Source organism: Erigeron canadensis, chromosome 4 (assembly GCF_010389155.1).
Source record: "Erigeron canadensis isolate Cc75 chromosome 4, C_canadensis_v1, whole genome shotgun sequence".
Classification (NCBI taxonomy): Eukaryota; Viridiplantae; Streptophyta; class Magnoliopsida; order Asterales; family Asteraceae; genus Erigeron; species Erigeron canadensis.
Window position 1 is genome coordinate 41,455,981 of NC_057764.1, and position 72,089 is coordinate 41,528,069.

The 72,089-nt window shown below is 31.7% G+C and overlaps 8 protein-coding genes, 1 non-coding gene and 1 pseudogene across 10 annotated transcripts in view; 2 read left to right on the forward strand and 8 right to left on the reverse strand.

Moving 5' to 3' along the window:
• Positions 1 to 3,142: 3,142 nt before the first annotated feature.
• On the reverse strand, positions 3,143 to 9,543 carry LOC122595477 (guanine nucleotide-binding protein alpha-1 subunit). Of its 2 annotated transcripts, none has more exons than XM_043767843.1 (14): positions 9,491 to 9,543; positions 8,134 to 8,303; positions 7,961 to 8,033; positions 7,841 to 7,878; positions 7,665 to 7,754; positions 7,416 to 7,493; positions 7,188 to 7,295; positions 6,993 to 7,094; positions 6,451 to 6,506; positions 4,558 to 4,692; positions 4,375 to 4,468; positions 4,118 to 4,177; positions 3,961 to 4,040; positions 3,143 to 3,615 (listed from the first exon to the last, which is right to left on the reverse strand). In XM_043767843.1, the coding sequence occupies exons 2-14, from the start codon at positions 8,218 to 8,220 to the stop codon at positions 3,438 to 3,440; spliced, it is 1,179 nt and encodes a 392-aa protein (XP_043623778.1). In that variant the 5' UTR covers positions 8,221 to 8,303; positions 9,491 to 9,543; the 3' UTR covers positions 3,143 to 3,437. The 2 variants fall into 2 exon arrangements, with proteins under 2 accessions (XP_043623778.1, XP_043623779.1); XM_043767844.1 differs by lacking the exon at positions 9,491 to 9,543 and adding an exon at positions 9,456 to 9,470.
• Positions 9,544 to 16,316: 6,773 nt separating this feature from the next.
• TRNAS-GCU lies at positions 16,317 to 16,398 on the reverse strand. Its single transcript has one exon. It is a non-coding gene; the product is annotated as a tRNA-Ser (tRNA).
• A 470-nt stretch (positions 16,399 to 16,868) lies between these two features.
• On the reverse strand, positions 16,869 to 17,375 carry LOC122597637 (S-protein homolog 2-like). Its single transcript, XM_043770212.1, has one exon. The coding sequence runs from the start codon at positions 17,373 to 17,375 to the stop codon at positions 16,869 to 16,871; it is 507 nt and encodes a 168-aa protein (XP_043626147.1).
• An 8,543-nt stretch (positions 17,376 to 25,918) lies between these two features.
• Positions 25,919 to 26,067, forward strand: LOC122598736 (annotated as a pseudogene).
• A 1,901-nt stretch (positions 26,068 to 27,968) lies between these two features.
• On the reverse strand, positions 27,969 to 28,448 carry LOC122597638 (S-protein homolog 2-like). Its single transcript, XM_043770213.1, has one exon. The coding sequence runs from the start codon at positions 28,446 to 28,448 to the stop codon at positions 27,969 to 27,971; it is 480 nt and encodes a 159-aa protein (XP_043626148.1).
• Positions 28,449 to 29,984: 1,536 nt separating this feature from the next.
• On the reverse strand, positions 29,985 to 33,134 carry LOC122596226. Its single transcript, XM_043768768.1, has 7 exons — positions 32,847 to 33,134; positions 32,716 to 32,755; positions 32,205 to 32,275; positions 31,899 to 31,993; positions 30,713 to 30,780; positions 30,492 to 30,602; positions 29,985 to 30,292 (listed from the first exon to the last, which is right to left on the reverse strand). Exons 1-7 carry the CDS (start codon positions 33,046 to 33,048, stop codon positions 30,160 to 30,162), a joined length of 720 nt encoding a protein of 239 aa, XP_043624703.1. The 5' UTR covers positions 33,049 to 33,134; the 3' UTR covers positions 29,985 to 30,159.
• Positions 33,135 to 33,953: 819 nt separating this feature from the next.
• Positions 33,954 to 37,759, reverse strand: LOC122598202 (ylmG homolog protein 2, chloroplastic). The gene is made up of 3 exons (XM_043770804.1): positions 37,331 to 37,759; positions 35,436 to 35,635; positions 33,954 to 34,400 (listed from the first exon to the last, which is right to left on the reverse strand). Exons 1-3 carry the CDS (start codon positions 37,646 to 37,648, stop codon positions 34,115 to 34,117), a joined length of 804 nt encoding a protein of 267 aa, XP_043626739.1. The 5' UTR covers positions 37,649 to 37,759; the 3' UTR covers positions 33,954 to 34,114.
• Positions 37,760 to 38,762: 1,003 nt separating this feature from the next.
• LOC122596079 (peroxisome biogenesis factor 10) lies at positions 38,763 to 44,805 on the forward strand. Its single transcript, XM_043768592.1, has 11 exons — positions 38,763 to 39,001; positions 39,111 to 39,142; positions 39,988 to 40,077; positions 41,012 to 41,106; positions 41,222 to 41,420; positions 42,052 to 42,121; positions 42,197 to 42,275; positions 42,370 to 42,503; positions 43,545 to 43,639; positions 43,822 to 43,910; positions 43,996 to 44,805. The coding sequence occupies exons 1-11, from the start codon at positions 38,809 to 38,811 to the stop codon at positions 44,096 to 44,098; spliced, it is 1,179 nt and encodes a 392-aa protein (XP_043624527.1). The 5' UTR covers positions 38,763 to 38,808; the 3' UTR covers positions 44,099 to 44,805.
• Positions 44,806 to 48,592: 3,787 nt separating this feature from the next.
• Positions 48,593 to 53,491, reverse strand: LOC122596182 (mechanosensitive ion channel protein 10-like). The gene is made up of 7 exons (XM_043768713.1): positions 53,289 to 53,491; positions 51,500 to 52,940; positions 51,294 to 51,414; positions 50,239 to 50,532; positions 49,946 to 50,148; positions 49,518 to 49,801; positions 48,593 to 48,809 (listed from the first exon to the last, which is right to left on the reverse strand). Exons 2-6 carry the CDS (start codon positions 52,924 to 52,926, stop codon positions 49,540 to 49,542), a joined length of 2,307 nt encoding a protein of 768 aa, XP_043624648.1. The 5' UTR covers positions 52,927 to 52,940; positions 53,289 to 53,491; the 3' UTR covers positions 48,593 to 48,809; positions 49,518 to 49,539.
• Positions 53,492 to 71,852: 18,361 nt separating this feature from the next.
• LOC122596616 (mechanosensitive ion channel protein 10-like) overlaps positions 71,853 to 72,089 on the reverse strand; it is a 6,774-nt gene continuing 6,537 nt past the window's right edge. Inside the window, exon 6 of the mRNA XM_043769227.1 lies at positions 71,853 to 72,089. This exon is cut by the window's right edge and continues 637 nt beyond it. The gene's annotated coding sequence lies outside the window, so the exon portion shown is untranslated.

Below are 72,089 nucleotides of genomic sequence, written 5' to 3' on the forward strand. Positions count from 1 at the left end.
ACATATTTCGTATTTTTCGGGTCATGGGTCCGGCCGGGTTGAGGCTGGGTTGAGCCGAGTTGAGCCCATGATCACCCCTAATTGAGTATGTGATTTACAGGTATAGATATAAGCAATTTGATTTTGATGGAGCTTTGTCCCATGACTTTTTCTGAAAACCTTTCTCATCACAATATGCTTAGATAAGGAAGGTTCAAACTTGTAATCTTTTATAGCAATATTGCATGTTACTCAAAATGTGGGGCATCCGTTTTAGACTGTTTCTTATATTATCTAATCTGTGATTGTAGAGGCATCCGTGGTTTGGACTGTTTCTTATACTATCTAATATGTGATTGTAGAGTTCATTTTATGGTTTAATGAAGTTTAGAAATCAACATAGGCTTTCCATTTTTACTTTTTTAGAACTACTAAAGTAAATTACTAGTTACACTACTTTCTTATACATAATTACTTTTACAATAATAACTGCCGCTACTGCCATCAATACACCGTCGTCGCTACTAACATCGTCGTCGCATTATGCGAGTATATGTATAGTTTAAATAAACAGTGTTGATAGGTTAAATATTATACACAAAAACAATGGTTCAACTTGCTACTTATTAAAGAGATAAAGTCATCAGTAAGATTGCGGTACTCTTTCTAACAATAAATGAGACGAGTATTTTGTAAAGTTAGATTTTAGTTTTACTAGTAACATCTTGATTTTTAAATTAAAATTATCAAATTCAAAAATCATAATTACATTTTACTAATAATTTTAATTAAATGGTTAAAATTATCGACGATATAATGAAACTGATATTAACTTTAAGAGACCTCAATGACCAAATAGAATCGTCCAAACTTTGTACCAATTATTATATTTAACGTCAATTACACACATTAATAATAAATTGGCTTAACAACCAAGTTGATTGGCATTTCGCAAAGGTCAATTCATCATGATTTATCATAATAGTTTTATTTAATTATATTAAATGAAAAATATTAATTTTATGTTTTTTTTTCAGATAAGTTACCTTCATAATGTTTTTCTTAGACAACCTGGTTTAAAAAAAAAAAAAAATTAAGTAAACTTTAAGCCAAAGTGTTCATCAATCATCATAGAGACTTAAACTCAGTTCACTGTTTTTCGTAATTATTTTTTCTTCTTGATATGTTTTTTCAATGATTTTTCATAATCTTGAATCATATAATTGAAAACGAAAGTTATACTTTTTGGAAATATTATTTTGTTGATGTTTTGTACCGACTTGGTAACTCATTCATATTATCAGGACTCTAAAATGAAATTCCACAAAGGTGACTACTACTGCCGAAGGAAGCGTGTTACCGACTCACTTTTGTGGGCCCTCGCATTTTGCTGGACTTCTTTCTACTTGCCGGACAAACATTCAATAATTTACTTCGATGTCTCGATACAAATATATTAATTTTTTCTGAATGTATACATAATTTTCTCTATAAGATACTTAATAGTTTTTAGAAACATTCAAAATTTGATATGGTGTATTGCAAAAAAACAATTATTCGACTTTAGACTTCTTGATATGAGATATAAGATACTCAATAACGCTTAACCAAAAATACAATTAGTTAAATGAGCTAAAAGCCATTCTTTCATTTTGTTTAATTCATTATTAAGAAATTGTTGATAGAGTAACTATATATATTTTAATAGAGTAACAATACTCTTATGCATATGTAGAAAAGCTTTAAGAAATTGACAATACCCAAAAAGCCTATTAGTTAATTATATTTTATTAATTCTATTAATTGTTATATCATTTATATCAAACATAGATATAGCTTAAAATAGGTGAGCTCAAAATATTAGCTAAGAAAAGGTAAATACTATAAACTTGTATTTTATAGGGCTTCAAACAGAGATCTTGTTTTTAGGCCTCGTAAGACCTTAAGACGGTACAAACAAAATAAGACAAACATGTGTTACTTCTATACACATATGAACCATTTCTAAATATTCACTTCTATATAGCCTTAACATAGATTTTAATGTTCTCGTTTTAACGGCAAACAATACAGCTACAATATATATCCAAAATAATCTTAAACTATCTCGATTGCCAAAGATTGATTGAACCTTGATCTTTTACACTAAGAGATAGACCTCTACCACCCCACCAAAGTGGTGATGGCAAAAAAAAAAAGATATATGATATACATTAGATAGGAGGAACTCGAAAGAGCAACACAAAGTCCAGCTATGGGTATTTTGGTCATTACAAATTACAAAAAATGCCAAGAGGTCATGAATGTATGTGAAATTATTGTCCAAATGCATAGCACGAATGAACCTACATACGAAAACAATGCTCGAAAACAATGCTTAAAAACAAAACATAATGTCCCGAACAATACAAATTACTCGCGTTCTAAAACAACATCCATTTTGAGAGAATTCTTTAACCAATTTTTACTACTCCGTATAACATATAATAACCATTTTAAATCAACCAAACTTGAATCACCAAAATAATCATTTGACCGATAAAAGAAAAGAAAATAAATGGATGAGAAATGACAAAGGCCTAATTCATGAGCCCTGAAAACATGTCGATGACAAGTAGCATAATTAAAATATGATGAATCGATCCATCTATCATTTCTTTGAAGAGTAAGTAATTATAAGACTCGTTATCAATACATCAATAAAAAAATGACAAAACTTTCTTCTTTTGTGGTGTGGTTATAATAATAGGTTTTAGACCCACAGGATATCTAGAGTTAATGCAAAAAAATAAAAAGGAAATGATACATGAATATTTATTTTATTTTAATATGCTTAGAATCATTAAGATCCCTGCTATATTTGCAAACAAATTGTACGGTTGTCCCGTTGGCTGATGCAACGTAACATCAAGTAGATGTTGACCTGAGTTGTCATCATGCCAAGTTGCCAACTTATCTGGTCGATTAATCATATGATTTTAGTTTTATTAGCATTATATAGATACTTGCAATGTACTTTAACTTCTATCTCAAACATCAGTAGATATCTGGTATTTTTGATTATAGGAATAATCCTACATATATAATACTATAATAAACAACAAATAATTAACTTTGTTGAGCATGGAAAAAGAACATAAGCAATTACTGGGACCGATGTTCATTTAGAAAGTTAAAAGAGACGTATGATCATAAATTCAACATTCTTTTTTCCACCAAGAAAGCTACATACATGGAGAAAATATATGTTGAAAGATCCCAGGTAGTAGATGAAAATAAGGGAGGGTACTTGAGGCGAGTGCCTAAAATGAACCAATGAACCGCAAATATAAAATCATATTTTCTTTAACCTGTGAAATACCATACTGAATTGATTGTGTAGATCTCATTGTCAAAAAAAATTGATGAAGCTTTTACTGAACTATTGACATTTGTAGCATATGAAATGGTTGTCGGTGTCACAATAAGCCTGCTTCAAAGAGATTTCTCCTTCTTAGGGTTTCATCTACCAGTTTGAAAGTCTTCTTCACAAGTTTCTGGTCAAGAGCAGTGGTTCTGTAGATCTTAAAAACACGGTCCTGGTGATCACATGTCACGTTTTGATAGTACAACTCTTCAAATTTTTTCTTCACAAACCTGAAACATATAAATCTACTATAAATGCAAATAACATCTTAGAGTAGGTGGCAATAATATAAAACATAGCCTAAAACGTAAGCAAATCGAAGGGTCGAAATTGGCTCATTGTCCATTCTTTTAACGCAAAACAACCTGTTAAATTGTTTCATACTAATATTTACTTTATCATTATATGATTGCAACAATAATATTCTCAAATCACAACAAATGCATTAAATATTTATAAAAACAAGTGAACAAAACTGTTCACTACAAAAATAAAACCCATTACTTGAACACGTTTGACCTTTGGCCCGACCCGCCCTTTGAGCCACCTCTGCGACAAAAAAGATATATACTTACTCGTATGCGTGCTCAACTTCTTGCTTTCCTGTTGAAACCGGTTGATAATCTTTGAACCACTCACATACATTCAGGGGCACCTATACGATCAACTCTATACATTTAGACTAAAAAAACAGATAGTTTATTGATTATAAAACTCCAAACCATTACTTACTTTTGAAACCTTTTTCTCGAAAATGTCAAACTTGTTTAGAAACAGCATGAAGGATGTTTTCTGCAGAGGCCACAACATATAACTATATAAGCAGTCATAATCAGATAACTATACAAGTCTTCTTACATATTCCCATTGATTCAGATGTTTAGGCTTTGACGAGATGAATATCTTGACATACAAATTTATGAGATATAATATGTACGCATAAGTATTAATGGACCCAAGTTAATGAATGCTGCATGATGATTTATAACCTCAAAACATTTTTGCTTTAGGACCCATTCAAAGAGTTCTTTCGTCTCCATAATTCGATTCTTGTTTTCATCTTCATATAAGGTTTGATCGTACCTGTAAATGAGTAAAAAAGGTAAGTTAATCGGTTTATGTTTAGAGATGTGAATATCCACCATATAAGATATCTGGTCAAACAATCTTACTCGCTAATAGCAGCACAAAATATGATGGCTGTAACACCTTCGAATAGATGAATCCACTTCCTTCTCTCATTTCTCTGGCCTCCAACATCAAAAAGTCTATACACTTCACCACTTTTCTTGTTCTCCCCAACAGGGCTGCAACCATCCATATTCGTAATACATAAATAGTGGATTTACCAAATGCAATCAATAAGATGAACTGAGATACTACACATAGATAGAACTGCCAAGTTATGCCACCATTGATGGAATGATGGCTTAGTCATCCACTAGTTCCATGTACTGTGTTAAGTTGTGATGCAAGTCATTGAAATTCTATGTACTTGGAAAGATTGTTTCCATGATATCTCATAGCTGAAACTCTAAAGCGATTAGCAATAAGATATAGAACAAAAGAAAAAGCTATCTGACATATGTAAAAAGAGAAGGGCATTAAATGACTCAACAGGGAAGAAACATTAGCTGTTTCAGAAGTGAAAGTGTGAAACGAATACAAACTTTGGCGTAGCTTCACGGATTTGATAGTTTAAAGATCATAAAAACTATCCAAAAGAACACAACAAAAACCAAAATTCAATAATAGGGATCCCCGTGTGACGGATGATTATGATGAAAGGGTGGTACTGGGTAAGCATGACTAATGATTTCAATACATACGAATCATGACCGAGCTAAATGGATCATAATCTGACCATGGCCCAAATAGATGGTCGCTGATCCTTTTCAATCCATTCATTTTTAGATAGATAACCGCTCCACCCATCCCTTCACAAGTCAAAACTACTCGCCACGTCAAAACCAATACCCACTCCACATCCCTTGCATCACAAAACACCACTGACCCTCCCCTCACCTCTGTTTTTAACAGATACCTTTAAATTGTGATAGAATTGTTACTAGATTCGATTTCAGAAACCGTAATAAGTTCCTACAAATTGTCATGCTTGAATTTTTATCCAAAGACAAGTCATCCGATTTGCATTATCAAACTCTACATGTAAAACATGAGTCAGTTGACAATTTGTCGTCATAAGATCCACTCAACTACTCAAGTAGCCATGTTGTAAAATCTAGTTGTGATATAATGAAAAACATACTGCATAAAAATTGGCACTATGCAATCAAACTAGCAAGACAACAAAAAGGTTTTCATATTTTATAAAAAAGTTTACAAGATTTAATGTTACAAAACAAGGTACCCTTTTAAAGTGAACTATTTTTATAATTCAAATGGATCAACACAAGTATTGATCTGCCTAAATATCCATTGGATCCCTTCTTAAATCAAAGATTTAATATAAATCAAGACCAAACACATTGACAAGCCTAGCTTATATTGGAACAAAACATAGAGTCTCCCTCATTTTGGCTTAATTCATATTTTCACAAATTACAACTTCACTCTTACTAGTACATTTGAATAAAATAGGACTATCTTAAAACTAAGAATAATGATGATGTGACCACCAGGAAATAAGAATAATGATGATGTGACGCACAGAATTTAAAGGAGAGAAACTATGACACATTATATTAGTAAAAATACGAAATGAGCTCGACATGATAGACTAAACGAAACTCTAGATAACCATTGGTCCGTATCTAGATATATAACACCAAGCTTTGTCTCGACAAAAATTTAATACCTATCAGTTTTGGCCCATATATTTTGCATTTTGTGGGTCTTACTTTCTTGATATGAGAAATGCTTAAGAGTTAAGATATGATTGTGGGGTCCATGTACTTAAAGTGAATAGACCATAAAGATGAGGCCCATATAATGTTTGAACGTGGAACAGTGGGAAGGGTATACGCATTAAGCTAATGAATCTACTAATTCAAAATTAATTACAATTAGATAGTAAGAAACATAGCACTTCCCCCAGATTATACCTGAACTGGATTTCTACAACCCCAGTTGTACGAACACGGGCATGGAGAACATCCTCCTGCTCATGGAAAACGTATTCACAGTTAAAAGAATATCAAATGATAAGATCTCCTATATTAAGAAAATTTCAACATTTGCACCCTACATAATACAAATAGAGAAGTTATATATCAGTTTAAGGGTGAAAAGGACAACTGGATGACGAATGGGTGATAACGATATGTCCTCACCGTTTCCCTAATCTAGGCTCACCCTATATACAGACTATGCAACTATCACAGAAAATTGCAAGAGTATTTATTTATTTCCTTTTACAAATTTATCAGATTTTGAGTCCGCTACTCAAGTCAAATACCAATAATGATATAAAACCAATTTCAACTATCTACAGTTAATAAAACTTCTTTCATATAACTAGTTTGCTTAATAACTAAGAGGATGACTCCATGATAGAGTGGGCATACACAACATGTGTTTATGTTACTTATGTTCTTATTTAACAATGATAAAGAGAGAATGCAAAACGGATTTTGAAATTAGATACCTTTGTGGGAATATAATTCGAATCAGACAATCTCTGCAAGTTTTCCATGAAATAATCAGCACAATCGGGAACTTGGAGCTCATTCCCACGAATATATGTTTCCTGCATTAAATAGACACAGTATATTACGTGACATGAGCCATTATGAGTATTTGATTATTCATAAACCGTTAAAATTCCCAAATGTAGAAATACCTGTATGGCTGGATCTCTCCAAATGTTTAAGATGTCCTGAACAAGCTCTTCAGTAAGGCGGGGATAATCCAACCTGCCACCGATTTCTGATAATTTCTCTCCAATTTCCTAGTACATGCAATATTTAGATCTAAAATCATTCAACTTCCAAATGAAAGATCGATTGAAACTAATGAAACGAACAAGTTTTTGTCTGCTTTTTTTAATCAAGTGATGAGCTCATGCTACCTTATTATCAGTCGATAAAGAGTACTTTGATGAACCTCCTTCACTTAGAGCTAACTCCTTTGCCCCGTCATGTAATATCTATTGAAACATGATAAAATCTACAGTCAAGCCAACAATCCTAAGATCTCTACCATTAAAAAAAATTCTGGTATTTAGGCGTGTTTTGGGTTTCTTTAAAAGTTTAAAATTTTCCAATTGGGGCGAAACAAAGGAAAATAACCTAAACACACCCTTTCAAGTATTGCATACTTTTATTGTCTGATAGACATTTGCATGAATGACCGAGGTGTAGCTCTGGAGCTCTCTCTCATCAAAGCCAGTTTGAAATAGTAGTTTTATCTGCACAAGTAATCACATTGCCCATTTTCAGAAATACAGATCAATAATTGGTAACATCTAGTCACAGATTCGCACAATGATGCTACCTGTTTGAAGATAGTGGACTTCCCAGACTCTCCAGCACCTAAGCAATATTAATTACAATGTGCTCATGAGATGATTAAAAGAAAGAAGTCTAATATATTACTGTTAAATGCGTTATATACCAAGTAACAAAAGTTTCTGAATATGTTTCTCTGCCTTTGTTTCTTGCTCGATCCGGCGTTCTATTTCTGCAGCCTGAAAGTATAGCATGAGAGTCAAATCGAAGGATATGTTAGGAACCCATGATTACAGAATGAAAGTGCAAACTGAGATATTACATGTGTAGACACATTACCTGAACATCTTCTTCTGTATTAGCTTGACCACCACGTTTGTGTCTACTGCAGAGTAAGCCCATGTTCTGAGCGACAGTATATAACATGGAATTTTATACCGACCAACGTTCAAGATACATTTTAATCAGGAGTCTTATGGTATAGTAGGCTTTTCGAATACTTATCTCACCTGAAATCCATGTCCCAAGATCAACGGATTAAGTAAAGTTCAATTTCAGCAATATCTCATGCTATGCTTAACGGTTATTTATTTTACTATGCAAGTAAATAAAAGGGAATTTTGATACTCATAAAGGAATGATATAGCATATATAGACACCAATTGCACGCATTATCCTAAACGGAGCCACTGAACATTGAGAAACCCACAAATTTCAACAAACTCCATAATGCGTTTGTTGCTTAATCTCTTTGGCACGATTTTATATTGTTAACGACCAAGTTAAATTCAAGATTTAAGGAGAGCAAAGATCAACCTATGAGCCACATTCATCGATTTAATATAAATTATGCAACTTTACATCATTTTGCTTCTTTATTGTGATTGTTGTACCTGGAACGCTAGGCTAAATGACTTTGGTAAATAAGGTATTAACAAGAAGAAAGTTCCTAAAATGTATCCATACATCACATATGACCATATGTGCATGACCATTATTATGTCGGACACAAGCAACACATGGTGATAAGATGTGACCAAATTATGTCTCGAGTCCTTACCTTTTAGATTAATTAAGTTACACACTTTTTTATTAGAAATTCATCGTTTACAATTAACATAAACATTCAAACTTTCCAACCATAAGCAATCCACCATATGAAGACATGTAACAATAACTTTATAAAGTTTTCCTAAAACATAAATATTGCAATAATTTCCAACCTTATGGACTACTTTTCCTTGATATAATCAAATTAAATAATAAAAATTAATTACTTTAGTCTCAATAAATGAAAATAAACCTACAGTATAGACACAAAAAGGAAAAAGTAAATACCTTCCTTTTATCAAATCAGTTATATTACCAGTTAAGTAAAAAACTAAACCTTAAAAATAGAAAAAACTAACTAAAAACAGGCATAAACACAATTACATATAGCCACACTCATACAGTAACTATTTACACACAAATATATGCATATATATATTGGAATTTAACAATGCAGCAAAAAAATAATCATATAACTTATATACATTCAAATGCAATAATTATTACAGTGACAATTTACTTTTAATTAATAATAATGAATTGAGAGCTGTGTAGTTCAATTAATAAATAAAGATACAGAAATGTAAGCAGAGTATATATAGATATAATACATAGATATAGAGAGATTGTATGTATAGATGCTAACCGAGATGTGTGTGTTTGTGTGTTCACGGTGGTGATCTGTTTTTGAGAGAAAAGAAAAGAAAGAAAGTTGAATTGAAAGTCTCAAAGTGAAGTGGAGTTTGTTTTTTAGTTTTATTTATGCAACCATGGTTAGGTTTAAATTTTTTACTGTTAAAATAAAAAATTAAAAAAAAAAAAAGTGAAATCACACAAAAGTCCAAATGCTTCGATGAGATGATAAAGTTGGACTCCTCCATTTTGACTAATTAGATTTTTTAGGCCGGGGAGGGAATTAGTACCGGGCTGGTACCGGTTGGCACACCGCACCGACCCCCGGTATCAGTTGGGTGGGGAACGAATTGGGCACAGTGGTGTCGGTATTGGTGCCTCTTATTCGACCGTTAGCATGTTAAAAAAAAAAGGGATCCACATCAACGGTCACACGTCTCTCTCTCTTTCTCTTCTCTTTCTTCTTTTCTGTTTCATTTTCTTCTTCTTTTTCTTCGTTCCAGAGAACCTCCATTTTTTTTTATTTCCTTTCAAACAACACAAAACACACACATACATATATCATATCTACATATATAATTTATCAAACAACAATCATGAACCCTTTTTTCAACAATCTTATATTTTCAGAACACGGCCCAACACCCCCCAAATTTGGTGTTTTAATTTGTTGTTTTATTTAATATTGTATTAGTTTTAAATTATTAAATAAAATGTTTTACTTTTAAAAAGAAATAAAAATTAAATTAAATAGAAAAGGGTGGGGAGGGAAGGGGTGACGAGGTGCTCCTAGCATTAGGGGAGGGAAGAGGAGGAGAAGAAAAATTGGGGAAGGGAGGGGAGGAGTGGGGAAGCCCTCCCCCCAGCCTTAGAGGTGTTATTTTCTTCCTTAATTATAGTTATATTTGTAAAAATAAAATATAAATTTTTTACAAGCTAAACAAAAGTTTAAGATTTGTTAAATATAGATCATGGGATTATAAGGCCGGTCCTTATAGTCTATTCCATCCCGTGTCCGACGCCGTCCGACGCTTAAGGGTAGAAGACGTTATTAGCACCACTGCGTCAGAGGTGGCATTCGGGTGGTTACTTCCAAATTCAGACGCACGTTTTTGCCTGTTTGTGAGTCCCAAATTTGATTAATCGGCATTTAAACAAAAAAAAAAACCTTTGAAAAAAAAAGGGTTATATATGCAGCGGTGTGTACTGTGTGTAGTGGTGTATCAGACAAGAAAGATATACAGTATATATCATATACATTAATAATGAAAATTTTCATTTTAACCCCCCACCTTTATTTAGTTTACAAAATAATGCTTATAAACTTTTATACTCTTAGTTTTAGGATGTAATGTTTTTTTTTTTAAAAAAAGTATTGTAATGTCTGTGTTTAAATAAAATGTGTTTTAATTATAATAAAATGTGTTTGTTTAGTTTTGTGAAAAAAAAATAATATAATAATGGATGAATAGTGTTAAAAGTGGGGGTTATAAGGATGGACGTGTCTTGTTGTGTCTGAAATAGAGAAACTGATGAATAGTATTAGACGTGTATTAAAAGCAGTTCCTTATAAGGAGAGACCTAATGGATTTATATAGATCTATGTTTACTTTTTTTTTTTTCTTATAAACTTTACAGGTTAACAATTATATAATCCTAAATTAATAAATTGAAAAAAAAAACTATAGAACGGAATGATAATATAAATGGATTAATTAGATGATGTGACACTTGTTTAATATACATCTTGTAAATGCGTAAGCAAAATTCTATGTTGTTTTGACTCATAGACCTCCTAAAAATCATGCTTATCGTAAAAAGAATAACCTTTTAAACAATCAGTATTGGATAAGAACATAGAAGTAATGTGAGTTGCATGTCATATTCATGTACTTCCAAACAATTTTTAAAAGTTTATAATAAAATAAATTATTTATTTCTAATTTTATTATGTATTAAACAAACAAAATAAAAATGTTACATGTTTTCCAAATACCCTAGATTGTTCTCTCCGTAATACGGCGCAATGGTGGTAAAAGTAGTGAGATGAGTGACTAGGAATGGTGGTAATGTGGCGGTGGGTCGAAGATATTGTAATTATTTTAAGGAATGAGAGTATTTAAGTATTAAGTATCATAGATAATAAAAAGAATAATATAGGTATTTTAGAAGGTTGAGCAAAATTAGTAAATAGATGTGAGGGATGAAATAGGTACAGTATATCAAAATCTTTTTTTAAAAAAAAGAAATAGACAAATGCTTTATAATAATAATAGTGTATTATATTATTAGAAAAATCCAAATGTTAACATGTAAAAATTGAACACTTCACAATTTTGCACATAACCTTTTTTATGTGATTTAGATCATTTCGAAATGCACTTAATACTTATCAAAGATAGTCATGTATTGTCAATGGGGTTGGTGACCCATTGGTAAGGTTTTTGACCTTGAGAAAATCTACTTGGGTTCGAGTCTCACTTCTTACATTTGTGAGGTGGATTAATTGAGAGTTTTTCGAGAGTTCTGGTTTCTAAACATACGTGTAATTTATTAGTAGGAGTATAATAGAATGTCTTTAAAAAAAATTATATTCAATGTATTTAGTAATTCACAAAATTCTTAAAAAGATATTATAAGAGGGGACCTCATGAAAATGTTTTAACAAGATATTGTAAAAGGACTTAACCATTTTTCTAGACAAGATTTTTGTTGCGGTGTGTACGGATAATTTGGTCAAATGTTTTGAAAAAGTGTGTGTGCAACCATATCATTCATATAATGATATAAATTCAGAAAGACAAAATACAAGTCAAAGGAAACAAATACAATTTAAAAACAATATCCTGTTGGTCACCTTCCACATAAATTCCATTTTGTATAGAATATTCAATAAACGTCTTATTCATTGTAATTTTTAATTTCTGGTTTTGTACCTTCATGCAAATAGGATAATACTAGTACTTTTATAGTTTTGTTTATTTTTAACCCTAGATTTCTTGTCTTAAAGATATAAAACATGATACGAGATGTACAAGATTCCGAATGTGACAATGCTTCATTGTTTCTTTCGGCTCTTCATGTGTGGACGAGACCAAACAAAAATGCACAGAGATTATTGATAAAATGATTTTAATTGTTTTAACTTTTTTGATGTAACAAAAATGTGTTTATATAGAACAGTCGGTCAAATCACCTACAATGTACCGGTCAATCCGATAACTTAAAAACCGGCCTTTCACTAAAAACTTCGTTTCATTTTATCAAGTCTCCTTTTAATTGTTTGGGTGTCTTAAACATTATACATTGGAAGGTAACACTAAATTATTGTAATTAGACTACAGTGACGGCCTTAAAAGGAGTGGGGAGTGCAGCGGGAGCAACCCGGTATCTTACGGTATCGGTGGTGAACACTACTCCTCAAGAGGGATATCGTGGATGAAGGGAGGAGTGAGGGGATAGTGGTCATCAAAGGTGTCTCGTTTGTAGCACTTTGGCAAGTGGTCCCCCACCTAGTGAATTAAATTAAAAAGTGGCGAGAGGAGAAGAGGTGCAATCCTTGCATGAGGGAAGGGAGGGGATAAGAAGAGAGAGAATGTAAAAAAGTGGTGAGAGAAATGGATACACTCCTCACTCCCTAAGGGGGCGTTTGGTTCACGAAATGTTTTTGAATAGAATGGAATCTATTGAAGGAATTGGAATCTGATGGAATGAAATTTGATATGTTTTTCATTTTTTGAAGATTTAAGGGAGAGACGAAATGAGATTGCTTCCCCCATTTGATGGAATGGAGATTCCATCAAATGAGGGAATGTTGACATTCCAACGGAATGATATTCCTTCATCATTGAGCAACCAAACACACTAAGAAATAGAATTCAATTCCAATTCCATCAAAATCTACGAACCAAACGCTACCTAAGAATTCAAACCTTCCAGCCGAACCAAAAACAAAAATGCCCCTAATTCTAACCAAATTTAAATATATAAACAATTTATTTTTATAAATGATAACTAGTATCATAACAAGAAATTATATATGCATAATAAAATCATAATTTAATATAGTAACAATTTTTTTTAAAATTTTATATGTATAATATATATAAACAATTTTTGAAAAATTATGCCCTTTCAAAATAATGTCCCTATCAGGAATCGGGTTTGCCCATCCTCCAACTCCTTCCCTGATAGACTGTCTTTACATATTCACTTACATTAGACTGGACGGTGTTATTAGAATGAATTATCATGTTACTTCTTCAATCACAATGAATTTGATTAGTTTATCATTATAGCAAGGATGATATAAACATGGCCGGATAACTTTATTAAAAGATTAAAATACAATAAAAAAGAAATCATATGTCAAAACGACTTTATAATCTATTCAAATTTCAACGGGTAATTATAACATTCAAGACAAGGAATCATTGTATTCTTATTATAGTACGTGAAAATTGATGTAATTGTGAAATCATTGTATTTTCCATATCTAGCATCTTGCTAAATGGTATAGTTTTTTAATAATATACTTTGCTGTTACATGACCCTGTTTAAAATTAATTATGCAAAATGTTTATTACTACCGTTTGTACGTCTATGATGCACCGAAACTTCAAACAGGTAGCTGTACCCGTTTCGGAAACTCCATGGGAACGGAAACTCGTACGAAACGCATACGAAACGTTTCCTTGAAGTTTCCGTATATACCGAAACGTTTATATGAAGTTTTCATACCGTATCTAATTAATATTAGGGTTTCAATGAGTTTATTATATTATAAAAACGACTGTCACCTTGCGACTATGCATACCCCAAACACAAACCAACTAAATATACAATTGAGATCACCATCAGGCTTTTGCTATTCCAAAATTGATTTGTAAAAATTTAATCCGTGATCATCAGTCACCATCAAACATATATTATAAAATTATGCATATATGATTATACTTAATCTCTCAAGTCTCAAGTCTCTCTCTATATAAATCAAACATATTTTTATTTTTTATATTATAACCGTTGTATTTTTGCCGTACCCGTATCCTAAATTTTTTGGTTTTACCATTTCCCATTCCCATATCGTTCCAGTGCCCCTTTGCCGTATCCGTTTCGGTGCTACATAGTTTTACGTAATAAACTACTCCCCCGTTATTCAAAGCATCTGCGTATACGTGTGTAATATAATATGTCAAATACTGTTCAAAAAAATAATATATAATATGTCAAATATTTCGCAATTATCTACTTATATTCAATTACTGAATGTTTAGTTTATTGTTGGGTTTCAGTCTCCATTCAAAGTTCAAGTCCGGAACATGCTACTCTCCAGTCTCCACTCACTTTTTGTACACACATCTGTTTAGCACGAAGCTTGAACTTAATTAAACTTTTTGGTAATTAAATAGGATAACACAAATCGTTATGCTACGAGCCTTTTAATATAAGAGATGATAAATGTGGTATGAATTTTGATAATACTATTTAACAATGATTTAACGTGTAATATCTTTTCGTTTTAAAATAAGTTTTCACGGTAATAAAAATACAATCTATCTATTATATAACTAAAAGTGCAGATTGAGGTACACTTGACACCCTTAATTTTTCTCTTTGAGCTTAATCTTTCCTTCTTATTAATCTTCTATTTTTTAATATTTTATTTAATTTAAAAAAAGGCCAACCTTATTATTAATTAAAAACTTTTTTATTCTTAAAATTCTCCCAAAAATTATTTATCAATATAAAAAACCCTCACCTATTCTAATAAATAAGAAAACCTACGATCGACTACCAACAAAGTTTTTTTAATTATATACTTTATTCATATTTAATTATTATTATTATTATTATTATTATTATTATTATTATTATTATTATTATTTAACATTCAATTTTTATGTTATTGTTATTATTATCTCTTTTAATTTAGTTTGTTTTTAATTATAGGTTCATTATGACTTATTTTTCAACAACAAAAAATAAGACCACATTAGTTCATTTTGAAGATCTTAAACCAACACATGTTAACCATTATCTATGACTTTGTGTTATGCATGTATGTACTGTTTCGGAGTAGAACAACCCGAAGAAAATAAAACGTTCGAGGTGGTCTTTGTTGATGAATTGATATGTATTTTTCAAATTATATACTTTGTTGCAATTTTTTTATTTAACTAAATTTGAAAAAAAAAATGGATAAATTGCAATCAATATTTATATGGAGTTAATTTTAATATGTTTCTTTTTTAGCTTAGCAATATTTGTAATAAAACTAAAATTATTTTATCTTATCTATACTCTATATTAAAGAAAATACCCCCCATGTTGAAAGTTACATGAGGGAGAAATGTCTAAAATGTCCTCATATGTAATATTTTCACCTACAAGGCTACAACCTTTTAAAATATTTTCACATACACTATTCTCTTAACATTAATAATTAAATTACACTATCAATCCTTTATTTTTCCAAAATATCTTCATTAACTTTTTAAATCAATTACTTTTATATGAATTATCTACGGCACTCGACGTCGCATCCACCACCAACACTCGCCTCCACCACCACACCGTCGCCGTCACGACCACCGCCGCATCGCGCGGGTACAATGCTAGTTAAGTAGAAAACGATATTGATGCACCCGTACTATTTGCGAAGACCTCATAAATGAACTTTGTAAAGAAACGAGCAAGAATAAAAAGATAATGATCTAAAGGTAACTTTGTTTCGGGCTTAGTAGTTTTAAGTGGGCTACTTATGTTCTTGCGTTTTTAGTTGGGCTTAAATGCAAACAAAGCCAGAGAAATCCTTTAAAAATGGAAATAAAAACAATCGACGCCTGAGAGATTCGAACTCTCGCGGGGAAACCCCATGTACTTAGCAGGCACACGCCTTAACCACTCGGCCAAAGCGTCTTTGTTGGTAATTGTTTACATCTTATCTTAAATAACCTACGTTTATTAATCTGTTTACTTAAGAAACACGTCATCAGTTAACTCAAGAATATATTTCTAGACGCATTGAATCTTTTTTGGTGCAATATATGATAAGATATGATATATTGATGGCAGTATAAATTTACGATGAATTGGAAGTGATTTAAGATACGTTGATTAAACGGAAAAAATGCATTTAATTATGCGTTAATCCGTTATAGCTAGGCGCTACATTCATTGTAATGCGAACTCATCTCTAATTCGTATTAATCAACTAATCAGGTGTATACTTTGTTTAAAAGAAGGCAATGCATATATTTAACAAATGAAAAAGGAAAGCAAACACTACAACATCCAGTTACATTATTCTTCGTTTATAATAGGTATGACAATGAAGTACTCATATCAAAAAACTATTATGTTTCTTGCTATATATAGATCTAAACATTTTAATTCCAACTATACTTCAACTTCCAATTAGATGGATCATCTTTTGCGAAATAAAAACCAGCATCTGTTACATTCCAAAAACACCTATTCGTTTTGAAAATATTTTGACCACACTCGACCGCAACATTTTTATCGAAAACAATAAAATCAACCTCTTTAAGAGGAGTACCATCCGGATTCATCCAAAAAAACTCTCCTTTGTATGAAGTTGTTTCGGGAGAATTCATACGAAAATTCCAATGGAATGCGTCATTTATTCCTAATGTTTTGTTTCCAAGATCATCGTCTGCTGAGAAAACATGAACAACTAGTTGATCAACTCTCGAGTCAATGACTTGCACTGTATATGGTTCAAAAGAGGTGATTGGCCTAAAAGAGTTTACTACATCTGGAATTAAGTTAGACGGCTTCAACAAATTATTGACATCTGGTCCAATAGATGTAACAAAATAAACATGAAATGTGCTCAAAACAATAAGGAATATGTAGTATATTATAAGAGCCATGTTGTTTTTCCCCTTTGTGTTATGTACAAAATGAATTTTGTGTCCTTTAAATAGATAATTTTTTTTTATTTAATATCAGTCTTTAGTCTTTATACTTGTGTATATATAAATACAAGGACATAATACGATAACGATATAATGTTATATGAACATATATATAGCATAATGTAATATAATTATAAAAATTATAATATAATAAAAAATTATAATATAATGTCTACCATTAATATAACTAAAACTTGATGGAAACATTTTTTCAACGACACAATGCTTTTTTTTTCTTTGAACGACACATATTTTTCATCAAGATAACTTAAAAAGAAATTAGGTTAGGGACATGTGTTAAGGCTTAATAACATAATCTATACTATATTATAAAGTAGATTTCTTCTAAATTTTCAACATTGAACTTAAATTTTCAATATTAATTTTAAGTATTTTCCCAAAATACACCTCCCATCTATTTTATATTTACCTAAAGTAACTATAATACCATTTCTCTCTCCTCAAATATAAACCAATCATTTTTTTTCTTTCCCCTCCATAAATTATTTTATCATTCCAATTCATTCAAAATCTTTTATCTCAAAAACCGTACATCGATAAATTATAAAAATTATATGGGTGTTCTTAAAATTTCATACTCTTTCAATAGAGTGGTCATTCGATATACTTTCGACGGATTTTTAAATCTGAGGGCGGAGCCCGTCTGGCAGATCACCCTATCACCGCCGCTGCCGCCATTACATCACCACATCGTCATCGATCATCTCTATCACCGCTGCAACGCGTGGGTACCATTTTCATTATTATTATTGTATGAAATTGATAAAATTTTGATTTAAATCAATATGAAACATAGATGGGATTATAATGTAACAAACTTTAAACGAATGTCTATAGTAAGAAATAACTAAAGTTGTGTGTATTGTATGTAAACAATTCGAAAATAATGTTTCTTGTATCTAAGAAAATGTATTCAACCAATGAAAATCAGACAAGTGGTACCTCTATATGGTTGCCACGCATGTTTTCTTACATACAATAAACATTTTTTAAAGTTGTTTACATACAATACACAAAACTTTAGTTATTTCCTACTATAAATATTCGTCAAAAATTTGTTACATTCCAAGATACTTATCCCGACATAGATTAAACCTTTTACATATTAATATGATTTCATATTCATTTATTGTATTCCATAGTTTATGTCTTTTTGTTATATGTCTCAAAAGCTAGTTAATCATAATTTTATTATTTACAACACTATATGATTGTAACATATCTATATTCACATATAAAATAGAATCCATTTTCTAAAACACAAATAACGTAAAAAACTAAAAATATTACTGACTTATTATTACTCTACCTACCTCATGAATTGATGTCCCAAAATACTTTTAATGAAATATTACAAATAAATTACTAAAATAGTTAGACTACCTCACTTTTTACATCAATAACCTAAATTATTCGCTACCGTCACTAGGATTGTCGCCGCTATCACCCACCGTTGGTTCCACCTTTAGTCGTCCTTGCTACCATCACCATAAGTCGTCAACATCATCGTCGTCGCCTTATACGGATTTTTTTTTCCAATATCATTATACATATATACTAAGAATGTATATATGTGTATGCCTATTACAACTAGTAACATAATATACTAAACTAGATTTAAATTCCGTGTAAAACACGAACTTGTCAATAAGAAAACTATTTTTACTATATTTTTTATGCTTTTAGTTTGTTAAACTAAACATCGACTTATATATTATTGTTAAGAAATTCATGGTTGATTTTTCATACATGAAGTAGATTATTTAACATAGTTTATCACTATCATTTATATGATATGTTTGGATGGGGCTTGAAGCTTTTAAAAAGAAGCTTTGCTTAAAAGGAAAAGTCTTGTTTGGATATAGGAGTTTGGGGATTTTATTTTGAAAAAAAAAAAGAAAGAAAAGCCCCAATGGTCTTTTAGACTGTATTCTCGAATTTTTATTAAAGGAAAAACAAGGAGAAGATTGGATTGGAGAAGAAAGAATAAAAAATTATATTTATAAAATGCATTCTTGATTTTTATCATTTAAAAGAAAAGAAAGTGAATAAAAGGATGTAAAAACATTCTTGAGTTAAAAGAGAAGGATAAGAAAGGATAAAAATATGTAATTTTACATTTATAACCTCATAATTATTATAGTTCATATAATGGTTGAAGGGTATATTGATAAATTTATAACTTATCCTTCCAAATCATGTCAAATATGGAAGGAAAGTTTTTAGCTCCAAAACCCCCTACTTTTCCTTTCCATCACTTTCCTTTCTTTTAATAAAAAAACTCAAAAATACAAAAATATAAGTTTTTTTCTTCTTCTTTTTCTTATTCCATCAAATTAAAATTGGAGAATGCACCCTTAAACAAAAGCTTGATGGATGAACGTTAAATTAAAAGACCCATATCTTACTTAACAAAATTACACATCTATCCCAACTAAATTTGATTCCCTCTCTTGCTCGATGTGAAGGCTGGATACGTTCCCTCTTTCTGTACACATATTTTCAATTAGCTAGGACTTATGTAGAAATCATATATCATTATCATTATATATATATATAGAGTGTGTGTTAAGTTATTACGAGAACTAAATAATTGTCGAGAACCATGAGAACCATTTTATATGAGGATAATTTTGTAATTTTGTTATAATACAATTTAAATTATAACTAATAGCAAAATCCCATAAATATCTCCTTAATCACCACTGTAAGCGTTAGATTGCAGCCATAATCATCATCATCATCATGTCAAGTAAAACACACACAAAAAAAAAAACATTCAAAATATTAACTCTCGACCACATCAAATTAAAGTGTTCCGACGTAATCATCGTCAACCATTACTTTGTTTTCTCTATTTCTACATCATCAGCCACAACTCTCGACTTAATTTTCATTTTACCTATTGAATTCTTTAAGTGCTAAATAATTAACTAATAGTCATATAAAATGTTAGACAATTAACTTACGTATATTTTCTTCAAAAATAAGCAAGACTTTGATAAATTTTTATGTAGATTCATATAGAAAAAAATATTAATTCACATGTGCATACTTTATATATATTAAAGATAAATTTATGAAAAAAAAAATTAAGAAGAGAAGATATGTTTACATGTACAAATTAGATGTGCACATGTGTACGCTTTTACGCATGTGTACATTTCACATGTGTACGCATGCATTAATATAAAACTATAGTAAGATATGCACATGTTTACTCATGTGTACGCATGTGTATATTTCGCATGTATACGATATCGAAAATAATTTTTAAAAAAATTGATAAGTTTACGTGGGCACATTAGATATGTACCTATAAACAACCTGAAAATGTTGTAAAGTTATTATGTGTGAACATGATGAAGTCACACTAGTTTATTGTTTATATGTGCACGGAAGGGATAAATAGCTAATGTTCACATAAGACCATGGTTGTTCATTTGTAGACACCATATAGACATTTGTTTAAAAAACTTAATCTTTATATTAGTAGTTAAATATAATTGTTTCAATCATTTTATAAACACACTACTTATCCTAAAAAAATAGATTTAAAAATTCTAGAAATTTTAATTTCTTTCACAATAAGGAATTTTTCCAATATGTGAATATGATATAAGTGGCATGTTGTAAAAGGTTATAAAGAATCGTTCTTTTGTATTACTACAGCTTTATAAATAGCATGAAATTTCTATTAAGTATTAACAAAGTTAATTACTAGTAATAAATAAACTAAAAAAGAATCTAAAATAACAAATATGGTCAAAACCACTATGGACGAGCCTATTATTGGGGAAACATAATCTTCAAATTCGTGACTCGTGAGTCGTGACTTCCGCTTTCTAAAAGTATAATCCAATTATACCCTTATACCCTCCTTTGCATTTTCAATTTAAAAGTATTCAAAATAATTACCTAAATGTCATCAAAATATTTTAGCCCTTTGATTTAATTAATCTAATGGATAAGATTGGTTCTTGTAGTTTTTGATCTTTTTTTAGTTCTCATTTTATCTTTTTACTACATATATATATATATGAGTGTTTTTTTTACCCGCACCATGTGCGGCTATTTCAAATAGATGTTTAAGAAAGTGAGTTTTTGATTGTATATTATTATATTTGACAAATTATAAATTATAAGAATTAATATTGTGTTCGACTAATTAATAACTCAATAATTACAACATCATTATATAGATTTAATTTTATTTGAAAGATGTACTATTTGTTATACATATTTTACCATAAAGTTTATAGAGAGAAAAAAATATCCAATATGCAATGAAATCTATAAAATTATTATTGTACTATGACCTAAAAATAACTAAATAATTAATCAAATCATATTATATTGTTATGAGATACACGTCCAAATCAAAATATTAATATATTTAATTAGCCATCTGTTTTTTTGATAAGATTTGATTCGATAAATATGAAAGAAATTTGACTTTTATTTTATTTTGGGTATATATATATTGAAAAAATACATGGAGATGCCACATAGGATTCGACGTTTAAAAATAGCTATAAATTAAAGAGGATGGTTTAGAATGCTTGGATTCCTACTGTTTTATATAGATTATAGATATATAATTACATATTACACATAAGTAAACAATCAAATAAGAACAGTTTTAAAATAAGAACACGGTGAAAACACTTAAAAATTACATTTTGATGTATTAAAATGATACATTTTGTTTTTAAGTGTATATAAGAACCAATAGGTGACTTCCAAATCATTAAACATTAAAAAGGTCAATTGCAAAATACAAATAATTTATATATTTTTTCAAGCAGTTTTTGATTCTATAAGATTAACTACCTTTTTAAATTTAAATTAAAATTATAACGGCTTTCAATACATGTTCCATATTTTATCAAATCCAATTTCAATTTAATGATTAGTTTTTGCGTTTAAACTTTTTTTTCTTATGCGTAAGTTGTTTTTAGTAGAGAATCATTAAATTTCATTCGTATTAATCAATCTATTAACTAACTATTATTTTTTTAACTTTAGATTATGACTATAATTTAATCTGAGTTATTTGATCATTGTATTGTATTTTTGTGTTGATGTTTCTTATTTTTCATCCATTTGGATTTTTATTTTCTAAAAAGTTCGTGTAATTATAAGTGTTTACCCATCATTTGTTTTTATTATTTTTCACATACTGTTATTTTTTTTTCATCATTAATATATCCAGTTTTAGTGTTTCAATTCGAATAATTTTAATTCGTACTCTACTGGATGCATTGTTCATTTGCTGCACAAATCATCTTATACAAATGGATGCACAACTATTATATAAACAGGATGCATCGACATAACTTTTATAAATGGATGCACAAATCTTATATAAAGAGGTTCGATAACTCCTAAATATGGATGCATAACTCTTATAAATGGATGCACAAAACTTATATAAAGAGGCTGGATAATTCCTAAAAATGGATGCATAACTTTTATAAATGGATGTACAAATTCTATATAAAAAGGCTGGATAACTCCTAAACATGGATGCATAACTCGAATTGGATGCACAAATTATTATCTTAAAACAATGGATGCAAAACTCCCATCTAGATAGCAAGGATGCATTATGAACTATAGAATGAGGCTGCATTTTGAATTTGGAAAACGGATGCACATGTCATGAAACCAAAGTTAAATTTCAATACATGAGTTAATTTATTAGGTATATTCAATAGGTTTACTACAGTGTAATATAAATAATAGAGACATTCGGCTTTTAGTTTTCAAGAAATATTGAAATATTGAACATGATTTGTGTAACTTCTTTTGCTTCTTTCTAAACCGCCATGTACGTGTCCATATTACATGTTTTTTTCTTTTTTATTTCCTTTTGTTTTTGTTTTTATTTATTATCATGCCCTTAAAATTCTTGGTAAAAAGACATATTTACCATTAATTCTATTTAATATTTCAAAACTACCCTCATTCATTTTGGCCCTTCAATTTTTTCATCCAACGGTTATAAGTTGTTCTCATTGTTTTTATTTTTAACTTGTTCTCACCGGAAAACTACTATATATATATATATATACGGTAACACTTCGGTAAGAACACTCTTAAAATTAGAACGGTGAGAACACTTAAAAACACCATTTTGATGCATTAAAAGTCCATAAAACTAACATATTGCATAACTAATTATCATTATTTAAATGTTTAACAACACATTGATCCATCAAAATAAAAAAAATCACGTTTTTTGTTGGATGCATCATTTTGATGAATATGCATCCAAGATGGATGCACAAAACAAAAAACATGATTTTCTCGATTTTGACAGACCAATGTGTTGTTAAACACTTAAATAATGATTATTAGTTATACACTATGTTAGTTTTATGGACTTTTAATGCATTCAAATGTAGTTTTTAAATGTTTTTACCATGTTTTTATTTTAAGACTGTTCTTATTTGATTGTCTCCTTATAAATATATATATTATATGGTGTAGTATTTTCTTTCTTTTTTTCACAGAAACGTTTGTTTTCTCTATCGATATATGTAACTAATTTTTATTTATTATGCTTTTGATTTTTGTTTTCTCTATATGATTATCAAACTCAAATATTCTTGAACTTATATTTATTTGCCTTGGAAACAAACATGCATCAAATGTTCTGATGTTGCGCATTCTCGAGCTCAATATGGGCTTTATACTCCAAATGAAGAGAGAACTGAAATGGGCATGAATATATATACATGGAAATGGCTGAAACAATGGAGATTTAGTTACAACGTACAATTGTATTGCAATACCCATTTTGGTATCTATATCATATAATTCTGCCAATAAGGCTTTTGATTTTTTTCTAATGGAAAATGACAGATGTCGTAAACGTCTGGAACCACTTTTAGGCCATGGAAGACAAATCAACATACACACCTTTCACACATTTGACACAAAAATAATGTACATTAAAAGATATAAAAAGAAATGTAGGATTTGTAGACCAAACTCAAAAGCAGATACTGGAAATGAATTATAAAGTTCAAAGTGGGCATATGAAGCCCAAAATCATACCAACGATTCAAGTGAAACAACTGGAACAAATCAAGAAAAAAAAAAAGGACACGATAAATGGATTATCTGTTTTTTATAAAAAAGCAAAAACACAAATGCATTATGTCACTTAGCCACATCATTATCTGTTTTCATTTCATATAAAAATAAGAATGTAATAATACATTCTAAGACAAAATTGTTATTTTCTGTTCTTTACACAAATATTCTTGTCATATACAAAAACATATGCATCATATGGTTCTATTGTAGTACATCTATATGTTACATAAATTTTTGTGTATGATAAAAATATCGTGTATAGTCTTTTACCCAAAATAAAATCCAAATTAACACTCTAATTAACGCCAACTATACTTTAACTTCCAATTAGATGGGTTTCCTTTGGCGAAATAAAAACCAACATCATTAACTCCCCAAAAGCACCTGTTTTGCTTCAAAAGGTTTTGGCCACATTCAACCGCAACATTTTTGTCAAAAACAATAAAATCAACCTCTCTAAGAGGAGTACCATCCGGATTCATCCAAAAAAACTGTCCTTTGTACGAAGTTGTTTCAGGAGAATTCATACGGAAGTCCCAATGAAATGCTTCGTTAATTCCCAATGTTTTGTTTCCAAAATCATCATCTTTTGAGAAAACATGCATAACCAATTTCTCAATTTTCACGTCAATGATTGTCACTGTATATGGCTCGAAAGAGTCGATATCTACATCAGTAGATGTAACAAAGTAAATATGATATGATGTTAAAACAATAAGGAATAAATAGTGCATTCTAAGAGCCATGTATGTTTTCTTCTTTATATATTTACTAAAAGAATTTGTGTTAATTAGTCTTATATAGATGATTTCTTATTCTTATTTAATGTGTATATTATATAACGCCTCATTTTGCTCGATCAAAAAATAAATGAAGATTGCAACCCTCAATTAAGAGTCTTAAATTGTATTCAAGTTTATAATGAAGTCATCGTTATTGGAATTATATTGCGTTTAATTATGCCATGAAAAAAGAAAATAGCCAAAAATATGTGGATGTATATGACAAAATAAACAAAATAGATATACAGACGTATATTTGATTTGAACATAAAGATTTAAGTTAAGGAATAACAAATTAAAAACATGATTTAGGGGTTGTTTGTTTGTTTTTGTTTTAGTACTGAATTGATAAAGTGATAAATAATATTTTTATGAACTAAGTCATTATAATTGTTTTTTTTTTATTAAGTCAAAAAACAAACAACTTTAATTGAATTAAGGACCTTATAAAATATAAACAATCAAGTACAAGTGCAATAAACAAAATTACGTATATAAGGGTTTTAATGAGGACAGGGTAGTTGGGGTTTGTCGATTTATAAATCAGTAAATTTATATCTACGTCGATTTATGAATTAGGTATGTGTGACACTGGGGTCGATGGATGATCATAAAGGTCCATGGCCTAGGTTAGTGACCTCCATTGCACTTTACGGAAGGGTGCTACCCTAAGGTTGGCCCAAGTGGTCGAGCCTACATCATAATTTGTGCCAGTGAGGTATGTGTGACACTCCTATTTCATAACACATATATATTACTCAAACAAGAGTACATCCAAGCAGTATATATGCATCTATGCGCATAGGGTAACACTCAGGTGATAACACTTTTAGAATAAGAACAGTGAGAACACTTAAAAACATCATTTTGATGCATTAAAAGTCCATAAAACTAACATAGTACATAACTAATTATCATTATTTAAGTGTTTAACAACACATTGATCCGTCAAAATCAAAAAAATCACTTTTTTGTTTTGTGCATCCATCTTGGATGCATATTCATCAAAATGATGCATCCAACAAAAAACGTGTTATTTTTTAATTTTGACGGATCAATGTGTTGTTAAACACTTAAATAATGATAATTAGTTATGAAATATGTCAGCTTTATGGACTTTTAATGCATCGAAATGTAGTTTTTAAGTGTTCTAGTTTTAATTTGGTTCTCATTTGATAGCCACCCAATGCGCATATACAATATATTAATACTACGTAACTAAATAAAACTTCAACGTTGAGAATTTTTTTTGTAAAGTTAGCTTCGATTTAGACGTGTTGAAAGTGATTTTAACTAGCGATTTGCTGGACCTCCAACTTCTTCCTCATGGAAAATACCTTGAGATGAGAAAACCAAAACTCGAACTCGAAACCTTGGAAAAAAAAACCTCACATCCGGGGTCCACATAGTGGATTTAGAAAATATACTCATCGCTAACCCACGTAAATGGAGTCGGTTCAACGTTGAGAAGTTCATTTGTTCCTAACTAACTAACTAACCAAGTTTAACTTAGGATATTTAAAATTTTCATTGTTGAAATCTCTAATCAATCGTGTCACTGAAAACTTCATTTGTTCATCTTTTATGATAATAAAGCATTATTTATTGTTTGGAAATTTTAGGATATTTGATTTCTGTCATGTCATATATTCGGTGTAGTTATTCAAAATATTTGGTCAATCAAACATATGATATTCTTTTATGGATTGGTATAAACTTTGCTTTTCAATTCAACTGTTTAAAATATTGAACACCGAGAATGTTAGTTAATTATAGTTTCTGTCCAACAAGGTATCCAAGCTACGTTGGATCCATAATGTAACATAATGTTGAAAACAATATTGAGCAGAAAAAGATAGTTTTTGTTATTTTTAATTTTGAGGTGTTGCTAATTCGTTAAAACCATTTTAGAGGATTGTTTTACCTTTTTAATGTGCTTTCGCGGGATATACTTGGTTTTCATGAATTAACTATGTGATTTCTTATCTTAAGCTAATTACATGAGAATGTACCCAGTTCGCAATCATCCATGGAAATTAAGTTTTTTGGATATCTTAGTCACGTTTGCTTCTCCGTTAAAATCGAACTATGAAGTGCTAATTAAAACCATGAAACTTCAGTAAACATGGTTCAATCATTTTGGGTTTTTCTTATAGGCGTCCACTGGACACATGCGTAAAAAACAATGAACTATAAAAATCTAAATACATAGATAAAAACATTGAATATGCATTATTGAGACCAATTTTTGCCGATGACTACACATGGAATGGTAAGGCATCCATGTTTTAGTCATGAAGCCGTAGGTTCAAACATTGACTTGTATTACATGAGGATTTTCCTAGAATATATGAAGTTACACGGTGGATCTGGGTTATCTGCGTTCACGAGTGTATGGGTAGCCTTTCGTCATTAGTTTATGTTTACCCCAAGTAACCAAGCTATCCTAGGCCGTTTTTAAAAAAAAAAAAGGAAAATCCGACTTTATTGAATGCGCTTAAAGTTGTGTCTTACTTTTTTTTTTTAGAATGACTAATAATTTCATGAAAACAAATAATCACCGCTACAATCACCAAAATAAATTTGATAAGTTAGAAGACATTATAGTTTTTATTTTTTCTATATAAACTCAAAAACTCTAAGACCAAGTATGCTTTAACTTCCAACCATTTGGCTCTCCTTTTGCGAAATAAAAACCAACATCCGCTACACCCCAAAAACACTTATTTTGCTTGAACAGGTTTTCGCCACATTCTTCGGCAACATATCTATCAAAAACACTAAAATCAGCCACTCTGAGAGGAGTGCCATCCGGATTCATCCAGAAAAACCGCCCGTTGAACGCAGTTGTTTCAGGAGAATTCATACGGAAGCTCCAACTGAACGATTCATTTATTTGCAATGTTTTGTTTCCAAAATCATTATCTTTTGAGGAAACATGAACAACTAGGTTATCGATTTTTGCATTAATGACTTGCACTGTATATGGCTCGAAAGCATCGATATTTACATCAGAATTTGGCTTGAAAAAGTCTTTAACATCAGCACATGTAACAATGTAAACATGATATGATGTTAGAACAATGAGGAATAAGAAGTGCATTGTAGTAAATCCCATGTTATGTTTTCTTGTTTATGTTTATGCACCAATAAGTTACAGTTAGTGTCATTTATATAGAAGAGTCCTTATTTAATGTATATATATTGTGTAACGCCTTGATTTCATAGAAGAAAATGGTTACTTAAAGAATAAATAGACATTATGAAGCCCATATATTGAGTATTAAAAATCTTTACTAAATTGTAATATTCTGCCATTACCAGAAAGTAAGTGAATCATTCTGTAATATACTCATATTCATGATCATGCTACATAAAAAACATGTTAAAAAATCTTTTGAAGTAATTAAAACATTAATATTATTATATACTAATGTATAACTCAAACCGTTTTTCTCTCCAAGAAAAGATTGATGTTGTTTGCACCTCCCAAGCAGACTCTTTATGTCTAACAGTTGCAGTTTTTTGGCACCAGTTTCATTTCGTATGCAGTCAACCATAATCGCCCTTACTAGATTAAGAACACGGATGATCTAATTATCATTTATCCACGATATTGTGACATTTGTGGGTGTTCCGAGCTCAATGTATCCGTGAATCGTCTATATGAACTGGAGTCGAGTTTGTACATCTAACCCGATATATGCTGCTACATTTTGCTAGAGAACCCTTGATGATGAAAAGAGCAGCCTCACAGGCTCAAACCCAAGTGTCTTTAAAGGGTAGACCAAAAAGCACACCGTGCACACGTATTTGATATGACTATACGAGGGTATAACATCCTTACAATCTTGTAGTAATGGGTTATTCGGTTAACCAAAATGTAATGACCATATGGCTTCTAAAAGTGTCTATCCAATAAGGCAATAAGTATGGTAGGAAACGATAGTTTAAATCTAATTAGAGGATTACATACTCTACTACCACTCTCTACTCAAAAAGACATAGAATTCCATAACATTGACTAACAATATGGAAGTTTATGCAAGCTCTGAAACTGTACTTTTATCCCAATGTAAAGGCTTATGGGACCCAATGACGACCTGTCTTCTGGATGTATTGGGTAGAATTTTAAGGCTTATAATCCATTTGAATACTAACTGAAAAAAATAACAATATATATCTACTATTGGGATCGATCACCACAAACAAATAAATGAGACACAGATATAGCCATTGAGAAAAAAAATGACATGAATGATATACTTGGTTTGGGTGAATGAGCCCAATCCATTACCACAAATATTACCACAAATGTCGGATTTCAAGAATGAAGACATTCATTCTCAACATTCTTGAATATCCTCAAAGTTCACTCGACAAAATTAGATACCATTATAGAGGCTCCCTCGAATATTGCATCTCCTAAGACATACATATGGACGGAGGGAGTCTAACTATCATAAGTCCACACCTTTTTCTTGACCTCCTTATCACAAACCCAACAAAAAACTCCTATATCTATAGGCCAACTCTGAACTTCTCTATAAGTTAACTTAATCCCAAAGTTACCTTGATTATCAAATCTCTCTAATTGACCATTCAAGTTAGTTAAATTCATTATATCTGTATTAAAATGATGTCATCTATACAATTGAAGGGTTAAACATGTAATCGGCATATCCATTTAGTGTCAAGTGAAAATATAGTTACATCCGTATATAACCTGCCTCATCATAGTATTGATACATACCATAATTACAAAAAACCGCATCCATATCTGTAATCACAAACTTGAGTCTGTACATCCCAAACATAGCTTTGCCTGGTCACAGTATTGATTCCAATTGCTTCAAATTTGGATCCAAGTTTTGAGGTGCATAATCTTCTTCAGGAGTGTTGTAGGCATCGGCTATGGCCTTGCCCTTTTCCAGTACATCAGTGGGCACCGTCTGTAGTAGGCTGCATTTTAAGGTAAAAAAGTTGCATATCTGGGTTAATTGCATGTTTTATATATTGGTCCAATTTTTATCCGGATAATCAACTTTGTTTTAACTCATACAGCCCTCAAAGTTTATAACATTTTAAAGGTAATTATTGATAGAAACGTACTGATTCAATTGCATAATCGTGAGGTGCTTAGTCTTGAAATAAACCTGACCTGTTTATTGCATTGACAGCTATGCCGATATTTGACTGCATTGTCTTAACGGATGCATTAGGCTCATTTCTTGATGCATGTAACAACAGTGAATCAAGTTCTTCCAAGGCTCTTCAAAAAAGAACTCCATTAGAGAAGGGATATTTGTCACACGAATAGGTCTTACAGTTTTCACATGATATGTGAAGAATAAATTACTAAATTTATGGAGAACATGGTACCTAAGACATTGATCCACATTATTGGAAGCAGTTTTATTGTTGCCAACTTCATCTGCATACTGTGCTACCTGTACATTCATTTCAGAACTTCTTATGAACCCATATGTATTCTCAAACATACAATTGTTCACATATTGTCCATTTTGGAAGTACTATTACAAGCTCAGTTTTGTATTTAAAACCCCAAGCTATGCTAAGACACGAGAACATATTACTAACTGCAGACCACACTTGGGAGCAATATAAGTTTATTAGATTTCTGGGTTCATCTCAAAACCCATTGACATTTTGTATATATAAATATATAGTCGAGTATACAAAAGTGTTTATAATGAACTTCAAATACTTCATTAGCTATGTAAAATGAGATGCAATTAGACAACTGAAGGCCTCGTATCTTATAACCCGCTCATGACAACAACAACGATACTCAATCCCAAAGAAAGCGCGGTTTGAGGGAGGTATGATGCATACAGCCTTACCCCTACCCAAAAGTAGAGAGGCTGCTGCCTGAAGGACCTCTGGCCTAGAGCTTTCATGAGCAACTACTGAATTCAGACGTGGTAATGCGGACGAGTTGGGCAACTGTCAAAAACGGAACTGAGTTGAAAATTTCAAAAGTGTAATTGGCGAGGACATCTTAACCACGTGTGCTTTTTGGCACCAACTGCATGCCCCTACCAAGGCTTGGTTCCGGGCATCTTCACCCTGTGTTACCGCCATTGACCAATATAGATTCAAACCCGTGACCGTATTTTCAAAAAGGCGCCATTGACCAGGTCAAGCAACCATTTGCGGGGGGAGTGGCCACTCGATCTGAGACCAACTGGTTGGAAATGTGTTAAAATGTGAATACAGGTCAAAATTGGTTGGTTGACCCCCTAATATTTCTTTGTCAATTTTAAGAACAATATGCATGATAAGGCGAAAGAGAATAAACTACTTCTGATCCGAGTGGGAAGAAGACCATCGGATGTCCATTGCATTTTTATGATTTTAGAGATTATATAGTAACAACACTAACAAGCATGTTTGAACAAAATATGCATTAGAAAATAAACAACTCAACTTTTAACTTGTACTTTATAACCATTTTTTATATTGGTCTATTTAATATAAAAGAGAATCCAAATCAACCCATTCATAAGTAATGAATAGAAAGTACTGCTGATTTCATAGAACTTACTGCTCGAATGTTCATACGCAGAGATGCTGCTGGACCAGCACGTAATAGACTTCGGCATGCAGCATATTGAGGTTGGTCAGCTTCCAGAGTTTTACCTATCCAGTATCCAATAAGAAAACTTGTATGAATACTCAGCACTATTATGCGAAAACATACCAACAATCAGGTTGGCATTAGCAGCCCAAGCAAAGGAAGCAACAGAGCTTTGACTTATGTAGTTCTTATTGCATTACAAGTATCACATTTGCAAAGTCGTCGTTCAAAAAAGAAGTTACATTTGCAAAGTTATGGAGGAACTACGGTTACCTAATTCTTTAATCTGCAACTCTGTCAAGATAATAGCTGGTACATAAGCCTCCAAGGGTTCAAGCTTTTTTCTACTCAGCACGGTTAAGAGAAAAATATTAATAGCAGATATATTAACTCATCTTCATGTGGTAAAATTTAAACCTTTTGAAGTTTCAAAATCCCAAATGTTATACATAGTGTTAGCACCATATAATAATCACAAACGCGGTTATTCATGTCTCAGTTTGGGAAGAGCACGATGAGTCGATGACTAAACGATATCAAACCAAAAATACTCTATTTTCACCAGGAATTCAGTTGTGGAAATTAAGTCTACTTCATTGGCAAAGAAATATCAGGTTTAGTTTTTTTGTTGTTTTTTTTTCCCTAAAAAAGCAATCATATTAGTAAATAAACACTAGAAATATGTTAGGAATTAAAATGAACGTTCATACCAAACCAAATAGTTTAAAAGTATTCATAATAATATATTTAAACAAAACTGAAAATCATGATCAATAATTCTTACCTTTTCACATATTTATCGAACGGACTTCCAGCCATTGCATCTGCATCCATTAATTCAAATTCCAAAATAACAATTACATATATAATCAAATATATCTATCTATATCCCTAACTTTATATATATTAAAATACCTTTAGGGGTAAAAGATAGACAATGAAGGACAACGGCTGAGATGGAAACAAACCGCCGGCTTTGCCGCGGTCCATCGGGAAACACCGTGCACCTTACTGTTAAGGTTCTTAACTTCCTCTCGGCCGTTAACGGCTGCCGGGAGAACTTTGAGTTGTTGAAGTGGTTGGTGCTAAAATGCGCTGTTGTAGTTGTTGTCGTCATTTCGTTCTTACACTTTTCTTTTTCGCGGGAGACCAGTGTCTCTTATCCTGTTTGTTTGTAATTACGGATTTACCCTTCAGTGGGTTGCTAATTCTTATGGTTCACTCCCTTGCACTTCTATCTATATCGAATCTTACCCATTTATTTGCTGTGTTTAAATCCCGGCCATAATCTATATGACTATATCTATATTATTATTCCTACTGCATTATTTTTTACATATTTGTTTTTTTTTCCAACTAAGTAGTTGATACTCTAAAAATATCCCTACCATTCTATTCATTATTTTAAACATATCTACTTAAAATACTTATAATATCCATTTAAAATACACTCTATAATAAAGTTAATTTACAACATTTATCTGAACAATTAAAACAATTACACTACTTTTTTACATTATAACCTACACTACTCGAGTACTCATCATCCCCGCTATCGCCGCACCCACCACCACCTGTCCACCACCACCACCATCCGTTGCCGCATCGCGTTGATATCCATTCTAATATAATACGAGTATAAATAGACATACACATCATACTCTTTATTGTGGGTGCCTACACCTATCTGCTGTTATTGAATTTTATAAGTCTGATTCTTCTGCTGGTATGCATTGAGATTGCTTGATAATCCAAAGTTTGTAATGCTCCCTCAGTCTTATGTTACTCGTATGTGTAATTTTTTAAGTTTTAACTTTGTATGTGATAAACAAGAGTCAACATTTAGGCAAAGAAAGCATCATTCACAAGGTTTTGCCCTTTCTTCTTGGTTTTCAAAAACCAAAGGAGAGATATGATAATGAGTTGTTTCTAATGTCGATTGCTACTGATAATGTTCAATACAACCACTCAAACTTGCAGGATGGGAGTTCTTTTGCGCCTTTTCCCTTCAGATTACAGGGGTAAAAAATAGTACCACGTTGCATATATGACTTCCAACTTTACAAATTACAAAACATTGTATACCAAAAAGGCTATCATGACATTAGTAATAGAAATTTTAAAGCTACTACACGATATGGTTCTCGCATGCATCCGAGGTGTTGTATAGTTTATCTCATGGTTCAGTCATCAATGCTTGATCCCTTTGACCGTTTTGTTTCGAATCTTTTTATCCATTTCTTCTGGGATGAGGTAAACTGAGATATTGCTGTATGAAACGATGAGCCAGCGTGAGATGACGAGTCTTTCTGAGATGCTTCTGTGGATGGAAGCTCAGCAGGAAGTGCAGAAGCAGTGCTTGTTAAGGCATTTAGCACAAGGAATGCCAATATAGGAGAAAGATCCAAAGTCCCACCTAGTGGAGGGATAACTCCACGAAAGATGTTTAAGTATGGATCACATAAAGTGCTGCAGAGAAAAACCCAACAATGTTACAAATCCAACATATTCAGGGATGACAAATAGGTGGTGGTCCTGGCAGGTTGGATAACAGGTCTGGATTTAAAAAGGTGATTTTTTGAACGGGTCAATATATGCCCGGATTGGTATGAACAGAAAGTACTTGTGTCAAAATTTGAAAACATCTTTAGAAACATTTAGTGTGTAAAATTTGATTACAAAGTGTTACAATTTAAATAGTTTTCCAACGTTTTGAATAAAATGATTTAGGCAAACTGCTAAGCCATTCAACCCATTTGAGCCATTTCCTTCTAACCCGAATCAACCCCTGTTTAAGTTTAAAAGCGAACCCGACGCCTTAAAACTTAAAGATTGAATCAATCAAGGTTTAAGGGTGCGACACAGGGACTTCTGCATGAGTTACCCATCCTAGTACTAAGCGTTCTCGACTATGCAGTGTTGATGAAATACGATTATTGATTACAACTTTTTAATATGACCACTTGCATACTCTAGGAAATTGTCGACAATTTGTTAGGCCAATGCTTCGAAAACCTATGGGCCAAAATCAAATATCAATAGCATTGTGCCAAATAAGTCTAGCTTGAAAGTTCAGCCTAAAAGAGGAACATTCCCTCTTCATTGGTCAAATTTAATGAAACGGTGCAACTTTCATGAATCAGGGTCAGTAAAGAACTAGCCATTCCATTCTAAGGAGAGCCATAGAGCATTCATTTAATAGAAACCTCAGCTTGAGTAAGCCATTTTCCCAATCTCAACAAAGTTAATTCTCTCTTTTGAGGGCTGGACGTTACCGGTGACCCTAAAACCATAGACGTGACATAACGACCAATTTTCTTATGATTAACCTAACAACATGAGTTAAAACTCAATTTTTTTCCAACTACCTAACTATTTATTGGTGTTGAATGGAAAATGCTTGGTCAAAATCACTTCTAAACGAATCTGAGTAATAGAATATAACCATTTGAACAAGGAGTATATTTGATAAACTGAATAACAAAAACTGAATCATCTTATTACCTGAGGGGACTCGTAATTGCCGGAGGAGAATTGGGAAACCATGTTAGAACTAGCCTTACAACCAACAAGGTGTTGTAGATGTTCAAGAAGTTTAGAACACCATTAGATACCACAAGCCCTGCCACTGAATCTCCCGGGATGATGGCAGCAAAATCATGATTTGACAGAGATTTCAAATTCCTTTGGTTTCTACAGTTAATCTGAAAGAGACAAGTTTTAAAAAGGTCATTTCAAATATATGAAATATGTTGACTGAAGCGGGTTAAATAGAATATGGTAAAGAGATGAAATAAACCAAGCAAATATAAAATTATTATATGTACCGGAGATTATACTTCAGTCGGGGTTATATTTTCTATCTAACAGGTTAGATGGGACAATTATACACCCTAATAACAATGAAACATGTCTGATGGGTCAGTAGTCACCCAAAGTGTCTTCAAATGTCTACAACCTCCTAAACTGTATGGTGAAAATCATTTAAACTTACTTCGAATTAGCATTGTGATAATATAAATTTTGTATCATATATAACACGCTAACACATTTTTTCTGAAGTGTGGGGCAAACGGCGCCCTCTACTTCTACTTCTAACTAAAGGCGAAGAGACGGCATAATGTTAACGCCTTAACGGGTCAATCCAAACTGTTTTGATATGCTACCCTACCCATTCAACCAGCCCATTGTAGCATATTTAATCCTATTATGCACGTATGGGGTTGCTGTTTGGAAGGAACTGGACAATAAAGGCTATCTGGTATTGCTTAAATTTTAATCAATAACAATAATGGTAGGTAGGAGAGCCTTGTAGCAACTCATACTCTGAAATTTCCACTTTTTAAAACATCAATATACAGAACCCAAATACTAATTTATTCTTTTCTATCTTTTTCCCCCAGTAGGTCTACATGTATATTAATCAACTTGGGTTTCACAGCCCCTCATAACAATTCTCGTAACCAAAAACTCAATATACAAGTGCAAATATGTTTTCTGCAGTGTGCATATGTATATATGATACACACACATCAAAAGTTACTAATATATGAAGAAACAAGCTACTGTAACGTCATATCCTGATTTTTCTTATACTGGCAAACTTAAATATAAGCTACACGTTCAAACTAAAAAACTACTGAGTTGAACACATTCCACTCTAGAAGATCAGCCATTTCATCTACACATTCCACTCTCTACATACATTTTATTTTCGTTAATCATGGTGTCCGGACTCCGGCCTTTGTTTGACTAAACCAGGAGGTACAAGCCCACCGCCACACAAACTCAAAGGGAGACTGGTGTGGCAACCCTTAGTGGTTATATTCCACTATACATATGTACACTATATTTATTATACAAAACGAAGCAACAACGACAAATATTAACAAATTTGTCATTTTAAAGATAAGCAAATTGGGAAAACTATGCTTTCTACATTCACTATATCCCAACAGGAGTTATGACTTCATCACTCATCATCAAGGGTGTGTTTGGATCGCCTAATAGTTTAAAGCTTATTATTTAAGGCTTATAAAATGCTAGTCTAATAAGCCCTTTCAAGGTGTGTTTGGATATGGCTTACTTATAAGAGCTTATGCCTTTTTGTGATGAAATAAGCTCAAAGGCATAAGCCCCGAGTTTTACACTTACTAGACACTGCATAAGCCAATAAGCATAAGCTCAACCAAACACCCCTAAAGAAATGCTACACATTCCATTTGTGAATACAAAGTTTCACACTTTAACCAAAAAAAAGGGATCCTAAGCTAAATTTCTTCTAAATTGAACCCCAATATCAATAAAGAATGGAACTTTACAGTATAATCCACATAAAACCACATCATTTTCTCACAAAAGATATAAAAATCAAATCTTGAAACAATAAGTAAACTTACCTGACAAAATTTATTGTATTCAGAGGATATAGAATGCAATTTAGTGAAAAGGGGGTTTTGAGAAACAAACAAATGCACAAAATTGATACAATTATCAATAGACTTATGGATGTTCTGAATCAAATTGTTGGTTGATTCATTAACAATTTTTTGGAAATGATTAGTGGTTGTGTGTGATGAAGATTTTAAGAACAGGATAGATGAGGTGTGAAGAGTTGAAAGAGGTAGCCCAATTATTGCTAAATTTTTTGTAGAATTTGTTGCGTTGTTGGACACTTGGTTATCATTACATGAATCTTGTGATGATGAAGAATGCATTGTGGGTTGTTATTGAGGAGAAAGATTGAAACTTTTTAATGGGGTTTTGAAGGAGAGGGAGATGAAGATAGGATTTTTGGGGGTGTATGGATTTGATTGGAGCCAAATTTCCCACATATGAATTAAAGAAAATAATAAATTATAGAAATGTGAAATGCTACATCTTTAGTTTAATTTTGCTTATGTCAATTTAAGATTTTAAATTCTTTGTATTCGAATTGTCTTATTTCATCTTCACTTTTTCATGTGGATTTTTCTTTCTGTTAACAAAAATTCGAACATGATTTATCACGTATTTCAAACTTGAAGGATCTTTTAAACTTCAACCTTGTTTTTTTATGTGTTTTTTAAAAGCTAAATTTCGTTTCAAACTTCATATCGCAATTCAATAACATAATTTTAGTAAACGTTTATTAAAATTCTCTCTTTGAAAAGTTACCTATATAGGATGAGGGATTTCTCTAATTACTATCATTATCCATATTGTTTATCCCCTAAATATAAATACACAAATCCTTTTACATTCATTATTTACACTACTTGACGCCGTCATTACCAACGGTCGACGACACCAACAAACCATCCGCCATCATCATCGAATTGTGGAAAAATCATGCTAGTAATTTTTTATTAAAATAATTTAGAAATGTAATACGTTATATTTTGTACGACTCTTTTTACAAAGTTGATTTCTTTAAGTCACATGGAAATTTGATTGTTGTTCCATCTAAATATTCTTAAAAGGAAATGGAACATTTTTAACCATTATTGTGTAAATAAAAAACATGATGTGTACAAAATTCTTAGAAGATATGTAATTGAGTTTTGTGCATTTGTAAATATTTATTTTGATTTACTGAAATGTGTTTTAAAAAAATTTTAAAACACATTTATTAAAATCAGATTATATTATGTTTTGATCCATTTTTAGTTTTTATAAGAAATTTAGTTTTTAAATGATACATTTCCTATTATAAGGAATAGAAAAGAAAATGATAAAAAGTTAATTTACCGGAATCTCAATTTATGGGCAAGGCGGTAATTTAACAAACATCTATTCCATCAAACAAACCAATGGAATGAAAAGTATAAACAAAAGGGGGAAATGACCGAAAATACCCCTTAAATAAATTCGTTCTGCAACTGTGGTCCATCACACAATGCCAACTCAAATCGGAGAATCCTCCTCCTCCGGTACCGGACCACCCAACACCGCCACAGAAGATGCCGCCGGCCTACGCCGCCGTTTTCCCCTGGCAGCTCAGCCGGAGATAATGAGAGCAGCACAGAAAGACGACCAGTACGCTTCCTTCGTCTACGAAGCGTGTCGTGACGCCTTTCGCCACTTATTCGGTCTCTATCTTATCTCATACTTAGGCTTTATCTATATATATATGTATGTATAAATGTTTTAATTAATCAACAATTTTACACTATCTTATTTGATTTTTTGCTTTTATAGGTACAAGGGCTGCTATATCTTATCAGAGTGAGGTTTGTTTTTTCTTTTTTAAAATTTAAATTTTGTGTATACAATATAATATTATTTATTTATTGCTGAACTCATTTATAGAGTAGTATTAAATTTGGCTTAAATACGCATCGTCTTTGGTTAGTTATACGCATCGTCTTTGGTTAGTTATCGTGCACGTTATGGAAGTGTTTTATTTACTACATAGACCTATAGCTCGAATTCCGTTTGTGTTTTTTAATTTATCTTTAGTAGGATTTTAGTGATTCTACAACTATGAACTTGAGATTTTGGTAGACGAGTGGGATGGGATGCACAACTAGTAACGGTTTTCTTTGGCCGTTTTAGCTAGCTAGCTAGCAGTGAGGACCGATGTTTTGAGGTGGCAAAACAGTTGGTTCGAGTCAGATAATAGGTCAAGACAGAGTTGGGTTGTCAAAAACAGGTCATTATATAAAACAGGTCACTATTTACCAAACTGACTTGACTGGATCGCCATGGTTAATATAAATCAAGAAAGAAACAACAATCATGGTTCCTCTTTTACATTGTCCATTTTTTCCATTTTCTTAAGCTACTGACAGTCTGACAAAAGTTCTACTGAAATTATGTCATGTACTGTCTGCACCATTCATTTTTGGTCGTTCTCTAGGCATCAAACTTTGGCATTTCATCTGTAGATGTATCATTATGAAATACTGTTATTTGATGCTTATATGACAATGTAAAAGTTATTGTCCAATACAGTGTGTTCTTAAAAGTTATAATTGTTCCACCTTATATCCCATTTACAGATTGCTGTTCATGCCGTATATTAATATCCGGATTTCTTTCAGCATTCTTACGTTGGTGGTATATAATCTTGCAGACAAAGCTTTTGGGCCAGATGTTGTATTATATATTAACAACAGGGGCAGGGCAGCAGACTTTGGGAGAAGAGTATTGTGATATTACACAGGTGTGGAGATTATAAATTTCGCTGTATAGAGATGCTTTTTTTTTGGTCACTATCAATATAGTTATGAAGATAAAAATATTGGAACAAAACTAACTCATCATTAAAAAAGTTTTAGTGGAAAATAAATGGGGGCATAGAATATCGTTGCAGAAACTAATATGTTCATGCACACTTTCGTAACTGAATTGTTCTATAATATATGTTATTTTGTAGTTGAATTCCCAATGCTGCTATAAACTAAGTTAGACCTGTAGATTCTAGATGAGGTCTACTCTCCAAAACCTGTAGGTTTGTAGCTGCATAGCTACAACTTGATAGCACCTTAAATATGTGTGGAAGTGCTGTCTCCAGCCCCAGATCTTATTTGAATGGTAGAAGATCCTGGATCAAAATTAAAAACAAACAGGAAGTCATAAGTATTATGGATATGTAAATGCAGTTCTATCTGACTTTGGCGTCATATATGACAACAGTATTGTTGTGCCTGTTTGAACATAGTATTTCAAGACTAAGAATATTACATGAAGTAAAGACTGCCTTTATCATCTCTCTACAATGTGAACTCCTGTTACATTTTATGACAAGTTCTGCTTTCAAGCAGTGAAAATAATGTTGTGTTCTGTTTTTCTTTACTCTTCTGTTCATGTGTGGAGCAGTACTTCGGTTGGGGCATCTAAGTTAAATTTACATGAATGAAACTGCCATATGGAGTTTGCCTATCTACACATAAAGATTATAGTATATATGGGGTGGCGTCATAACTTGCTTTAATCCTCCTAAGTTCAAACACCAAAAGCTCATAATTTCTGATGGCTATCTAGACCTCTGTAGACTTATGTGCAAGGTTGTCCTCTATATGTTTACTTTCCCATCTGTAAGAATCTATTATCAAGGTTGTATGAAATTTTGAGAAGATTAAGGTTTTTAATTGCAGGTTGCAGGATCATATGGACTTCCTCCAACACCTGCGAGGCGTGCCCTTTTTATTGTTTACCAGAGTGCAGTTCCCTATATTGCTGAAAGAGTCAGGTTTAGTTCTTAGTACTAATCTTTGTGCTTGGCAACTGTGATTAATGCTTTGTTAAAAAGATACAAGTATTGAGTTTCTTCATAGCTATAAACTCAATAAACCATGAATTTGCAGCTCTAGAATTGCTTCCCGTGGCATGGCCTTGACTGAGTCAATGTCTGATGATCTAGACACTTTTAGAAGCAGCAGTGAGGATCAGTTATCTATGATTCACGTCCCTTCACCTTCTCCAAGAGTTTCCATATCACCTCTCTCAAGATTGAAAGAAAAAATCGGTGGGATATGGTTGCACATAGTTCAGAGATGGCCTGCAGTATGACATTTTCCATCTATTCTTATGTCATAGCATTCCTTGCCTATGTAGTATGAATATTATGATATTGAGACCTTTTGTTCTAATGTGAAACCAAGTATGGTATCTCTACAATGTTCATGCATTAAGGAATATTGTTCGGAATGACCTTTTATAGCAATCTACAGTGATGGTGACAAGACATTCCTGAACATGGATATATTTTGAAATTAAAGGTTTATTAGTAGGATTACTTGTAGTTATTACTCATGTAATCTGACATACATATTTCAACTTACTTTAGTATAGTAAGTTATCTTATTTACCCAAGTGAAGTTGGAGTGTATGTTTCCTCTAATTAGTTAGCTAACCATCAATATGACCATTGGCTGATATGATATCGCGAACAAATTAATAACTTGTTGGTTAAGTAAATCGATCTTTAAGTTTGTTGCTTGCTGATTAGATTAGAATCTCTGGATCATTTATATTCTACTTCTCTGATTGCTCCTTCTGAGTTGTATAATGCTGTTAATCTAACAGGATAGTGTAATTACATGTTTCTTTGAGGTGCCTTTAGTATAATAGGCAATAGATTATTGCTCACAACTATCGTTTGACCAGTGCTTAAATTAGTTCCTTTTAAACCCAGGTGCTTCCCTTAGCTCGGGAGTCATTGCAGCTACTTCTTCGTGCTAATCTTATGTTCTTCTATTTTGAAGGTGGGTATTCTTGGATGTTGACATTACAGTTTTATTATTTCTTACAGTTTATCAAGCAGCTTAAGTATACTGCAGGTCTATATTATCATATATCAAAGCGTGCAGCAGGCATTCGTTATGTTTTTATTGGAAAGCCGATGAATCAAAGGCCTAGGTATTTACTTAGCCACATTTATATTTCAAGGACGTGACTTGTGTTTTGATGATTAAGTATGGCATGTTAACTCTTTAAGTGTTACGTAATGCAGATACCAAATATTGGGTATGTTCCTATTGGTTCAATTATGTATTATTGCTGCTGAAGGGTTACGGCGTAGCAACTTAGCATCCATCACATCTTCAGTTCAGCATACATCCTTAAGGGTCCACCAAGCATCAGGAGGTCTTAGTTCTCTTCGAAATAACTATATGATCATTTTCTTATGTCTTCATGTTATCATTTTTCATGTGCAAGTATCTCCACAAACTTATTAGTTAATGTTTCTTTTAATGGCCCAAATATATTAGTTACTATCTGGAAGGAACAAGCTTGAAAACTTAATGATGATATGAGTATCTTTAAGATTCCTGTGTATCTTAAAGTAAAAAAATGTTTAAGATTTTGGAGTTATGAGAAGTTTAAGAGAAAGATGGAATTGAGGTGTGTTCTTTGTTGATGATTAAGGGTTAGGGCCACAAAATACCTTTCATGAAAGAAAAGCTACACTCAAATTAATAAATATCATTGATGATAGTCTCTGAAGAACCAGATTGAACCAGTGCCACTGAAAAACCTAGTAAGATGAAGATGGGGTGTCAAGAAAGCAGACGGAAGTAGGATGATGGGTAGGTTTTGTCTTGTGAAAACCGAATATGGAAGGAAAAAGTGGGTTAGGTAATGTATACAAAAAGTCACCAACATCAACAGAGAGATGATCTATCTAGGAATGAATGATGGTTGGAGCTAGAGGTGTTCATAGAGTAGGTGAAGGGAATGTGATAAATGTGGATATAAACCACAAGCTAATATTATCTATTGAAATGATGGATTAATGCTAGGAAACTGTTGAAATTTGTGAAGTGGCATAGTATTACTCAGTTTAGTATAACTCCAATCCTTCAAAATTCTTTAGTTGCAATGTTACCTTGACTGAAATAAAAATTCTATTACAAAAGTTCACGTGAGCCAATATTGACCCTGTGACTAAATCTGTTACCCCTCCTGATTCTAATATCTATATTGAATCGTGCTGGAGGGGAAGGCGTCAAACGTTCATCCCTTATTGTGAGCTGTTTACTATTGTCCCATACTATGCCCTCATGTTAGCTCCATTCCTCTCTGATAATCCTTATCTGTCAAATATTTCTAGCAGTGCAAAAGACCACTCATATATTCTACTTAGATGGTTTAACTTTTTATTTTGGTTTTTCTTCATATTTTCAGGGAGAGGGCTACCTGTTCTAAATGAAGAAGGAAATTTAATTACTGGGGACACTGGCAAGGGTTTTGGGGTATCCGAGGCAGTGCCAACTTCAGAGGTACACTTCTGGAATATATATGGATATGTTGTGCATTGCCATTTAAACCTTGACATGCACTAGTATTGAATGTTGCGTGTTTCAAATAGAATCAGCTATATATAGATATTGATGCTCTTCAATTGATGTACAAAATTATATAAGTACCACATGTCAATTAATCCATATTGGTATTCTTGTAGTCTCAATCAAGTGGGATTAGCAAATGTACACTTTGCCTTAGTAATCGCCAAAATCCAACTGCCACTCCTTGTGGCCATGTGTTTTGCTGGTACTGGTTGATCTTTGACTGCCACCTCTTTGTCTCTCCCTTCATTTTCCCTCGTACCCCCTGATATTGGTTAATCTTTGTGTAGGAATTGCATCATGGAATGGTGTAATGAAAAACCAGAATGCCCTTTATGCCGGTCTCCCTTGACTCATTCAACCTTAGTCTGTTTATACCATTCCGATTTTTGACACCCAGTTATGCCACTATGTGCCCAAGCCAGTGGAAAAATGAATCCTTAGTGACAAGTATTGCTTTCACAAGGGAGCTACTTTGGATTACTGTGAAGATATGCCAAGAAGCATAATGATCATCCACAGATTTCTGGCTTTTAGCATTGTAAATCTCCAGTTGTTTCAGTTCTGCATTATATTTTATTTGTAAGCATAATGTCATTTGTAGGACAGTTTTTTTTTTTTCTTTTCAAAAGGCTGTAGGACAAAATGCTAGAGTAGATTTTTTACTGCTATGAAGCTGGTAAAAATGGAAGTGAGCAAATACAACCTTTACTGTGTCTCATTTTTTGAAACATCAATGAATAAATTATGCTACATGGGTTACTCCAGTGAAAGCCTGGAAAAGTTGATTAACGCAAGACTGGAGAAACAAATCGTACAACCTACCAAATCACAAGTACAGGACAACAAATAAGCATTGCACAACTATCCAAGACCCTTCTGCTTCTGGAATCTATTCAATGTTCACAAGTCTAAATAATGATCATTATAAGAGATGGGCAGCATTTGGAATCCTTTGCTTATTTAAAATACCAAGTTAAGGCTTCTATGTTTCTTACTTTGGCAAGCATTAGATGAATGGCACATCATAGACTTATAACATATTGTATTGTAACATCATAATTTTATATACATGAAAAAATACGTTTTTTTTCCATGGATCACTGATGGCATTGTAGATCATGCAGGTTTACTATATCATTATTTTCGAAGTGTTGTGTGGAAACAAACTGGGACAGTGAAATCGCAATATGAAACGGCAAAGTGTGGCTATTATTAGCTATCTAGTGTCATGGAGTAGGTCAGTCTAAATTTTAGAGCTCAACGGTCTAGTGTAGCTTTTGTAGGAAGTTTAAAATTTACACACATTTTGTACACTAGGTAGTGTCGGCTCAAGCTTTTCCGGGGCCTTAAACGAGATCAAATTTAGGGGCCTAATTATATAGCATACGAAACTAAATTAAGGAAAGAAAGATAAAAAAAGAAGGTATCGAATGTGCTGCATTCTGCTAGTTTCATGTCAAATAGTTATAGAGTTTTTATCCAATTTAATGTGACTTGCTACCAATTGTGAAGGATATGTTGTATCCACATATTCATTTATGCGTTATTGTGGGTAACGAGATAATAAAAAACTACAAAAATAACTCTTATATTAAATGGTGTACTTGATCAATAAGTCATAGACATGCATAATTGCATATTATTTTGTACTATTTCAAGTAAATATGATCTTGGACAATTAATACAGATCCTCCTTCTCATTTCAAGTTCATGTGCCATGTGATTATAAGCCGTAGAGACTTTAAATCTCTAGGAGATTAATGAACTTATATTTTCAAAAAAATGGATATGGTTGAAACAGTTCAACCTCACAGATATTGAAGCGGTGTTTTGTTAGAATATTTATAGGGAAAAAAACTTAAGTATAAAATATTACTAACTAGAGAAAATTAGTATGTAAACTCTTAGCTTAATAATGTCTTATAATTATGGGGGCCCTAATAGTAGGTGGCCGGGCCTTAGGCTTGTGCCTAACCCAATACTACTATTAGGCCGGCTCTGACACTAAGTTGTTTGTATGATTGTATCTTCGCATATTAGTTGCTTAAATTTTGAAAAAGGTGTGAGCTAATATATGTTCAGTTTGGTGAATTGCTATTATAGCGGACCTAGAGATTACAAAGTGAAACTGCAGGGTTGTTTTTAATGACTATGGTATTCTGATTCCAAAGTTAAAAGGTAAAACCGGATTTGGTCTTACCTTTTAATTCTGGAATAACTTTCTGGCCAACTTTGAGGGCTCATAAGTCTTAAATGCTTAAAGTTCATCAGAACTTATTTATTGGGAATTAAACAACGCCTCTAGGGCTCTACAAATATGTAGACTATGTCTAGTTTGATAACATAAAGGTGGTTCAAAATAAACTTTAAATTAGCTATTATGATTTCAAAGTTAAAAGGTAAGCTATAATAGGTTGCTTAAATTTTGAAAAAGGTGTGAGATAATATATAATTTAGTTTGGTAAATTGTTATATAGCGGACCGTCATAAAGTTTACACAGTGAAATTGCAGGGTTGTTTTTATTGGATATGATATTCTGATTCCAAAGTTAAAAGGTAATACCAGATCTTTGACCTTAAAAAAAAAACCTCTAATATTTCGAAAAAATTTAAATGACTATGAGTAATCTACCCTTTAACTCTAGAATGACTTTCTGGCCAACTTTGAGGGTCCATAAGGCTTAAATGTTTAAGTTTTATCATAACTTATTTACTGGTATTAAATTACACCCCTAAGTCTCTGTACAAATATGTAGACAATATCTGGTTTAATGAAGTAAAGATGGTTCAAAATAGGTTTTAAATTAGCTATTTTGATTCCATGGTCTTATCTTTTAATTCCATAATGACTTTTGGCCCTACTTTGAGGGTCATGAGTTTTAAATGCTTAAGTTTTATCGGAACTTACTTATTGGGTATTAAACTATGCCTCTAATGCTCTCTACAAATATGTAGGCTATGTCTAGTTTGGTAAAGAAATTGTGGTTCAAAATAGGTTTTAAATTAGCTATTCTGATTCCATAGTTATAAGGTAAGACCAGATCTGGTCTTACCCTTTAATTCTAGAATGACTTCTAGCCTACTATGAGGGCCCATAAGTCTTATATGGTTAAGTTTATTTGGAACTTATTTATTTGGTATTAAACTACGCCCTTAAGGCTCTCTACAAATATGTAGACTATGCCTGGTTTGGTAAAGTAAAGATGGTTCAAAATAGACTTTAAGTTAGTTATTTTAATTCCAAGTTAAAAGGTGATACCAGATTTGGTCTTACCTTTTGATTTTGGAATGACTTTCTGGCCAACTTTGAGGGCCCATATGTCTTAAATGCTTAAGTCTCATAAGAAATTATTTATTAAGGATTAAACTACGCACCTAAGACTCTACAAATATGTAAAATATGTCTAGTTTTGTAAAGTAAAGGTGGTTCAAATAGACTTTAAGTTGGCTATCTTGATTCTAAAGTTTACACGTTAATTTTAAAATTACTTTTTGGTCTATTTTGAAAGTTCATATGTCTTAAATGCTTAAGATTCATTGGAACTTATTTATTGGGTATCAAAATACACCCATAGGGCTCTACAAATATGTAGACCAAGTTTAGTTTGGTAAGTAAATGTTGTTTAAAATAAGCTTTAAATTAGCTATCCTGATTACAAAGTTAAAAGGTAAGACCTGGTCTTACCCTTTAAATATAGAATGACTTTTAGCCCTATTTTGAGGACACATAAGTTTTAAATGGTTAAATTTCATTGGAACTTATTTATTGAGTATTAAACTATCACCCTGACACCATAATTAAAAGGTAAAACAGATCTGGTATGACTCTATAACGAAGTTTATGAAGTCGTAAGTTTGGAATGGTTAGTTTTTTATTTTTACTTTTATTTATTTATTTATTTTTTGACAGGTGCACATTATAAAAATGTCAACGCACCCTCTACCTAACATGGTACGGACCTACTCAGTATGAGTAGTCGGTTGTCTTAACCGGATCCCGCTACATCCAAATTGAGTCGGCTGCCAAGGGAAATCTCCAAGATGCTTCCGACATGGGAAATTTAACGGAGAGTCGATTCTGCACTTGGCAGGGATCGAACTCTCCACCTCAAGTATAAAACCTTGGTGACTCACCACTGGACCAGTGGATCATTGACAATGGTTAAGTTTTATAACGCCTCAATGTTTAAAAAAGTTTTTTCAAACAATTTAGAAAGTTACAATACCTTTTTCATGATAAAAATACAATTAAATAACTTTTCGTAGCATTTGATTTGTTTATTTTCTTTCATTCGTGGTCCAATTTTCTCTCTCTATCATTCGTGGTCCAATTTTCTCTCTCTACCTCAAGAGTCAAAACTAGACTTTGTTGAAATGTAGATATTTTTGTTGCTGCTTGTTTATATCATTCTGGTCGACATTTTTATTTATTTTGTTTTTTTTTTTTTTTTTTGGAATTATCTTATAAACATTTTTCTTAAAATATCCAAGTGCTTGATATGTCATGATAATAATACCTTTAAACAAAAAGAACTAATATTTATAATTGGAACAACCGAACTATGTTATAATTTTGCCGAGATAACGATTACAAAATTAGAATAAAAAGTCTACACCAAAGGTTGAGCTTTTATCGTCTGTCTTGGTTGCAATGCATTAGCATTTAATCGATGAAACCTTCAAAAAATTATGGTTCGATACTCGATACTTACTAAAATAATAAAATCATGTGCTAGAAGTAATAACATTTTTTTTTTGTTTGTTTATCTCACTAGGGACGTCATCAAAACTCAAAAATGCAAGATAAAATCCAGCCAATGTAGCATATCATCTTAGAAAGGAAAGAAAAAAACATCTTGCTATAAAACTAATCATGCAAACGGGTAAAGCATGTGATATGATTCTATTCATATCGTTTTTAAGAAGCGACTACAAAGTCTTCGGTAACATAGAGATAAGGCTTTTTCATTGCTAGGTTGTCTCTACAGACAAAGTGCAATACTTAGACCATTACCAGATCCCAATATATCCTTACAATATCCTTGTAGCTTCCCTCGTGTGCGTGTGTAAGATATTCATGATGCAAGAAATCAGTGCCCAGCTGCATGATTAATATAAACATAAATTTAGTAAAAGTTGGAAATTTAGACTCATAGAGATTTGGGTTACGGCTTATCCCTAACGGGTCAAACAAAACAAATCAGGTACAAGTGATATGGCATGGGTCAAATGGGTTGAAATCAGCCTGAAGTATTTTTCAAGCTTTTAACTTCATAACTCATTTTATCTTTTAAAAACAGTTTATCATAGTAAAAATATAGTTTTTGTAACTGTACTTGAGACACCAACTATTTACAGAAAGTTGACAGAGAATGTTGGCTGGACATGTATTAAAACAACCCATTTCAACCCGACCATTTTGACCCATTAAAAGCACATTCCTATTGCCACCCTAGAAAAAGTAGTGGGTTTCTTTGACATGCTTGTCATATTTGTTTCGTTTTCTTTCTAATGGAGCCATCTTCAATGTCAACATCGAGAATATTAGGCCGCACTCCATTCCTAACACCAAAGATATTTCATTTTGACGAAGTTTTACTCGTAAGATAAGAATTTACTTATATACCCATCGTCATTGTCACAAATGATTGATGGATACGGTTTTAGTTAACAAAAATCCCCTACTTTGTTATGGATTTAAGATATTTGACCAGTAGTTTTATCAAACTGAATGGAGAGTCAAAGGTTGCAGTTTTTTATAGAAGGGCAGAGTGTAAGTTAAGAGCTTTTTCGCAAAGAAAGATGAAACCTTTTAATGCGAGCATGCATGATTATTTGATGTGTCCAGGTGTCGTTTCTGGATGATGGACGTGAACATCTTGTGGAAGGAGATTGCATTTGATCTTCAGCTCTTCAAATATTTTCTTTAGCTCCAAAACCAGTTCACTTCTCCTCTTATTCTTTTCACCGTAGTCTTGGAAGTTCATCGTATGAGTGAAAAAGAGGGCCATCTTTATCTTGTTTACATTTTCAATCTCCTTCACAACAAAATTGTGATTTGGGTACCATAATTGGGGATTCCTCTCCAAATATCTGACCATAGATAACAATAAGTTATAATGGTCTGATATAGATTGACTTGAAACGATCAAACTAACACATATAGATTGGAAAAAACAAATTGCTCTTGAATCAAGCAAAAAAGAATGCATGTAAAATTACTGTGTATCAACTTACTTCATTATCTTGTCTTTCAATTGCCCGATCTTCTCAAATGGTGTATTGAAATCAATAGAGAATTCCACATTGTCGCCCATATCAGGGCTTCTATAGAAATTACTGATAGGCTTTGTAGACAAAACAGAATTTGGATAGTATATCTTCTCATTATCAAATCTCAAGAAAACCGTCGTTAAGATATTCATCTCTTCAACTATCAGCTGTCAAATAGCAAATAACCAATCAATTAAAGATTGTTGCAGTTTTATATGGAAGAAAGAATTTTATAACAGAAAATGTACACTTGGTACCTGAACCCCATCAATGCAACAACGATCACCAACATCAAATGGATGCATTATGAATACGAACACAATAGCTTCAAAAATGGTCTTGCAAGTGTTGCCAAATATGAAAGCAGCCACAACAAGCTGCGACGATAGTAAAACGAGTACTTTGGTGGAAGCAATTTCTGTCAAAAGAAGCCACACGACTATGACTATTACAATCAGGACAGCTGTAACAAGCTTGTCCAATTGCTTTACTGCTGTTTTAGTGTCGGTTAAAGCGTGTCCTAAAGCTTTACGTCCATTGTAAACCTTGACCTGCGTGAATTGACAAAGTTGCATGAATGTTACTCAGAAATTATTACTCCACCAAAGTACCATTTTTCACTTTTTTTAAGATAGCAAGATGTGCCAGATCTGATCCATTTATATCTAACTGAGACAACTCCGGTAGTGTCTTAACTCAAACAGGTCATATGGGTAATTAAACATGTAGCAAAAAGGGAAAGGGGTCAAATGGGCCACACAGATCTAATAGGTTGAGTGCCGCCTAAAATCTATGGTAAAATGCACGCAACCTCATAAGTCATGCCATTCAATGATTTAGATTATTTGTAAGAAAAATGTTTATCAAATCATAATAAACGATTCCTTTATTTTACTTTATGGACATAGAAAAGCATTTGCAGGTCCAACAACCCTGGCTCGTCCATCTTGACTCATTCCAAAAAAAAAAAGTATATCAATTCCGACCCATTTTGACCCGTTACCCAACCTTCCTACCTTGCCATCTCTACATTTTCTTCTATTTGTGAAATTTAATCGAAGTATAAACAACTTATGAAAAAAGACATTGAAAGTAACCACTTCTCATTTTCTTTATTGTAATTAACTAATTCATATGAAGGGCTACTTACATTGGCAAACTAGCAAGTAACATCCACAGGAATCACAGGAAGAACATTTTTTAAACAGAAATAAGATTCCTTTGGTTCAAATGCTTATAAAATATGTATTCAGTTTAAACAGAAATTAACCTCTAGTCTTTTTCCACCGTACAAAAGGATAAGAAAACTTACCACCCATTCTGTTAAAGTTTTCCGATCAATAGTTCCTTTATCAGCCACATCAATCATTGGAAACACAACATCTACCTCCTCCTTGATCATAAACCTCCTTAAATCTATATCTTCAATGTATCTGAAAGATGAACATAGAACATCTATTAAATAATCAAGAATATAGCATGTGTGTTCATAGATCTTTTAGATGGGGGTATTCTTACGTAAAACCAGGCTGAGCGACATTTCTAAAAATGTGGTAAGCAGCAGCAATTGCTTCCATCTCATTGGTGATCTCCTTATCTGCAGAGTCACTAGGTCCGTCATAAGCACTTTCTTCAATAACACCAGAAAATGTGGAGAGTCCTGAACTCGATATCACATCAACCAACATCTTCATAGTCCATGCAGACACTTTTTCTCGTTTCATCTGATGAAGCTTACCAACATCAATCACCTCTTTAGTCTTCGTCTCTTTCCCCTTCCTTTTCACCTGGAAACTCATTTGACTTACACTTGTACTCGCCCCGACCATCTGTAATGATTCCATAACAGGAGGCCCTGAGAGGGTTAAGAGAACATACTGCTGGAAGATCGATTCTTGAATTCTATCAAAGAAATTGCTGACATGGAACGATGTTGCTAGAATCTTAAGCAATAAAGTCTTTAAAAGCCACAAGATTGCCCCCACTAATAAGGCAACGATAGTCCAGGTAATATAATCCAAAATCTTATCTGCAGTTTTGGATCTTTCAACACTTTGGGCATTAAACAACAATGTCCAAGTAATAAGAACTACAGTGAACCAAATACATACTTGAACACTCTTCTTTAACCCGTGAACAAAGTATAAAACCTTCTTTCTCAACAAGAAATTTAGTTCTATCAACAGCACGATAAAATGCATAAGCCAGTTGGTGACTAGCATACCACAAATGATCACCATTATCTGGACAACCCATTTCCATAACTCCAAGCTCCAAACTGTTTCACGCTTCAATCTCTTAATCGTCAAGCTAGCAACTAAACAGCCCAAAAGAAACAGAAAAATAACCCATTCAAAAAGAACTTTCATCTTCACCCTCTTATACTTCAAATTCTTTCGTAACTTCACCTTCTTGTAAATCTCTTCATCCTCATCAACCCCCCCTGCTGGTCCCGGTGACGTCATTAAAGGAGTCCTTGGATTTATAGACACGTTTCTCGTTGTCTCCTTAGACGGTGTGCCAAGTGGAGAAGCGGTACTATTCCCTCCCATTCTAGGTGAGGCCCGGTTGGAGCCAGGCCTCATGGGGGAGTTCGACGTCTGGCCAACATGTGCAGCGATGTCATCAAACTTATTATGATCAATCAAAGGTTGTTGTTCACCAAACCTCGACTTGGGCTTTGAGTAAGCTGACCTTGCAAGCGTCTTCCGCCTGGTTAGGTTTTCGGGATTGGGAATCTTGGGAGGCCTATTAGGGCTTGGCATAAAAACAGCATTTTCGGCCGGATACGAATCAACAGATTTCCTATGAGGTGATTCAGGAATGCCTCTTGCATTTCTCAAATCCTTCTCTTCACCCGAAATCGTAACCACAACTTCACCACTTTTTTTATTCTCAGTCATGCTTATTTCCCCTGTGTTTCTACTTTTACCATTTGCATCCATTCAAAGCCAAAATCCTATCATTCAAAGTACATATTTTCAACTACTAATTTCAAACCAAAAAGAAAGAAAAAAAAACACATATGTAACTAACTTAAATAAACCATCTCCAAAGTGACTGTGTAAATCATAGCCAAAGGCCTTAACTTAATAAACCATTTTCATTTACGTTTTAACTAACTTAACAACTAACTACAAACTAGAATGGGATTTTAAGCTCAAGAAAAATAATCAAAGATTCATCAATAAAGCACACACACTGACACACATATACATACACACATATTTATAATAAAAGTAGCATACATGAAGTCAAAAATGAGCAGATATGTATATAGAAAAGAAAGAAAGAGATCTGCTGTAACCTGAGAGTGAAGCTAAGTTTCACTTGATGGCTTCAATCATTTTGGCAAACAAGATTGTGTTTTCAAAAAGGTGGGATTGCAAAGTTTCTACACTACTACTGCTTTTAATGGGCTTTTTATTTTGTTTTTCTACTAAACAAAAGAATGCAATAGGTAAAGTTAAATGTAATCTATCTAAGTGATTAAAAAAATAAGTATGAACAGAAGACTAAACTAGATAAACAAATGTTATACTATATATATATATATATTATATATATATCTTTATTGTTTGTAAGCTAGCAAAACAGAACAGAATATCAAGGAAAAGATATAAGTTGAGCTTACAGTGTGACAGCCTCACAAAGCACATGATAAACGGTGGGAATATTGAAATGGAGGGAGAGATTGACACAAATGTTTTTTTTTTTTTTTTGGATTTGTCGTCCATAAATTCTACTTCCTCTAGTTTAAATATCCAAATTTTACTTACCGAGCCTTTTTTTATTTAACTTTAATTATAAATATTTTTGTTTATTGAATACCTGATAAAAGTTATATCAATGAAAAATAAATTTAAAGCTCAATCAATTAATGTATAGCATATACGAAACAATTTACGGTCAAAGTTGTGAATAAAAGACTCTAAAAGTCAACATATGATATTTAAATTGAGACGTAGAGAGTACTATTTACTTTTTTTTTATAACAACAAAGACAAAATTACTGATACTTCATCATCTTTTGTAGCAAACACTAGTTAGGGTCTACCTTATATTTTTATTTTCCTTTTTATATTTTCATGTTTTTATTATCCAGTTATTTTTGCACTAAATAAATTGATCTAATTATTAATGATATTTGTTTTACAAAAATTTTGATGAATCAACTTATATTTATTTTTATGAAAAATTGACGACCTATTTAACACTACATGTTCGTTCCATTGCATCTACGGTCATTGCGAGTTTGCGACATACTCGTAAATCATATAGTACAAAACAACCAATAGTAGTTAAAATATCTAACACGCCATAGTCGTTCAATACTATTGTTAATTTAGAGATTTTTGTTGATTTCTATATATGATTTTTTGATAATTTTAATTTTACAACGTTCGATCATCGATGAAGATAAAGACAAATGTAGGATAAAAAAATGCCAAATGAATGTGATGATAAAAGTAGTAAATAACATAAAAATGTTATATTATTTAAAAATTCTGCTACTTAATACATATTAGGAAAAATAATGAGATGTCGACAAGTATAACATCATTTTATAATATGATGTTCGATCGGTATCCAACACATGTCATTTCTGTTTTTTATTTTATTGATTTGATCTGATGTGTTAATATTATTAAAAATTATGTTGAATGTACAACTGGTACTGGTTTACAGCTAAATAGTTACTTGGATCAACAACTATGATTATTGTATATTATTATTTAGTGAACATACATAAGATCGATATAATAGAAATAAATTGACGTATGTTTGTTTATTCCTTGATTATTACGTACGGAGTATATTATATATAGTTTTGAATAGCTAATTTTGATATTAATCTATTTTTGCCTTTATATGATTATTAATTACCAAAGCAATAACTTGTTACATGTATAATAAATTATCCAATAACTCGTTTACGTAAAAAACAGATGGACAGAAACATGTATATTTAGCGAACTGGAAGGGTCAAAATGTAATTTTTGCACTATGTACTATGTAGTACGTTTGTTATGCCCAACCAATAAATATATTACCGGGACTATAATATTAATTAATTAAGTACACGTACATAAAAATGGGATGATGAAATTAAACATTTGTTAAAGAAAAACGAAATTTGTTAATCACTGTAAAAAATTTATCATTTCATAGTTGAATCAATACTATTAAAGCTTTTTAACTTTGATATACAAGTTTGTATATACATATACGAGTATAATTTACACACTTACGGTAGCTATTTACACTTAAATTAACACAAATTATTACGCACACACAAAAAAGCAGCAGCACTATGTGGCTATGTGCACTTAATGCTGTAGTGCAAAGAAAAGAAGATAAAAGTAAAAGTCAACGAGATGCAGAAGTCTTCGTAAACAACGTAGGACTCTGTAGTAGGTAAAAAAATAATTTCACACCTTAACGTGTAAACATTAAACATCACACTTATTATTGCTTTATTATAGTTAAATAATAATAACTAGTTTTTATAGTTGCGTGAAGGATTGAGATCGATCCTATAAAAAGATTGATATTTTTTATCCGGAGTAATTGAAAAATATAAATGTAACATCCAATGTTGTTTTTTATGGATTTTAGGTCTTAATTCTTTGACAGTGTATGAGGAAGGTTGAGATTCTTTAAATCTGATTTTAGTTTTATGAAAAATGTTAAATGAAAACTCACCCTTAATTTTATCAGTATGTATATAACTATTTAATGCATTTTAATGAAAACTCTTAAAGGTTTAGTTTAGCAAAATTCAAACTTTATTAATAAAATTGAAGATTTTAACCTTTAGATATTAAATGCTATAGTGTTGATTAAAAGTTAAAGGTTATAGAAGTCAAAGAATAATAGCATAATCTAAACAAGTTCTATTGAGACCACTACAAGCGGTCAAAGAAGTTATAAAGACATTGGTTTTTCTGTTAGATATCAAATTGAGTTAATACCCAAAATTGTGTAGTTGAAAAAAATATTTATCAAAATAGTGTAGTTTAAAAAGTATTTATTAAAATTGTGATTTTAGTAACAATATTTACTAAAATGGTGTTTTTATTCATTTTTGTAGTATTTTGACTAAAAATTATTAATTATATACATAAATCATATTTTTCTTACGTATCAAATAAACTCTATTTCTCTATCATATCATTAATGTTGCTACCTCATATTTTTTTATCTTAAAATATAAATCATCAATGAGTAAAGTTTTGGCTACTTTGTGAGTTTCATTGCTTATCATATACTATATTCTTATTTAATGTTTCTTTCCTTTTTGTTTTATGTTATCACGCGGTTCTTTTGCTTTTGTTTTGTCGAACCCAATGATCACATGATATCTCTAAAACCTGATGATTTCTATTTTTGTTTTATTTTTTGCTTATTGTTGTTAGTATTTATATAAATATGGTATCTTACTTATTCAAGATATATCGAATTGGCTTTATAATATTATGATAATTCATGAGTTATAGAAAGACTCAATAAAAAATTAAAGAAATATAGATGAAGAGCTATGAATAATAGAACATACAAAATTAGTATTTGGTAATTTTTAGATAGATATTAGTTTAATTTAAGTTTTGATAGTTTAGCAAAGTTGATAAAACAGATACAATCTAATATTTAGTGATCAAAATCCTACAAAAATAATTAAAACACTATTTTAGTAAATATTGTTATTAAAAACACCATTTTAGTAAATATATTTTTCAACTACACCATTTTGGATATTAACTCCAAATTGATCCAACTAAGTTGGGAATAAATATTTGAAAACTAATTATTACAGTACGTACTATCTAAGCTATCCTGTAATATATATGTGAATCCTTAGTTACGTGAACTATAATATTAAATATTTCTATTCGTTAAATTTATAAGTATTGAGAGTAACTTTCCATAAATTTCCCATTTGTCACTCAATGCTCGAACTTATATTGTTAGTTAAATATAATTCGTATATTGGTATTGATTATTGATGATATCATAGAAGGTCTTTTTTACATATATACATGAGACCTCTCAAATTTTGTTTATGCAATTTCACATTTAAAAGTTATTACTCGTTAATGTTGGAGAGATGTATTAGATAAACTAATTTAGCCCACATGCAATTATGTGAAGTTAACTCATAAAATTTCAAAATATAATAAAAACTTTTTTATCATTACTAAACTAAGGATTTTCTATTGACAGTCCTAAAGTTTGTATTTTTTATATCAAAAGTCTACTTCTTAAATTTTATGATAACATACAACTAAATTATGCACCGTAATGACACTTGTATTAATAAATGAGTAACATCAAAATAACGAGAGAAAAAAAAGCAACTCAAAAGATGTATTCAATGAAAACAATATAAACACTGGGATATATAATTAACAAACAATATATTGATAGTGAATATTTGTACATACCGGCTACCGCAAAGGATGTCTATACGTAGGTAAACTTGTAGATGCAGGATATGTAACGTATTGTGAGAAAGCCATACAAAATATATAAACTGGAATTCTTTTCCTATATATTTATATGCGATACGAATACGAATCCCTAAAATAATATATCTAAATTAGGGATAGATGTTCAACTGAGTTGAAAATTTGAAAAGATATGGAGTATTTTTTGGAAAGTATTGTAATATTGTTTTTTAAACCATAAATTAGCAAATTATGGTATTTTTTTTTAATTCTCACTAGCATTGTGCTCGCGCGATGCGGCGGTGGTCGCGACGATGACGGTGTAGTGGTGGAGGCGAGTGTTGGTGGTGGATGCGACGTCGAGTGCCGTAGATAATTCATATAAAAGTAATTGATTTAAAAGGTTAATTGAGATATTTAAAAAAATAAAGGATTGATAGTGTAATTTAATTATTAATGTTAAGATAATAGTGTATGTGAAAATATTTTAAAGGGTTGTAGCCTTGTAGGTGTAAATATTACATAGGAGGGCATTTTAGACATTTCCCCCCATGTAACTTTCAACATGAGGGGTATTTTCTTTAATATAGAGTATAGATATGTAATTTTTGTGATGTCTTAGTTTGGTAAGACCATAATATAAGTGGTTTTATAAGGTCAATGATAACTAGCTCAACTGGTCAGAGACATCTCAGGTTTTACTCAATGTCTTGAGTTCGATCTTTAAGGATGACAAGTTTTAGGTTTTTTTCTCCGAATACTTGTAACGATCCATGGTCAACATCTCGTTGTCTATGATACGTATAAGGCTTCACATTTTAGGGTGAGGTTTTTCTTGATGTTGCATACCGACTGAATTGAATGTTCGAAAAAAACTTGTTTATTGTCTATGCATATAAACATGATAATCAACTAACTAACTCATAAGGGTATATTGAAAAAAAGGGAGTTATTTGATTTAAGTTTTGTCTTTTTTTACCTAATAGACGTAATAATTAAAAGTTTAATATATTCAATCAAATTTCTTTGTTTTTTTTATTTAATAAACAAAAACAATCATCAATTATTTATTTTTTACTTAATATATACAGACATTATGTATACATTAAACACTTAATAATTATAAAAAGGATTATCTATACTCCTTTATAAAGCAAATTAGCTTTAAGTCATTAAAAACCTGATAAGTCTAAAATGACCCTTACCTTAATACATCTTTCTATACCCACCTCTACAGTTGGACTAAACTACCCCCGAATCTATCTCATTCTTAAAACAAATTTCCGCCGCAATGCGCGGGTATTATGCTCGTAAAACTAAACGTATATTGATCAATAAGATAAGAAGTCTTTTTACAATTCTTTCTTCTACTATATTAAAATTATGTATTATGAATGAATTTTTTATTTTGAAAATAATCAATATTAAAAAAAACCTCCAAACCAGTCATACTTTCGTATTATTGTAGTTTGTTTGCATTCTACTCTTGCCAGAATAATTCAATGCCACCATTGTAATCAGTTTTATTTGTTTGCAATAAAATTATATGCCTTTCAACAAAAAGAGAATTACCTCCGGCGGTCCGGCCAGTTATCAACTAGTAAGATGAATTATATCATATTAATATTAATATTAATATTAGTCATATCCCGTGTGATACAGCTGTGTGGCGGCAACAGGTGGTGGTGACAATAAACGATGTGGTTATTAATGTAAAAGTCATTAATGTAAAAGAAGATGATATAGTTATTTAAAAGATTGAATGATGTATTATGCAAATAATTTCATTAAAGGTTTATGTATATTAGATGGAGATATTTAAATTAGTTAATAAAAAAGATTAATTGTTTAGCTAAATCAAGTTCTTTTTAAAAATATAAATGAAATCAAATGCTTTATAAAACAATATATCGAAACATTAAAAAAAATAGCCTCTCTATTAAAAAGTTTATCATGTCATATATATTTAACTTTGACAAAAACAAAATTAGCAGCATATATAACTCAGAGAAAAGATTTATGTTTGTCAACATACAAGATGCCGATACGATACATATATATAGAACATTAACTTCCTACATATACAAAATTAGCAGCATGTATAACTCAAAGAGAAAAGATTTATGTTTGTCAACATACAAGATGCCGATACAATACATATACATAGAACTTTTACTTCCTACATAAAATTACAGTTGTTTTAACATGTTTGTATAATACGTTATAGTAGTCAGTAAATTATGGTATGTTATGGTAAGGTGTTTAAACTTCAGGAATCCATCTAAACTGTTTTAGCATGTTTGTATAACGAGACAAAGTCTCGCGCATTGCGACGGTGAGATGGTGGAGGTGGTAGGTCATAGAGTATGGTAGATAATAGGAGGTGATATGTTATAGAGTGTGATAGTCAAATGTCTTAGCCGTCCGAACTCCGTCCTCAAATTGAAAAATTCGTCGAAAGTATATCGAATGACATCTCAATGAAAAAGCATGAAATTTTAAGAACACCCATATAATTTTTATAATTTATCGATGTATAGTTTTGGAAATAAAAGATTTTGAATGAATTAGAAGAAAAAATGATTTATGGAGGAGAGAGAAAAATAAGTGGTTGAGATTTGAGAAGAAAAAAAAAATGAGTAGTTGGGATTTTTTTTATAAAGGTAGTATATGAATGTTGAATATTAAAAAGTTCAAAGTTCAAAAATGTATTTGTTTTATAATATAATATAGTATAGATATGTTATAGTAGTGGGTAAATTAAGGTATGTTATGGTAAGGTCTTTCAATTTGAGGAATCCATCTAAACTTAGAGTTTCATTCTTTATATTTTTGGGTAAATCATTTGGGGTTTTTTTAAAATTTGGATTTTATAAGAGTAAGATAACATCCCGCTACAAAAAGTGGAATTTTTTCAACATTTAGTTAATTTTTCAACTCTCGATATAATATTTTGACTTTGTACAAGCTGAAAAAATCTTTGTACAAGCGAGAAATGGTAGCTTCTGTTTCTTTATGAATTTTGGTATTAATATAGTTGTGTACGTCGTCACTTCATTTAATGATATATATTTGAAATTCTATTGATTAAGATGGAACATAACATGAAATTATGAAAATGACTTCATATAACAGATGCAAATCACAAAAACAAAACTGAATAAAATGAAGTATATATTTGATTTTGAGGGCACCATTTGTTTGAGACATAATGAGTCCACACATGCATGTGACTTCCAAAACTTTCTATGTTTTTACTAATTAAAATAAAATGATATGGTAAATATTAATGCATATTGCATGGTTGTAACCGTTTTATTTGTTTATTTTTATTTATATATGAAAGAGACATTATTTGAAACAAAACAAGGTGGAGGCGTGAAGGCGGGTCACCTATCTTTTCTTCTTTTCTGAAACGTGGATATAATCTGGAGTTATGGACCACGTTGTCAAAATTAATTTGCTTTTTAGTTTCCTTTCAAAACGGAAGTTTTCATTAATAGACTAGCGATAATCTATAAAAAGAAGAAAATTTTGATTAATAAAATAGCGATAATCTATTAAAAAAATAAACTTTGATCATTCAGTGAAACAACTGATGTTTTAAATACAAGTAAATACCGGCATTACCGGTACCAGATGGTACTCCGGTATTTTAAGCCCAGTATCTTTTCGGCATTTTGACTGTTCAATACCGACTGATATTTCTGGTATTCCTGGTATTTTCCGGTATTAGTGTTACGATATTTCCGGTATTTAAAAAAAAAATTTCTGATTTAAAATTTTTTTATTTTTTTTTATACTTTAATGTTATTTTTTGTTATTTGTGAACTTTAAACTGAAATACCTATTTGGTATTATTTTTGAGTAGATTATAATTGTACCTTGACTATTTTCGTTAAATTGTAACAAATTTTGTAGGAGCATTATGAACAAAATAAAATAAATTGAAAATAGTCGTACCAGCCGATATTTTTGGTATTACCAATAATACCGAAAAAAAATTTTACACCAATATAGGAATGAGCACGGGTCGAAACCAGGCCCGACCCGCGAAAACCCGGCCCGACCCGCGACCCGCAAAAACCAGGTCGAAACCGTGATCCGGCCTGTGAAGGCATGGGTCGGTTCAGTTCGGGCGGGTCACGGCTTTCCTTCACACTTTTTCAGTTTTTGCCTTCACCCGGTCCGACTCGACCCGTTCAACCCGTGACCCGCGAAAACATCAAAAGCTTGACCCGTGACCCGGCCCGTTAGGGCTTCGGGCAGGTTCCGGGTTGAGCACGGGTCAACGGTTTTTTTGCTCACCCCTACACCGGTATGACAAAAATACCGGTTTTTAAAACATTGGAAAAAACCATCTAAAACTTTGAATTATATTTAAGGATTCATATAAGACGCATGTTTAACAACATTAAATCAACAAAAGAATTTTATATTTGATATCTATTAATGAAGTGTCGAACTCATCATTTTAAAATAAAGATCTTCATATTATTAGGGGTAAGGGTGTAGTCGACAAGTTTGATTGGCAAGTTTTTTTTGCTTCCATTGGCTTTTTGGCTTCTTATAGCATGTGTATTGACAAACATTGGCAAGGTGAATTGGCAAGTTAAATCGGCTATATTTGGCCGATTGTGCCAAACATTTGTTAACAACATTTAAAGTACAAGATTCATTTTATTTTGTTTTTTCTTGATTTGTCTTTTTTGAGCAAGGATTGACAATAAAAAATGATACTACACCACAGGATTTGGCTTCAAGTTGGCAAATTTTGGCTATAAATTAGCAAAAACACGTGACATGTTCTCATTGGTTGAAAAGACACCAAAAACTAGCCGAAGAGTGGCTCTGCACCCTTGCCCCCTATATTTGGTAAAAGAGACATAGTTTACTGGCCACATTATTTATTATATCAAACTCGATACTTCGTTGTCACTTTTTCCACTTTCATCACTAAAAACAAAATGCTACATTTACTAACAAATTTTTACAAACAAAACTTATAAACACATGTGACATCAATAACCACCAACCAAATTATATATATCTTATCTTTCTTGATTTATTCTTCTTTTTCTATTGGTACACGTGTGTTTGTAAATATTGTTAGTATAATATATCATTTAAAATAAATGTTTTGAGGGCCAAAATAAAAAAAATCCCGTGTGACACTTCATGGAATACCAGCAGACATGTCGTATAATTAAAGAGAATCTGAAATATTGCATCAAATCACTTAAGTTATCCCCACTAAACTTGAACAATTATGCAGCTTTAAAAAATATCCCAAAAATACATATGCTTCTAAACAATGGCTGATGGCGCCTTATAATGCTATTGAAAAGTAAGGTTGTGTTTGATTTGCATTGAAAAGTATGTTGTCTTAATGGAGCAAAATTTTGGTGCATTAGAATTTCGTTTTTGTGTAGTGTTCTTATCATAATTTGGATTTTACTCAAAAGCAAGGGAATATGAATAAGGTCGGTGTCTAAAATGACGTCTCCTTTTTTCTTTCTTCATACATGTTGTGATTTTTTCTTATGTAAACCCTCACTCGGCTGTGGCTGATAGGATCATTTATTCATACATATATATCCCAACTAGGGATGGCAATGGCAATCTGATCCAATGAACATTCACCCGATCCGATCCACTATTGATGGATATGGATGATGTTAATTGGATGAATATTAGATGTAGAGCAGATATAGATATTTAATGAAGTAGATATGAATGAAACTTTATCACCCATGGATATTATCCACTCACCCGATATATAATCAATTTGTTACTTTTATTTATATTATTACATGCACATATACTTGTATATGTGTTTAACATATTTTATATTTTTGTTAAATGTATATATGACTTGTAATTTTTGAGATAATGTGTTCCTGGATCTTGATGTTGCAACCAAAAAGTGTGCAAAGGGAATTTGAATATATAAAGTTAAAGACATGAATTTTGGTTGTACAATCTAAGAAACGAGTAACTTTTGATTGTATACTATGGAAAAATCATGAATTTTGATTATATAAAGCTAAAAACAACATATTTATTGATGTCAACGATACTATACATTTCAAGTTGTTGTTTTGTTACAAATTTTTTTAATGGATATCCATTTATCCATCTCATCTATTGGATATAGATATGGATGGATGGAATCTTTTTAAATGGATTCGGATATGGATGTGAATGCTAAAAAGCTAAATGGATATGGATATGGATACGACGACATCTGATCCATATCTGGTCTATTGTCATCCATAATCCCAACCATGGATGTGCGTGATTTTGATGAAATAGAATAAGACAACCATGAAATTAATGTATTGTGAAAAGAAAAGGCCCAATATAATGTACCATAACATCATTTTTATTTATTTATTTATTTTATAAAGTTAGTTTCGATTTAGACGTGTTATAAGCAATTTTAATAAGTGATATGTTGGGTCTGCAACCCTCTCCTCATGGAAAATACCTTGAGATGAGAAACCCAAGACTCGAAGCCAAGACCTTGGAAAAAACTCATCTCCGAGACCCACATAGTTGATTTAAAAGATACGCTTGACCAACCCACACAAGTAGAGTTGGTTACCATATAAAGATAAGATTAATAGACCTAATGTGTAAGTTAAATAAATAATGATATAATAATATTTATAAGGTCACTCCTTATAACCCTCATATTCTTCCCCATTCATCAGGTTTTCTCTCTCATAGAACATCCGAAAAACACCCCACTCTTTATAACCCCTTATTCTTCCTTATTCTTCCAATATTTTATTAATACAAAATTAAACTAAATTAGAAACAAATTAACTTAAAATTTCTATTAATAATAATAACAAGCAACAACTTTAAACAAAATATACATATAAATGTAGGGTTAAAAATAAAGTTTTAAAACTATAATAATTGTTTTACAAAATAGTTAAAAATCTAGGGCTTAGAGTGAAACTTAATATTAAATCTACTATATATATATATAGAACCTTATCTCCCTCATCATCACATATACATACATCTATATGTATATATCACCCTATCTTCATATTCACGAATAAAAAAAATATAAAAAATACAAGAATGTAACATTGAACGCACGTCTAAGTTTGGCACAAACCTCTAAATGCCGGGTTTGGACGCGGTCATGCCACTAGTGTCCTACTTTAACATGTAGTCATTTAATATGTAATAGCACTAAACAATACAAAGTGCATAACATAATATCAATTTTTATAATGTTTTTAAAATATAATGTTTTGTTTTAAACGTAAATATTTTTGTTCATATTATATAGTAGTTAATGTAGATTACATTATGAAAAAAATATATTCAAAATCCATCAATTCATATATTTTTATATTAAGTGCTAACATAATTTATCATCAAAATTGAAAGAAAAATAAGTTAAAAAGCTAAAATAAAACATTTAAAATGAGACCGGATAATTATACTCACTCATATAGTCATATATCTATTCATATATTATTACATCGTTAACAAAAGAATTTTATCATCAAAGTTCAAAGAAAAAAAACCAAAAAAGTAAAATAAGACATTTAAGATGAAACTGAATTAATATATTACCATATGAATAATCTAGTAGTTGAATTTTTGAACACTCATTACAAACATGTAACATGTTTCGTTATAACTTCTACGATAGAACTTTTATTTCACAGACCACTAATCCCACTACAAGATAGGTCAAAGTTAACACTCATTTCATCGATCACTATAGCACTATCATCATTCATCAAGATGCTTGAACTTTCTTACTCTTAATATAAAAATCCACTCTTCTTTTACCAATTGTACAAATGACAACTTCTATTTTCTTTATTAATTTTCGCAATAAGAGACTGTCCTACGTACTCGTCCCTATTTTTGTCCTTCGTCCGTCCAGTAAGAGGAACGAGTCAACACTGTAGTGTTCGACTAGTTCCCGTATTCGTCCAATTTGATCCATTCCGATTATCACGGGTGTTCGAGATCTTTTTAACATTTTAATACATATATAAAAATAAAGATGTCGTCACTTCGTCTAATGACAATAGTTTGGAATTCTATTGATTCAGGTGGAACATAACAAGGATTCAAGGAAATGAATACATATGATAAATGCAAATAACATTGTGTGCAACGTCATGAATGTACTCTGATAAATATCCCTTCATCGCAACTTCAATATTTTTACTATATATATATATATGTATATGTATATGTATATATGTATATATATTGTCAATAGCAAGTTAGCAACCATCACAACTTCATTCATCTAAAAGTTGAAAAACAACCAAATGAAAGGTAGAATATATATCAATCACTTACATAGATTATAGACCATCTAAAACATAGGAGTAGATTAGATAAGTACAATCACATTAATGGCATCACAAAAATCGTAAATAAACTTTGTTTTTCGTGCATTATTATCTTGTGATTTCTCATCATTGGAATATGGACACTATATATATATATATAAATATATATTTATCCTAGTAGGTTTAGTTAGTGGAGTGCCTTTAAGTCTTTAACCACAACTACGTACGTAAGAACCACCCATCTGGCCTCCTTTGAAATGAGGAGTTGATATTTGTACTACAACAATCAAGAAATCTACCATAATTGTATACCATATGTTTGTACATTGTAATAGATCCATCTTTCTTGTGATACGTTTATCATTTTTAGATTTTTGGACGGATCGAACTCTTGTCAAAAATGTTTGGTTGATTCTACTCTCACATTTTCTGTTTGTCCAATTAATGTTATTTCTTCCATTTTCTGGACAAAATTATGTCACTCACAAAGTTGAAGTTGCCATGAATACAACTTAATGCCTTACTTGTAAATTGAATTGTTTGAATGTATGAAACATAATCAATACAAAATACTAGTTTTTGAAGAGTAAGAAGTTCATACATAATAATAGTAATAGTCATATATAAAGCAAAAGAACAGAAAATAACAAATTTGTATTATAACTAAAATTAAACTATATTATACCTCTACTATGTATTGAAAAAAATCTCAAACTGAACTTCAATTAATTATTGTCCATAAAAATTGAACTATATTAAATCAATAATGGATGAAGCGGACTTAACAATAACGATGGTTTGGATTGAATGGCAGCAAGTGCAAATAGGATGATTACAACAACTTAAGCAATCATGCTGCATGGACTATTGAAAAACGAAAGTGCAAGCAAATTTAATAACTTTTTAGTTTATTTTTGCATGTCTCAAGTTGGAGGAAAGGAGGGTTTTCGTTGGGCTCCCAAAATTGACCCCACCTAAGGTTAACAACATATAGGTTAGGTTAACCCTAATTGTTTACCCATATGATGTTCTGCATGCAACTTCACTACACACTCTCTTGATCATTTTTACAACATTTTCATTTGAACCAAATCGATTGTCAATGACTTTTAACTCAACCAACTTGACAACATTAGGTACTATCGACTAACATATCTATGACAACAACAAATGATGTGAACATTTGGATAAAACTGTTCATATGTGATTAGGTTACTCTTATTCATGTCTTCAATAATCAATATTGGCATTTTAAGATTTGGCTTCTCGAAAAACCTAAATGATTTGTATTCAATGGCCATTGTCGTAATCTACCTCGATTTGGTTTAAATTTCACCCTAGCCCGATCAAATTGTACAACCAAATGAGTTATTCCTTTTAGTGAACCATATCCCAATGAAATCACCAACAAGATTTGTGAAGGACATCTAGAAGGTGTTTATAGTTGTACCCATCATTTCCATTGTCATCATTTTTTAGTTTAGATTTAAACAAGTGAAATCTAGGTAAAACATGAAGGAACGGACTAATAAGAAAGTTTTTTTGTTAAATTTTTACGAGTGCCAAGTTGTAGACACTTTCAAACATCGTTTGAATGAGTTTAAGTATGAAACAAGCATCCATTACCATCAGTTTTAATTTGCGGCATCAGAGTCATAATAATTTAGCATCCCGCCATAACTTAACCAGAGTTCATTTGTTAAAGAATGTACCTTTGATAGACATACTTCCAATTAATGTTTGTTCTTTAGGGATTTTAAAGGATCCAATGGGTCACCAAAGTACTTCCTTTTCAGCTCTTTATGTGTTTACACATTTTTGTGGCCTTTATGAAAACATCAATAGGGACCCCAACGAGGGTCAAAACAACTGCAATTTTGATCTTGGTATACCCTAGGAACCATGAATATAGATGGTTGAGGTTGGTTGCCACATTTTCCTCCTTTCTAAGAAATCAAAGTTAAAATCTCAACTATTTCGACCCTCGTGAAGTGTCTACGAGACCGTTTCTCCAAAGTATTAAAAATGTTCAAACACGTGAAGGCCCTTAAAGGAAGTACATCCGTGACCTATGGACTCGGTTAAAATCTCACATCAGAAAAGACCTTGGAAATATGTCTTTCGAAGGTATATCCCTTAATAAATGAGATCACGTTATGTTATGGTGGAATGCTTATAGTCCGGTTTCCCAAAAATGATGGTAATAGATGCTTATTTCATACTTGAACTTATCTAAAAGATGTTTGAAAGAGACTATTCGAAAAACTTATTCATGAGAAGAAGTATTTTATATGACTTGCTACAGGTAGAAAACTAAATTCCCTTCTTTGTTCTTCAAAGTATCTTTGACTTGACAATCGTGAAAATTCAATTAAAAAAAAACTCACTTATTACCCTACTCCTTCATCATGTTTTACCTCGATTCCACCCATTTAAAGCTAAACTAAAAATTGATAACAATAATAATGATAGGTAAAACTATAAACACATCCTAAATATTCCGCACAAATTTTTCAACAATATATGGTTTACCAAAAGGATTATCTCATTTGGTTGTACAATTGAACCAGGCAGGGTGAAATTTAAACTAATGCAGAAGTATGATAATGGCCATTGAATATGAATCATTCAGGAAGCCAACTTGGAATGCCAATATTGACTATTGAAGACACGATTTAGCTACTTTTGGGGAACCTAATGGCATATGGACAATTTTATCCTAATGTGCATGGTCATTGCTTCACATCATTTGATGTTCCATGTATATGTTAGTTGATAATACACTAGATGTTGTCAAGTTGGTTGAGTCAAAACTCATTGTCAGTCAGTTTGGTTCAAATGAAAATGAAGTAAATATGATCAAGAGCATATGTAATGAAATTACATGCAGAACATTCATGTATGAATAGGAGTTTCAAAAGTTAGTTATTACTACCATAGTTATTGGGCAAAAGATCTGGGTTGTCTAACTCTTTGGTGACCTTCATTGGGATCAACTTTGGGAGCCCAACATAAACCTAGCTTCCTTTCTTTGGGACATGCAAAAGTAAACTTAAAAATTGTTAAGTTTGCTTGCACTTGCGTATTTTAGTATTCCATTTGAGAGTACCTATCGGTAGTCCATTAACTATCAAATAGGTCAAATAAAGCGAGAAATAATTGGGATGAGTGGAAAGACTTCAATGGGATAAAATCATAGAATAGTATTTACATTGTTTTCATTGTAATCTTTTATGATTTGTAAGTTATAAACATCTCAACTTTAATGTTAAAAGAAATGATAATTAAGGTTGTGAAAAGATTTGATCGGTTGTCTAAGGATTCGATTTAGGCTGGATCTGCCTCAAAAATCGTCCAATGACGGTCAATGGCTCAAAAAGGTCAGGATCCGGCCAAATCAATCAAGATCTAGCGAAATCTTTACTAGATTTGTTGTTTCTTCCCAAAAATATGGTGATCGGAGGTGGTCGGAGGTGTTTAGAGGTGGTCGGCGGTAGTCCTGACCTATCAAGATGGTGATATGTTTTTTTTTTAAATTTTTTGAGATGAAAGGGAAAAAGGAAGAAAGGAAGAGAATAAGGGTTCACCATCTCTTTCTTTATATATGTTTTAATATGATCATTTTTTACCCTTTAAGTTCTAGCTCAACAACCCATTTCCTATTATATTTTTATTATTAATTACTCAAGTCCTTATATTTATACTTTATAGTATATTTCTAATTCCAAATACTTATATTTTCATAGATTATTATTTGTTTACTTAAAGAAAACCCAATATGATTTTTCTACGTTCATATGATTTTTCAAAAATTCTGACTTTCCCTATTATTGATTCGATTCTGAGTCACGAGTTCCCAAATCTTGATGATAATAATAAACAAATTTTTTGAAAACTAATAATTAATATTAAAATCTTTATATACATACAAGCTAAATTTTATAATACATTAAAATCCTTAATTACATGAACCTTGAAATAAGTTATACATTACATTTATAAGTATTAGATTTATAACGTTAGTTAGATATATTTTGTATGCTAGTATTGAATATTGAGTGATTATTGATATCATATAAGGTCTTTTTTACATTTTTATTTTTATAATTTTTTTAGAAAAAAGTTCAGAGTACACATGAACAAATCTTTAAATTATATTTGGCGAATTTATATATAAATGCATTTTTTAGTGTGTGTGCAATAATAAAGTATTTACATTCAAATTCTTTATGGAATTTCACATTTAAAATTTATTATTAATGTGGAGAGATTTATTAAGTTAAATAAAATAATGGGAATCTTGTTACTTGATTAGCTAGGAGGGCTAGTACAAATAAGAGTTTGCTAATGGACTAATCTAAACTTGCTAAACTTACTGTATAGGACCAACTTATATGGCCCAATTATTTTGCCGTCGCTAGCATATTAAGACTGGCCCATTGTATAGTGTCCAAAACATGGTGTTCATAAATTATTCATGGTTTTGAAACCGGTCTTGTTCATCCAATTACCGAAATGAAGGCTCAGATGGGATTCGAAGCAGTGGCGGATGCACTATTTATCTATCTATCTAAACTATATTATAAAAGAAATAGCCCCTTTTATTTATGAAAGTGTTAAAAATATGTAATATTTTCACTTAGCACCCCTTAAAATATTTCAACATACACTACCCCATAACATTAATGATTAATTTACACAACCAATCCTTTATTCTTTAATATATTTCTATTAACCATTTACATCAATTATCCACACCACTCGACGCCGTCTCCACCACCAACACTCGACCCCCCACTACAACGGCATTGTCACGACCATCGCCGCATTGCGCGGGTAACGTGTTAGTACTAATAAAGCATCAACTCCTTTCACTTTTCCTCAAATTATTACTTTTAAATCCAAAATATCTTTTTTTTTATACTAATTAAAACATATCTACCTAATAAAGTTATATTACCCTTGATAAAATAATTTAGCACATAAACCTCTCACTCCTTAACATTAATTACTTTAACATTCACCATCCTTGCCGTCCCCACCGTTGATCCCACCACCTGTCATCGCCATCTCTTCCGACACCGCCGCCGCCACTACCATTACGTGTCGCCGCCACCACCACCACCGCCACTACCGTTATGGTCAACCGATTGTTGCACCTCTAATTAGGCTAACCCTGGCCTGTTAGCTTTGGTGGTAATTATCTTATTGTTGAAATCCCGTTCATACATGAACATTTTGCAGGAAAAGAAACTTCACTGCATATCCTCTTCATAATTTTTATAGTATTTTCATTTGAACTAAACCAGTTGAGGATGACTTTTGACTCAACCAACTTGACAAAATCAGTAAACTATTGACCAACATATCCATTGCAACAGCAAACGACGTGAAGTAATGACCATCCGCCATAGGATAAAACTGTTCGTATGCGGTTAGGTTCCTCAAAGTAGCTCATTCGTGTCTTCAGTAGTCAATAGTGGCATTTTAAGAGTTGGCTTTCGAGAAACCCAAATAATTCACGTTCAATGGCCATTGCCATACTTCCACCTCGATTTGGTTTAAATTTCATCCCTCCCGATGCAACTGCATGTACAAACGAATTAGATAATCCTTTTGGTGAACCATATCATGCTGACAAATTAGGCCAACAAGATTTGTGCAAAATCTCAAGGATGTGTAATGTGTTTATAGTCGTACCCATCATTAGCATTGGTTATCAATATTTAGTCAAACGGGTGGAATCTAGGTAAAATTTGATAAAGGAGCAGAGCAATAAGATATTTTATTTTATTGAATTTCGACGAGTGTCAAGTCGAAGATACTTTGAAGAACAAAGAAAGGAATCTGGTTTTCTACCCGCAACAAGTCATATAATATACTTCTTCTCATGAATCTGTTTCCTGAATATATAGTAGTCTCTTTCAAACATCTTTTGAATGAGTTCAAGTATAAATCAAGCATCTATTACGTACCATCATTTTGTGACATCGGAGTTATGACAATTTTAAATTGTATCAAAATTGGAATGGGGCAGTTGCCCACACTGCCCCATGCTAAATCTTGATTTTGAGTCACGAGTTCTCAAATCTTGATGATAATAATAGATAAATATTTGAAAACTAATAGTTACTACTTAAAAATTTATGTACATATAAAGCTATTCTATTTTGTAGCATATACGAGTCTTGATTTTGCTTCAATGGGACTAATGCCCAAGTCTGATCATACCGCACCAGTTCAGCTTTTCTAAATTGTAGGCGCTTTCGGATATTGGCAGAGAGAATTAGTTGTCTGTGATTCAAGCCTCTTTTTCGA

Bases quoted from the DNA above. Each gene is read 5' to 3' on its own strand.
- LOC122597638 (XM_043770213.1), bottom strand. From the start codon at position 28,448: ATGGGATTTACTACAATGCACTTCTTATTCCTCATTGTTCTAACATCA.
- LOC122597637 (XM_043770212.1), bottom strand. From the start codon at position 17,375: ATGGCTCTTATAATATACTACATATTCCTTATTGTTTTGAGCACATTT.
- LOC122595477 (XM_043767843.1), bottom strand. From the start codon at position 8,220: ATGTTATATACTGTCGCTCAGAACATGGGCTTACTCTGCAGTAGACAC. The intron at 6,507-6,992 runs GTATCTAATTTC...TTCCATGAGCAG, and splicing joins CGAATTATATTCCCACAAAG to GAGGATGTTCTCCATGCCCG. The intron at 4,693-6,450 runs GTATAATCTGGG...GGATGGTTGCAG, and splicing joins GTTGTAGAAATCCAGTTCAG to CCCTGTTGGGGAGAACAAGA.
- LOC122596182 (XM_043768713.1), bottom strand. From the start codon at position 52,926: ATGGATGCAAATGGTAAAAGTAGAAACACAGGGGAAATAAGCATGACT. The intron at 50,533-51,293 runs GTAAGTTTTCTT...CAATTCACGCAG, and splicing joins AAACTTTAACAGAATGGGTG to GTCAAGGTTTACAATGGACG. The intron at 49,802-49,945 runs GTAAGTTGATAC...ATCTATGGTCAG, and splicing joins TTGAAAGACAAGATAATGAA to ATATTTGGAGAGGAATCCCC.
- LOC122598202 (XM_043770804.1), bottom strand. From the start codon at position 37,648: ATGCATTCTTCATCATCACAAGATTCATGTAATGATAACCAAGTGTCC. The intron at 35,636-37,330 runs GTAAGTTTACTT...TGTCTCTTTCAG, and splicing joins AATACAATAAATTTTGTCAG to ATTAACTGTAGAAACCAAAG. The intron at 34,401-35,435 runs GTAATAAGATGA...TTTTCTCTGCAG, and splicing joins GCAATTACGAGTCCCCTCAG to CACTTTATGTGATCCATACT.
- LOC122596226 (XM_043768768.1), bottom strand. From the start codon at position 33,048: ATGACGACAACAACTACAACAGCGCATTTTAGCACCAACCACTTCAAC. The intron at 31,994-32,204 runs GTAACCGTAGTT...GATACTGGATAG, and splicing joins GTTGCAGATTAAAGAATTAG to GTAAAACTCTGGAAGCTGAC. The intron at 30,603-30,712 runs GTACCATGTTCT...TCTTTTTTGAAG, and splicing joins AATGTGGATCAATGTCTTAG to AGCCTTGGAAGAACTTGATT.
- LOC122596079 (XM_043768592.1), top strand. From the start codon at position 38,809: ATGCCAACTCAAATCGGAGAATCCTCCTCCTCCGGTACCGGACCACCC. The intron at 41,107-41,221 runs GTTTAGTTCTTA...ATGAATTTGCAG, and splicing joins TATATTGCTGAAAGAGTCAG to CTCTAGAATTGCTTCCCGTG. The intron at 43,911-43,995 runs GTACTGGTTGAT...ATCTTTGTGTAG, and splicing joins TGTGGCCATGTGTTTTGCTG to GAATTGCATCATGGAATGGT.